The sequence below is a fragment of the Agelaius tricolor genome, unplaced genomic scaffold, assembly GCF_023055355.1.
Source record: "Agelaius tricolor isolate 1412-34295 unplaced genomic scaffold, bAgeTri1.0.p SCAF_31, whole genome shotgun sequence".
Lineage (NCBI taxonomy): Eukaryota > Metazoa > Chordata > Aves > Passeriformes > Icteridae > Agelaius > Agelaius tricolor.
Genome location: NW_027269291.1, coordinates 3,649,248 through 3,710,195, shown reverse-complemented (window position 1 = coordinate 3,710,195; position 60,948 = coordinate 3,649,248). Strand labels below are relative to the sequence as shown.

The 60,948-nt window shown below is 51.1% G+C and overlaps 2 protein-coding genes across 2 annotated transcripts; both read left to right on the top strand.

Moving 5' to 3' along the window:
• The first annotated feature begins 6,509 nt into the window (after window positions 1-6,509).
• Window positions 6,510-32,921, top strand: LOC139601513 (Ig heavy chain Mem5-like). Its single transcript, XM_071450642.1, has 8 exons — window positions 6,510-6,663; window positions 6,899-7,208; window positions 9,549-9,557; window positions 9,695-9,750; window positions 12,419-12,694; window positions 31,657-31,764; window positions 32,105-32,221; window positions 32,305-32,921. The coding sequence occupies exons 1-7, from the start codon at window positions 6,606-6,608 to the stop codon at window positions 32,218-32,220; spliced, it is 933 nt and encodes a 310-aa protein (XP_071306743.1). The 5' UTR covers window positions 6,510-6,605; the 3' UTR covers window position 32,221; window positions 32,305-32,921.
• Window positions 32,922-40,722: 7,801 nt separating this feature from the next.
• LOC139601514 (Ig heavy chain Mem5-like) lies at window positions 40,723-52,922 on the top strand. Its single transcript, XM_071450643.1, has 6 exons — window positions 40,723-40,780; window positions 41,081-41,392; window positions 48,295-48,372; window positions 50,748-51,023; window positions 51,653-51,760; window positions 52,302-52,922. Exons 1-6 carry the CDS (start codon window positions 40,723-40,725, stop codon window positions 52,340-52,342), a joined length of 873 nt encoding a protein of 290 aa, XP_071306744.1. The 3' UTR covers window positions 52,343-52,922.
• The last annotated feature ends 8,026 nt before the right edge of the window (window positions 52,923-60,948 follow it).

The window sequence follows — 60,948 nt, the reverse complement described above, 5'->3', positions numbered from 1 at the left end:
TAGTGACATTTGCTTTCCGCCAGCAGTCCTCGGGTACCTCCCCAAAACACCGTGATCATTCAAAGTTATTGAGAGCCTCCTTTCTCCAGGCTATTCCCCTTACTTTAATTCGTGAAGACCCTCCCTGATGCAGGACGTTTTGCCCCAGGGGGCGCCGTATCTCCCTATAATTGCATTAATCTCTCAGAATAGAGAACTGTTTCATTAACATCCCGGAAAAGGTGATAAGAAGTTGGGAAATACCACATGTGGGGTGATGCTGGCAACGCCACAATGTCACAGCCTCAGAGGGGACTTTACTCAGGACACAAAAGTTGCACAGATCCCCACCCTGATGATGTTCCATTCTGCTGCAGTATTTGGGCAGGGTTTTCTTAGAAGTACTGAGGGGTCAACACCTTTGAAAGGGCTCCCAAGAGCAAGAAACCAGGAGAGCGATGGAGGCGCGCTGATAGCCCCGGGACAGCAGCCTTCATCTCCCGAGGCGCCTCTGCTCCTCTGCCTCCGCAGCTGCCAGCGCCCCTCGCCGAGCCCCCCTTCTCCTGAGTCCCCCCCGATCCCCTGCGGTCCCGGGGCCCGGGGCGGGTGAGTCGGGGCGGGCAGAGGCGCCGGCGCTGCCCCGGCGAGGCGGGGCCGGGCGGGAGCGGCCCGAGCGCGGCTCCGCTCGCCTCCTGTGCGGCTGCCGCGGCGCCGGCAGCGATGTTGGCCGGGCCGGGGCCGGGGCTGCTGGCCTTGGCCTTGGCCTTGGCGCCGGCAGGTGAGAGCCGGCCGGGGAGGGCAGCGAGCCCGGCCGGGCCAACCAGGCACAGCCACAGCGACAGGCAGCGACAGGAGCAGGAGCACGAACAGGGACGGGCACAAGAGCAGAGGCTGGGGAAAGGACAGGGGCAGAGGCAGGGCAGGGAACACGGGCAAAGGCCGGGGCAGACCCAGGGACAGGGGCTGTGGGCCGGGGCTGGCGGCTGTGGCTCTGCCGGGCCGGGGGCACCGGGACACCGGGACAGCGCCCTCGGTCCGCGGCCGCGCCCCGCCCGATCCCTGCGCTCTCCCTCCGCAGGGCTCTGCGCACAGCCGAGGCTGCAGGAGGCCGGCGGAGGGCAGCGAGCGCCCGGCGACTCCGTCACCCTCTCCTGCCATGGATCCGGATTCACCTTCGAGGATTATTATATTTGGTGGTACCGCCAGGCACCCGGAGGCAGCCCAGAGTGGGTGTCCTTTATCAGCTCCACCATCGTCAGTGCAGAGGACTACGGGGCAGCAGTGAAGGGTCGGGCCAAGATTTCCCGGGACAATTCCCGATCCGAGGCTTATCTCTCTTTGCGGTCCTTGCAAGCTCAGGACTCTGCCCGGTATTTCTGTGCCATCACACGGGGACAGGAAATGCAGATGAGCTTTAACACAAACCTCCCGCGGCCCAGCAGAGGCTGCCTTAGATGCCGGGAAGGTGAGAGTTGCCAGGGGCTGGAGCCAATGCGTCTCAAGGCTGTTTCCAAGAAGTCAGGTGCCATCGCTGTGTACCTCAGGTATTCCGGGCCTTTACTGCACACTACAGGGCTTCTGATTTATTGACAATTTGATTTAGAGTAGAACTGGGAGCAATTACAAATTGCCTTGCTCCCACTTTATCCCACTTTGCTGCCAAACTCATCCTCAAGGATGAATTCCTGAATTCTCTGCCTGTTCTCTCTAAAAAGAAAAGAGACAATAAGAAATCAGGTGTGGGATCATTTCTTAACAATGAATCACGGCTCTTCATCTCTCCTGCTTCTTGTTCCCTTCCTCCCTCAGGCTGCAGTCCAATGGCTCCAGCATGGGTCCTTCCCAAGAGCTGCCATCCTCCAGAATCAACCCTGTCCAGACTCGGTTCTCCACAGACTCCATCTCCCCAGTGTCATGACCACACAGTTTGTGAACATCTCCGACCACGGAGACTCCAGGAGGTGCCTGAGCAGCCTGTGCCAGTGTTTGGGCACCCTCACACTGTGAAAAAGCATTTCTCTCTGATGTTCAGTGAGAACCTCTTGTCACTTTCTGTTTGTGCTCATTGATCATTGTCCTGCCAATGGGCATAAGCTGAAAACAGCCTGGCCATGTCCTCGTGTTCCTGTTCACGTATGACAACCCCAACCAGCTTCTGCATCTCCATGGTAAACAGGGCCAGCTCTGACAGCCTTTGTAACTTGGAGAGATGTTCCGTTTCAACAGATGAAAACCAAAAATAGCTAATTCCACAATATAGGGGAAATTAAGAATTTATGTCCCACTTCTCCATCAATAGGTAGATATTTAACCATTTCTAGGACAAACGGTCTTTCTCCCACAGAATGATTTCTTGGGAAGACAAAGGCCATCACTCCGAATGTCCCCTTTCCTCCTTTCCGTGAGCTTTATTTCTGAGAACCACGTGTTACAGAATGGGATATTCCTTTGCTCAGTTGGCTAAAGGGTGTGTCCCATCACAGCTTATTGCCCAACCCCAAGCACTCACTGGCAAAACAGTGAGAGAAGCAAAACCCCCTTCTGAGCAAGAGGTTTCAGAGCCTCGTGTCTACACCGCTCTCTGTTTACAAAGAGAAAATAAAGCCTCGCACGGCGCTGTCCCCCGTCCCTTCGTGCACCGCTGCCTGTCCCGCCCGGCGGGGCCGCGCTCCCGGGGCCCGGGGCGGGTGAGTCGGGGCGGGCAGAGGCGCCGGCGCTGCCCCGGCGAGGCGGGGCCGGGCGGGAGCGGCCCGAGCGCGGCTCCGCTCGCCTCCTGTGCGGCTGCCGCGGCGCCGGCAGCGATGTTGGCCGGGCCGGGGCCGGGGCTGCTGGCCTTGGCCTTGGCCTTGGCGCCGGCAGGTGAGAGCCGGCCAGGGAGGGCAGCGAGCCCGGCCGGGCCAACCAGGCACAGCCACAGCGACAGGCAGCGACAGGAGCAGGAGCACGAACAGGGACGGGCACAAGGGCAGAGGCTGGGGAAAGGACAGGAGCAGAGGCAGGGCAGGGAACACGGGCAAAGGCCGGGGCAGACCCAGGGACAGGGGCTGTGGGCCGGGGCTGGCGGCTGTGGTTGTGCCGGGCCGGGGGCACCGGGACACCGGGACAGCGCCCTCGGTCCGCGGCCGCGCCCCGCCCGATCCCTGCGCTCTCCCTCCGCAGGGCTCTGCGCACAGCCGAGGCTGCAGGAGGCCGGCGGAGGGCAGCGAGCGCCCGGCGACTCCGTCACCCTCTCCTGCCGTGGATCCGGATTCACCTTCGAGGATTATCATATTTGGTGGCACCGTCAGGCACCCGGAGGAAGCCCAGAGTGGGTGTCCGTTATTAGTTTTGATGCGACAGCTGTTTATTTTGACCAGTCAGTGCAGGGGAGGGCCAAGATGTCCCGGGACAATTCCCGGGCCGAGGTTTATCTCTCCCTGCTGACCCTGCAGCCCCCCGACTCTGCCCGGTACTTCTGCGCTGTTCACACGGGCACAGGAGACCCAGCCTGGCTTTAACACAAACCAGCTCGGGGCTGGATCCGCACCCACGAAATTTGGAGATGGTGAATTCCAAAGTGCTTCAGGGCTGTTCCTGAGAAATCAGGTGCCATCCCCAAGCAGCACCAGTGATCCTGGCCTTTCATCAAGAGCTCCTTTCCCAGCACTGAGGCTTTCCTTCCCCTGAGTCCCAATTGCAATGTCCTACTCTGTAGAGGAGCTTCAAGGTTTTTCTGTCATGCAGTCAGCCCGGTGACTGCCTGGCTCCAGTCTCACTCAGCCTTCCTTGGTCCCCTTCTTAAGTGGAACATGCAAAGCACCTGCAGAGTCCTGGGCTGCCTTTGCTGCTGGGCAGGGCTCCGTGAGGGCTTTGAGAGGAAGAGGCAGCTGGAGAAGTGTCACCACTGGCGAGCCAGAGGGTGCAGGTACAGAGTGCTGGGAGCAGGGTGAGGAGCACTTTGGCTTAGGGGTGGCCTGGCCAAGCTGAGCTGAGATCCTAGGGTGTCCCATATGGGAGGAAACACCCAGCAGAGCCAGGGCCAGCAGAGCCAGGGGAAGGACAAGCTGACAGCCTCCCTGGTCACCTCCAAAGTCCCAGCCTGGGAGACTCCCTGAGAGAAAGGCCAGGGCTGGCCCCTCAGAACCACGTCACCTTTAGCCCAACACAGCATTTCCTGCCTAACAAATGGGCTGTTACTGCACCACAAAGAGTGAGAGACAGGCAGGAGGGCAGCAAGAGCTTCAAGTTGTGCTCCTGGTGCTCCACCTCTCCCCCTCAGTGTTGTCATAGGCAGAGGGAGGGACCAGCAGGGCCTGGGCCTGAGAGCAGTGACAGAGGCCCAGGCAGGGCAGGTGTGGGCAGAGCTGTTTGCAGGCCCAGAGAAGCTGCAGAGAGGCCACTGAGAGCGGGCCTGGCCATGTGGAGTGCCCTGTGCCTGGGCTTCTTGCCCATTGTAGGTAAGTGAAGGCAAGGGCTGCTGGCCCCAGGAGCTGAGCGTGGCCCTGGGCTCTGCAGGGCTCTGGGCAGCTGTGCTGAGCGCTTGCAGCCGCAGCTGTGCCCCGGCTCCAGCTGCCCAGCCCTGCCTGTGGAGCACGGCGAGAGCAGCCCTGCTCCTCTTGTGCCTCTGAGCTCGGCACCTCCATGCCAGCTGCCTCCTCTGCAGCCTGGGCACACGCAGGCCACCTCCCTGCTGCACTCACATCTCGGGGCCCAGCGCTTTGCCCTGGCACTGGACACTGCTCCTGGGCCACTGCCGCCCCTCTGGCACAGACCAGCTGGGCCATGGCAGCACAGGGCACAGGCCCCACTGCCTGGGACAGCCCTTGGTCTTTGCTCTGCTCACCCACAGCAGCTTCAGGGACAGGACAGTGGGCTCCTCACCATCCTGTCTTGGCAAGGACAAAGGAATTTTTTGTCCCCCCATGGTGCAAATCCCTCCTGCTTCTTTGGGGAAAATCAGGAAAAGCTTCCTGTCTTACTGGGGCAAGAATGGAGGGAAATGTGGTGTCTCCTTCCTTGTGAGCCTTGCTAGCTGCCACCAGCTCTGCCCATCTGTGTCACCTGGCTTCCAAGGGGAGGATTTTGTCCTAGCACTTGTCCTGTACCACCAGCATTGCCGTGATCTTTGCTGCATCTTGGAGTGACTGTGGCTCGTTCCTGCTCTCTGCAGCAGTCACTGGCCAGGTGACCTTGGAGCAGAACCCCAGGGAAGCGACTGTGGGAGAGGGAGATGAAGTCACCTTCCACTGCAGCTTGAAGAGAGGGTCTATGAGCGGCTACCTCATGTACTGGTACCGTCAGGGCCCAGGGGGCTCTCTCAAATTTATCTACAGGGAGGGTGATATCTATGGAGAAGCCTTCCAAGAACACTTTGTGGGATCAGTGGAGAGCTTCAGTATCACACTGCAGCTCCTGGCAGCAACCCCAGGCGATGCAGCAACGTATTACTGTGGAGCAAGAACCACCCTGGAGCAGCTCTGCAGCAGAGTGAACCAAAAACCAGCAGATGGGGATGACAGATCTCTCAGCATTTCTTTCTAGCAGCTGCTTCCCAGGACTCTTGTCAGGCAATGGCAGGTGCAGGAAACGTCCCTCTGGCCTGGGGGCACTAGAAGGCACTGGAGGGAGGCTGCCAGAAGGGCTGGTACCATTGATGGTGCAGGAGGATCTGTCCTGGCAACTGCAGAGGCTGCAGTTTGGGGAAATGCAGGTTTAGTGCACATTGCCTGGGCTCCTGTCCAGCACAGCCTCATTTCTCCTCTGTGCCTTGCCTTGGCTCCCAGCCCTTTTTCTTTAGGGACAGTCTGCATGGCTTTGGGAAGTGGGAATTTGGCTTAGCCACATTGACAGCCTTCGACAGGGAGACAAAGGGTCTTGCTGGGTGAGGAGAGAGTGGATGTTGTGCATTCTTCATTCAGTTGAGCTCCCAGCACTGACTTCCCTGCAAACCTTCTGGACAAATCCTTTCATTATGGCCATGGTTCAGTGACATGGATTGTGCAAGGGTACATATTCCTTCTCCCAGCCTCTCCTCCTGGGTTCTGGGAAATGAAATTCCTGAAGGCTGATCTGGCTGCTGAAGCCTGAGGTGAAGAAAGCATTCAGGACCTCAGCCCTGTCCCATATCCTGTGTCACTTGGTCCCCATCCCGTTCAGCACTGGGCCCACGTTTTCCCAGCCTCGTTTGTCCGTGCAGCCTGCTGGCATGTTGTCCTGACTCCTTGCTCTCTGGGGAGGAATCCTCTTCAGCTCAGCACTGCTGGGACTGGGGACCAATGTGTCCCCTGCTGGACTCCCAGGCCTGGGACGGACATGGACAGAGGGGAACAAATGCAATGGAGGGCCATGAACACAAGGAAGGGAACAGCTGACATATAAGGAGAGCCTGGGCGAATTTCAGGGCGAGTTGGCCACGGGTCCCTTTGGCAGAAGGCGCTGTCCAAGCGCGCAGCGCTGCTTTGCGTGCGCGGCCCGGGCGCGGCCGGCGCTGCCTGTCCCGCCCGGCGGGGCCGCGCTCCCGGGGCCCGGGGCGGGTGAGTCGGGGCGGGCAGAGGCGCCGGCGCTGCCCCGGCGAGGCGGGGCCGGGCGGGAGCGGCCCGAGCGCGGCTCCGCTCGCCTCCTGTGCGGCTGCCGCGGCGCCGGCAGCGATGTTGGCCGGGCCGGGGCCGGGGCTGCTGGCCTTGGCTTTGGCCTTGGGGCCGGCAGGTGAGAGCAGGGCAGGGAGGGCAGCGAGCCCGGCCGGGGCAACCAGGCACAGCCACAGCGACAGGCAACGACAGGGACTGGGGCAAGGATGAGCAGGGACACGGGCAGATGCAGATGGGGGCAGGAGGTTTTGTCACCGTGCGGGTTTTGTCACCTTGGTGCGGCCGGGGACACCGGGACAGCGCCCTCGGTCCGCGGCCGCGCCCCGCCCGATCCCTGCGCTCTCCCTCCGCAGGGCTCTGCGCACAGCCGAGGCTGCAGGAGGCCGGCGGAGGGCAGCGAGCGCCCGGGGACTCCGTGAGCCTTTCCTGCCACGGCTCCGGATTCACCTTCGAGAATCATTATGTTCGTTGGTATCGTCAGGCACCCAGAGGCAGATTCGAATGGGTGTCTTGGATAAGCCATTACTCATCACGGACGCAGTTTGGGTCAGCAGTGGAAGGTCGAGCCACAGCCTCCAGGGACAATTCCCAGTCTGTGGCATCTCTCAGCCTGCATCTCCTCCGTGCTGGGGACACCGCCTGCTACTTCTGTGCTGTTCGCACAGAGACACAGATCCAGCCGAGGCTGAACACAAACCACTTGTCAGCATCCCAGCTCTCTGCCTCGGAGCTCAAAGGGGTCTGTGTTGCCCAGATGTTCAGGGTTGCTGTAGACACAGCACAGGGTTTTCCAATGTTTGATTCTAACAGGGAACTCCTACCTTTTGCTCTCCCCAAAGGATCTCTAACCTTTATGTTCATCTTCTTGGCATGTGTCATGCCAACTCACTTCTCATTTCCCCTAAGAGCTTCAGCTTAGAAGCAATTTTCCTGTTTCCCTTGGTTTCCAGTATTACAGGTATCCAGTCCAAATGGATGGGTGTGTGAATAGTCCTGCTGTGATTTTGGGCACAGCTCATCTCCACTCAATCCAGCCCACAGGTTTTGCTGCCTGAGGGATGTGCAGAGGAAGTGGGGAATTCTAGAGGGTCATTTGGGAGCTCAGTGGGAGAATGTGGAAGGCTGTGTGTGCGTCTCCAAGATAGGAGGTTCTACAGGGAGACGGAGTTGTTGAGCAGATGGGTTTGCAGCTGCTGGATCCTGGACATCACAAGCAGAACCATGGGGACATGGTGGAGTAGACTGATTGCTTAAGCTGTTGCTTTTTGTTTACCCTTGTCTCCTGGGGCTGCAGGTGGCCTTTCTCAAGTGAAGACAGCAGCCTCAGGCCCTACAGCAGGGAAGATCTCAGAGTCTGTCTGGCTCACCTGCCACATCTCTGGTGTAGCCATCACTGACAGCAACTACGCGTGGGACTGGATCCGGCAGACTCCTGGCAAAGAGCTGCAGCACCTGGTGATGCAGTATCCTTTCACAGGACTCCAGCACATCGCTGCATCCTTCCAGAAACGAGTCAACAGCTCTGCAGACCCCTCCAGGAACCAGCTGAGGCTGCAACTGCTCTCCCCAGCAGCTGCAGACACAGCCACCTATTTCTGCAGCATGAGAGAACTTGAAAAGGGCACAGTGCTTGAAACGCAGGCAGTGCCAGGGCAGAATTGGAAGAAGGGGATTTAATCTAGCCAGATCTTTTGTGGTTGCTGCAAGGCAAAGCTCTTCCCAGACTTCTCAAGACTAGTCTGGGCTGTCTTTTGCAGAAACAGATGCAGAGGTGCTACAGCAATAACAACAGCAGTCTCCCACAAGCAAACCCCAAACCATTAACGTGCTGGTAACTCCTTCCTTCCTTGTCAACATCTCCCACAGGCAGAAAGAACCAGGGAAAGAGGGTGTTTTGGTTTGGTTTGTTTTTTTTTTTAAAGAATGTGATGGTTTTGGTTTGAGTATGGCTAATTTTCTTCATAGCAGGAATGGGACAATGTTTTGAATCTGTGCTGGAAAGCATGTTGGTAATTCAGGGATGTTTGAGTTATTGCTGAGCAGTGCTTACATGGAGCCAAGGCCTCTTCTGCTCCTCATTCCACCCACCAGTGTATAGGTACACAAAATATGGGAGGGGGCACAGCTGGTTCAGCTCTGGCTGTCATGGATTTATGATAGAGAAGATGAGTATCATGAAGGATTTGATCAATGTACAACATCTCCTGCACTCTTTGATCCTCACTCCCAAGATTTCAGTGCCCCGACGCAAAAAAGAATAATCCGTTTGTCTACTTTCTCCTCTTACCGAAAACACCATGAAGACTTTCTAAGATACTAAATGACCCCAGGAACCAATTCTAAGAGACCAGAGGCCACATTCCTCCTGCTTCTGAGCACTGAAACAAAGGGGAAGAAGGGGACAGCTTTCAGCAAGTCAGGAGAATTTTCAGAAATGCTTTGATATAACATGAAAAGTACTGATTCTTTTCCTGCTTCCTATCCAGCTTAATGCTCTCAGACTTTTCAGAGGTGTCATGTAATCCCCAAGTTCTCATTTACAACTCAACCTCTCTGATACTATCTTATATCCTTTCTTGAAAGCCCTATGGTGTTTTTTCATGTGGTACATTGGGTCTTAAACCACTGAAGAGGTCATATGACTGCCTGTATAATCCTAAATTCTGTGTAGTTGAACAGAGACAGTTTTTATAAGGAAATAGATCACTGTGTACAGGGGCCGGAGTACCACAATGATATAAACAGCATAGGGACCTGTACAAAAACAGAAAGACAGGGAAAAGTGAGATATTTTGGGAAAGAAAGGAGATGGCTGACTGTAATCATTAAAGAGACAAATAGAATATTCTTTCTATAATGCCTTTTACCCTGGAAAGATAGAAGAGTTCAAGGGGATTCTAAAAGATGGAAGAAAGGGAGAAGTTGAAAATTCTACACTCAATCAAGCTATTTGAAATAACTGAAAATCATTTAACAATTCAATTAACCATTTTTCTCTTTCCAGTTTTGGAAGTAAATGTACCTCTGGATCCTCTCATGGACTTTCAGCCATGGATAATTAGAAAAAATATTTGGCTTTCTATCTCTTGATTTACAACACTTATGAACACCACGAGGAAAGAGTGAGTTATTGGAATAAGTCTTAGCAGTGTGACGACAGATAAGCTTATATTTGGACCAGGGACAACTCTCACAGTTGAACCAAGTAAGTGACATTTCTTTCTTCCTAAAACTTCATTGAAAATTGAGGTGTAGGTGGACAAAATAGTTTAAAAGTTTGGGTTGACAGAAAGGATTTTCAGCTGCAATAATCCCTTGAATGCACTCACTCTCCAGCCAGGCATTCAAGCCAAACCCTCAGCTTGGATCTGCTCAGGAAGGTTTCCAGGAACAACTGGGCTGACTCTGCATACAGCATTATTCCATGATCCCCAAACACCAGCAGGGCACTGCTTAGCCTGTGATAACTTATTCCCACTTTGGGCAGCACTCTGCCCCAAATTTACTGTCCAGTGTCCAATTCTCCAGCGGGCTTGCACTGACTGACTTGGGGCAGGAATGCAGAGCTCAGTGAAGAGCTCCCAGTATGAGGAGTTTTAGACACATCTGTAACTCCTGGTTGGAGAAGTTCTCCTTTGACACTGGCACCACACTGACAGTGTCCACTGCCCTGGGGACAGAGCAGGAAGGAGGTGAAATAGCCTTGGGCTTAAATTCTCACAAGTGCCTCATATCCAAGAGCTCCTGGAATGAAAGAAAATTGGCTCCCAGGTTGTGTGGGTTCTGCAAAGAGCAATGTGGGGAATAGGGATTATAAGCAGCATTACTTATTCCCATCTTCGTTTGGAATTCCATATTGTGCAAAAAAGGTGCATGTCACCCCAAGTAAAATCACCATTCTGAAGAAAGACCTATCTTTTCATCCTGTTTGATTATTTTCTTTTTCTAGCTAATGACAGGATATTTTCAGAGCTGCACAGAGATTCTGGTATTAACTTTGATGGTAAAAGATGCTGGGCCTTAAGTATCAGACTCCCTTTTGAGGCTGCTGAAATACTCAAGAAGTTGAAGCCAAAGTTTCCAGGATGTGAGCAATCTCCTCCTTTGGGTTTTGAATTCCTTTGGGAGACACTAATATGCATTTTAAGGTGTTTACAGCACGGATATTTTCCAATCTTTTGCCAACTCCCCAAATCAAAATGGCATAAAATAACAACCATTAGTGCCACTGTGGGATATCCAGGCATATTCTGTTGAGGGCTCAGTTAAGGACAGAGAAGGTTTTCCTTTAGGTACTCTTTGGTTTATTCCAGATTAAACATTCTAAAAAAATGCTAAGGCCCATTACTTTCTGGAATGGAGGGCTCCTCCTGTGACTTTCTAAGATGAAAGTAAAGGAGAAGTGCAACTTTTTGTTCAAATAAATTTTTAGAACATAAAACACGAATCCCTTCCAGAAGCAAGCAGTGGTAGGAATTCATGGCTGTACTGCCAGGAAATGCAAATTGGTGGGACTCAGGTGAGCCTTCTGGGGCCAGATAAAACAAATCTTCTGCTCTCTGAACTACAATTGCACTGTGTGCATTATTGCTTGCTGAAGATCCTGCCCAGGGAGCTACTGCAGAGAAGCTGCCTGTTTGTGTTCTGGCTGTCTGGAAAGCCTGGAGAGGAGACCACATGAAAAGCCTTTCAAGGTCTTCTCAGAGAACACAGAATGCACAGGACTGACAGGCTCTGGCCAAGCCTGGTGCAACTGGGAAGGAAATGTGTAGAGGAAGAATAGCAAAGCGAGCCCTTTTTGATTTACGCATTTTAACTGTGAGTTACTGCTGCTCTTGTCTTTGGGAACGGATCTCAACTGACCGTGGAGCCAAGTAGGTATCCTTTATACATTACCATTTTCTGAATTGATACTCTTTCAGTTTCCCCTTTTGCAAGTATTTTATTCCCCCTAAAATTTATGCAGACATTCACTCATGTTTTTCAGTCACTAATTTTACTTTCTATGTGTAATCTTTTGCATGCAGCTAGACAATTCATATGTAAAAATATTCTTATTCCACTTCCCGATGTTGCCAAAGAACTTAAACTCCAAGTTCTGTCTGCTATCATTCTGAATTTCCTTGGGACCTACATCTATCCACTTATTCAGACTTCTTAATAAGATTGCAATAATCAGTGTTGGGTTTAAAGTCACACTTGGACTGTCTAAAGGGAAATAAAGTGTCTGTGGAAGTTGGCATACAAGTTCCTATGACTATCTTTTGTGTCAGAGTTAAAAATACAACACTGATAGCAGAGAAGGGTACAAAAGCATGAAATAAAATCTTATGCAACATTTCTGTACTAGTTTAATCTTAATAAATTGTTCAGAGATTGGATTCAACTGAACTGGTTAAGCCAAGGTAATGTGTTGGATTTCTGTTGGGCGTCTAGTGGGGAGCGTAAAATAAAAACAGTATTTATTTATGTCTGTCATGAATGTGCAAGGCAATCCAGGTAGAATTGTTATGTTTTGGAATTAAATGGCTGAGAAAGCAGAATAAGTGGAGTCTTGGAGTGGCATTCATCAAAGCTCCCCTCTTGTTTGTAGGTCTATTATAAAATCAAGGGTTCACTTACAAGCACAAGCTTTGGCAAAAGGTAGTTGTGATCCTGTGGGATTAAATCTCCTATTAAATATGTCCCCCATACCCATTTCTGTCTTTAAATTTGATCTTTTGGAAGAAGCAGCAAGAAATAAAGACCACAAAAAGTGATTGCTAATGCTACAAATTAGTCACAGATAAAGTATATGTGAATTTTGGGTAACTCAGCACCCAGGCAAGCCTGCAGTAAAATCAATCCTGTCCAAACCTTGCTTTTCTTTTCAGGCATTTCAAAAACTTCTGATCCCAAAGTCATTGTGATGAAATCAAAGAAACTGGAAGGAGGTGGCAGCTCTGGGAAAGCAGCTTGTTTGGCAAAGAACTTCCCTACAAAGTCCATCAGCTTGGAGATGCCCTCTCAGGAGGTGGTCTATGAACAGAGCCCATCCATTCTGACGTCACAGGGGTTGTACAATGCAATTAAAGTGGTCAGGGTGACAAAAGACACAGAGGTGACCTGCACGGCCAAATTCGGCGACCGCACCATAACAGCAAAGCCAGGTACAGTTTGGTGGCACAGCTGTCACTTATTTCTGGAGACAGTGGCCTGTGGGGCTTGGTGTTCTCCTTCTGGACAGCACTGCCCTGGGCAGACAGCAGAAATAAGAAAGACATTTGGGATTTCAGCATGGAAAGCTGAAAGATGTTTCAAAGCATCTAAAAGAAATGGTTTCAACAGTTTAATTACTTTGAGATACTTTTCTGGGGAGAAAACACACAATCTATTGCTGTAAAATGTGAATTTCCTTATGACGGAATACTCTAGCCTATAGAAGGAAACTTGCTGCAGCACAAGCTGAAACAGCCTCTCTAAAACCAAAAGAAGTTAAAGGTGGGGTGTGTTGTGAGGCTTTTTTAATTAAGTAAACTGTCATATTTGGTGGGACTGTTTTTTTACTCCTGAAGGTCATTCAAAGAGTAAAACAAAAAAATGCAGGAATTCTTCTGTTTCTTGCAACTGCATGGAGAAATTGTCTCCTAAAATTAATGTTGGAATTATTCCTGACCAGCTGAGGCCCACTCTGATCTTGCCTCCAATTTTTTATGAGAAATTTCATCTAAACATTTTTTTTTATCCTCTATAAAAGATGGATATAGTTTCAAATGCCTTTTCTTTATCGTGCTACAGAAGAGGAGGCTGAAGAACCAGGAATAGAGACCACTGACAGGGTTTGCAACCGCACAAATGCCTCAGCACAAGGTGAGTTACCCAAACACGATGTGAGGTTACATTGCTCTCTGCGGGATAAAGGCATGGAAATGTATTTTCTCCAGGGCACAGGACTCAGAACACAACACATTCAGCAGATTGTGTTCCAAGGTTGCTGTTCCAAGGTTGCTCCCCTCTTGTTGCCATGTTCTCTCTTGGCTGTTCCTTTGCTGCTCTTCCTTTCCCTGAAACTCTCACCTGTGGATTTTCCCCTTTCTGCCAAGATCACAGCACCAAAACCTAGACCATGATGTCTCCCCTCTTTTCTGGTCACTGAGCAGATGCTGGAGGGCAGAGAGGGAACATGCTGTCCATGGCTGTGTTGGGGTTGAGAGTCCTGCTGGCAAAGAGCATCGCCTTCAATGCCCTCATGAGCATCAAGTTGTTTCTTTTCTGAGGTAAAGGAGCTCACAGCTCTCAAACACTGGTTCATAGGCCCAATTTCATTAAATGTACTTTAAACCTCCCTTTGCTCTTCCAGACATGGGCAATGAACCCAAAGAAGAGCAGCAAAGAGCGTGAACCAGCAGCACAAGGGGTTGAACAAGCAGGGCCAGAGCTGCTGACAGAGACCAGCCAGGACACAAGGCAGCACCTTCCCCTGCAGACATGCAACACTCTTCACTCCTGCCTGGCCAGCTGATTTACACTGAAGAGTTTTAAGTGCTTTTGCTCTTTCCTCTCCTCTGACAACTGAGCACAGTGGATTTATCCTCATCCTCCTGCTAAGGAGATCCCTCCCACTCTTCTGCCATTTGCACACCAGTGTCCAACCTGCTTCAGTAGCTTTGAAAACTCCAGTGCTCACTGCTGAGAGATGCCTTTGAGAAGCACCTTTCCCAGGCACGTTGTGTTACTGCCTGAGGAACTGGAGTAGCACTGCTGGGGAATTCCAGCCCACGAGCTGCCTTTTGTAGCGTAGGATTTATATTGATTTAATAAGTGTGTATTGCAGATAAGAAGAGCTCTGTAGAATCTGATTTTATTCAACTAGATAATGTTCACTTCTTGATTAAGCCTGCATTTCTTCTGCCAAATGTATTGCATGTGCATTTTAGGTTTCTGCAGTAGGGACAATAATAAAGTTCTGCTAGCCCAAAATCTTGTTGGTTTTTTGTGCTTATTCTTCTGAAACTAGGATGGAAATTGCTCAAATCCAACTACTCTAGAAGCCCACTGGGATCATAAACATAGCTTTGATATTGCAGATTTCCTGTTGGCTGAATTTGTCTTTTGCAGACTTGGTGCAGGGAAATGTCTCTGGCACATTCAGGAGCCTCAGTCAGGAGAGTCCTTGCTGAAGGCACGAGGGAGGAAAATGCTCCTGTCAGCAGGGAAGAAACCCTGCTGCTGTTTTGCACTCAGGGACAGGAGGCAGGGGCCACCAGAAAATAATCTGGGGTGCTTTGATGGAGTGATAGTTTCCATAGCAACTTGGCTCTTACCTAACAGAGCCCAGCCCACACCTTCCCCAGCTCATGCCCCTCTCACCAGCTACAGGCAGGATGCTGTGGTCACCATTTCTGACTCAGTCACACCAGGCAGCATCAACCCTCCCCTGCTTTTGAAAACACAAGGTAACCACATCCTGAAGGGGAAATAAGGCTTTGCTGCCCCTGCCTGAGCTCCTGCAGCCCTCAAGAGAGCCTCTGCACGGCACACAGCAAGGGCTGCTGCACTGAGCTTGCTCTGCTCACACCCTCAGGCCCTGCAGTGCTGAAACAGTCCTTTGAAAAGAAACTTCAGTTCCTTCTCCCCTGGGCAAAGGTGAACAAATGCCCTGACTAAAACTATATCAAGAAATTTCAGCAGACATATAAAACATCCCAGCAGACTGGGAGCAGCAAAGAAGATACACAAAAGATAAAGACCATTAATGAACATCAGCTCCAAACATCAGCCCTGGCAAGGTCAGAGACACCTGGTCTGGGAAAGTTCAATGAGAGAACCAAGACTGAGAACCAAAATAACATCCAAGGTGCAGGGATCAATAAAAAAAATCAAATACTACAAACTGTGGAACTTGGGAGCAATGAGCATTGAACCAATGAATTTCCCTGGGTTGCAAATGTAGAAGTAGAAGAAAACTCCAATGAAAACCTTGTGTGATGGAAGGATTTTCTCTGCACAACCCGTGCAATGTGTGGATGAAATGATTTTGGTTGCACCTCCTAGCCAGAATAAAGGAATGCCTTGATTCTTTAACATGCAGTGTGGTAGTTGACATCTGTCCTGCTGATCAAGTCAAAATGGTGAGAGCTCTCTCCAGTGGCAGAGAATATTAAAAGCATCCTGAAAGAATAAAGCTTTCTCCAAGAGGTTACATGGGAAAACATAGTGAAGAACACCATGAGAATGGGCAACACTAAACACATTTTTGTACCACTTAACCCGCCAGTGTTCTTATACCACATTAGAAATGCAATGTAATAATCATATTCCTGCATCTGCTAGGCATAATCTGACCTATCTCTGTTGTGACCCAAAATCCCATAAACTTCCTGACAAAATTAGATCTAACATAAACAGAAACTCAAAAGGAGCAAGGTTAATTACCTGACTGTAAGGCAAGTTCTCTCTTTGACTTGTATTTCAGTCAGCAGATGTTCTCTGAACTGAAGGAATTAGAACCCAATCTTCCCCCTGCAAATCTATTCAGGACTGGGGAGTGCAGAGCTCCGGGCAATGTCTGTCTTCCTAAAGCACAAATTGAAAAGAGGTCTCAAATCTAGGATTTCTGTAGGGAGGGCCTCAGTTGATTCCTGGCTATACCAAAGCCTTTGACAACCAGGGAAATTCCTCTTTTGTGACCTCTACTGAAACATAACCTGCAAGGAGACAGAGAAGAGACACCCCAGCCTGGATTATATATGGAGACCTCTAAGAGGCACTGTGCACACACAGTTTCATTTTGATGACACATGGAGTCTCTGGCCATGGGCTTCCACCTGCCTAGGAGCACTACTAGATCATCCTTGGGACAGTATCTTTCTCTAACACTTGACAGGAGCCACCTCCAGAGGCTGAGAGTTGCTGTCCTCTCCCCAGTCCCCTTCTCAGGGCCCACAGCCCTGCACAATATCAGCATGGGGAGCTCATAGGGGAACACACACAGGGTTAGGTCCCACAGCCACAGGAACAGCCCCAGCAGCATTGGCACCACTGGCTCCAGACCTGATACAACTAATGCTGAGATCAGATTGGTCTGCAGCCCACTCTGGGCAGATCTGGTCTTATCTCAACCCTTCATGCCCCACACTGGATGCCAAAGGAGGCTGTTCTGGTTTAGGACTGGAATTTCCCAATGTAGAGTTCCCACTGAGTCACCCCAAATCAAGCCTGAGGCTCTTCCACAGGATGACACAAAGTGTGAATATGGAGAGGGCTTAAGAGAAAGATGGGGACCACACAGGGGGGGAGACAGGCAGGAGGGCAGCAAGAGCTTCAAGTTGTGCTCCTGGTGCCCCACCTCTCCCCCTCAGTGTTGTCATAGGCAGAGGGAGGGACCAGCAGGGCCTGGGCCTGAGAGCAGTGACAGAGGCCCAGGCAGGGCAGGTGTGGGCAGAGCTGTTGTGCAGGCCCCGAGAAGCTGCAGAGAGGCCACTGAGAGCGGGCCTGGCCATGTGGAGGGCCATGCTTCTTGCCCATTGTAGGTAAGTGAAGGCAAGGGCTGCTGGCCCCAGGAGCTGAGCGTGGCCCTGGGCTCTGCAGGGCTCTGGGCAGCTGTGCTGAGCGCTTGCAGCCGCAGCTGTGCCCCGGCTCCAGCTGCCCAGCCCTGCCTGTGGAGCACGGCGAGAGCAGCCCTGCTCCTCTTGTGCCTCTGAGCTCGGCACCTCCATGCCAGCTGCCTCCTCTGCAGCCTGGCCACACGCAGGGCACCTCCCTGCTGCACTCACATCTCGGGGCCCAGAGCTTTGCCCTGGCACTGGACACTGCTCCTGGGCCACTGCCGCCCCTCTGGCACAGACCAGCTGGGCCATGGCAGCACAGGGCACAGGCCCCACTGCCTGGGACAGCCCTTGGTCTTTGCTCTGCTCACCCACAGCAGCTTCAGGACAGGACACTGGGCTCCTCACCATCCTGTCTTTCCAAGGACAAAGGAATTTTTTGTCCCCCCATGGTGCAAATCCTTCCTGCTTCTTTGGGGAAAACCAGGAAAAGCTTCCTGTGTGACTGGGAAAAGGATGGAGGTAAATGTGGTTTCCCCTTCCTTGTGAGCCTTGCTAGCTGCCACCAGCTCTGCCCATCTGTGTCAGCTGGCTTCCAAGAGGACGATTTTGTCCTCCCACAGGTCCAGTGCCAGTCCAAAGCCCCACCAGCATTGCTGTGACCTTTGCTGCATCTTGGAGTGACTGTGGCTCGTTCTTGCTCTCTGCAGCAGTCACTGGCCAGGTGACCTTGGAGCAGAACCCCAGGGAAGTGACCCTGCGAGAGGGAGATGAAGTCACCTTCCACTGCAGCATGAAGGGAGGTGCAATGAGCAACTACTACATGTACTGGTACCGTCAGGGCCCACGGGGCATGGAATGGATTTATGAAGACTATGGACAAACCTATGGAGAAGGTTTCACAGATCGCTTTAAAGGAAGACTGCAAAGGTCCAAGAACAGCTTCACTCTGCAGATCCTGGCAGCAACCCCAGGCGATGCAGCAACGTATTACTGTGGAGCAAAACCACCCTGGAGCAGCTCTGCAGCAGAGTGAACCAAAAACCAGCAGATGGGGATGACAGATCTCTCAGCATTTCTTTCTGGCAGCTGCTGCCCAGGGCTCTTGTCAGGCAATGGCAGGTGCAGGAAACGTCCCTCTGGCCTGGGGGCACTAGAAGGCACTGGAGGGAGGCTGCCAGAAGGGCTGGTACCATTGATGGTGCAGGAGGATCTGTGCTGGGAACTGCAGAGGCTGCAGTTTGGGGAAGTGCAGGTTTAGTGCACATTGCCTGGGCTCCTGTCCAGCACAGCCTCATTTCTCCTCTGTGCCTTGCCTTGGCTCCCAGCCCTTTTTCTTTAGGGACAGTCTGCATGGCTTTGGGAAGTGGGAATTTGGCTTAGCCACATTGACAGCCTTCAACAGGGAGACAAAGGGTCTTGCTGGGTGAGGAGAGAGTGGATGTTGTGCATTCTTCATTCAGTTGAGCTCCCAGCACTGACTTCCCTGCAAACCTACTGGACAAATCCTTTCATTATGGCCATGGTTCAGTGACATGGATTGTGCAAGGGTACATATTCCTCCTCCCAGCCTCTCCTCCTGGGCTCTGGGAAATGAAATTCCTGAAGGCTGATCTGGCTGCTGAAGCCTGAGGTGAAGAAAGCATTCAGGACCTCAGCCCTGTCCCATATCCTGTGTCACCTGGTCCCCATCCCATTCAGCACTGGGCCCACGTTTTCCCAGCCTCGTTTCTCCATGCAGCCTCCTGGCATGTTGTCCTGACTCCTTGCTCACTGGAGAGGAATCCTCTTCAGCTCAGCACTGCTGGGACTGGGGACCAATGTGTGCCCTGCTGGGCTCCCAAGCCTGGGAAGGACATGGACAGAGGGGAACAAATGCAATGGAGGGCCATGAACACAAGGAAGGGAACAGCTGACGTATAAAGAGAGCCTGGGAGATCTGGGTTGGTTTAGCATGCAGAAGAAAATGTTGAGGGGGATCTGACACTGAGTTGAAATACCCCAGACTCTGCAAGTTCCATTCTTGAGAACATTCACAACTGAACAGGACAAGGCTGTGGGCACCTCCTGCCCCTGCCCCCATCGGGCAGCTCAGCCCCACACAGCTGCTCACTCCGTCCCCCTCTGTGCCATGCGGGAGAGGAACAAAAGGGTGGAGTGAGAAAATGTGTGTTTTGACAGAAAGAGAGTTGAGAAATCATGGCAAAACCAACACGCAAAAACCAAACAACATCTAGAATTAATTCCTGACTTCCCACTGGCACAGAGGAGGCACAGAGCTGCCTCCTCTTCTGCTCACCTTTCCTTATGCCCATTCTGGCTCTCCAGAAATAACAGCATCAGGTCTGATAGTTTTAGGAGAGAGCTTGGCAGCCTGTACCTGTGTCTGCAGCCTTACAGAACAACACCACACCCTAGGTTCTGACAGAACAACACTCACCACAAATGCAGCAAAGAACAGAAATACAGAAAACCAACCCATGCAGAATAGCTCTCCTCATTCCTCTGTGTGCCTCTCGTTGCCCCAACCAGTATTTTCTTGGTATCATTTGCAGATTTCCCCGGTTCCTTTTTAGCTTTGAAACTTGCAGCCTGAAGAGGACACAGGGTTGTCCTCAACACTCCTGTTGTAGCACAAGTTATTTCTCAAAGTCCTCAGTGACAAAAGCTCTGAGAGGGCTATCTGTAATATTCTCCTGCTTACAAGAAAGAGCAGTGCCTGAGACGAGGAGCTCTGACCTCAGGGCTGGTTTGTCCTGATCACCCACCTCCAGGCAGCCCTTCCTAGCTATGAATACCTCATAACAAGAGAAAAGCACCAGAAGACATATTTTCCAACAAAATCGGACACTGAACTATGGCCAGTAGTGGAATCAGTCAGAATTCCAGAGAAATTCCAGCCTCTGCATGGGGCCTGAGTTTCAAAGAATCCACTTCCCTGCACTACTGACCACTCGTCTGCACCATCTGCATGACACCAGGGTGCAGAGATCCAGCACAGGACAAGCACTCAGGGATGATTATGTGAGCAAGAGTCACAGGCCAGATCTGACAGCAGGATGGGCCATGGGCTAGGAGAGGGCACAGCCGTGTGCCTAGCTGAAGAATAAAAGAATAAACTCCCTTCATGATTGTATGCTCAGCATCCTTGTGTCCTCCCTGCTCAGGTGAAAAACAACTGACATGACAAAGTGGGGAGTCAAGATGTGTCCCCCAGTAGTCGAGCGTGGCTTCAGCAGTTCCGAGGAGAGAGGAGCCATCACCACCTTCAAGTGCGGGCAGCGTTTTGCCCAAGGCAGCGCCGATGCCAGTGACTCTGTGATTCTGTGACACAGTGATTCTGTGCTACGAGGGCGAATTTCAGGGCGCGTTGGCCACGGGTCCCTTCGGCAGAAGGCGCTGTCCAAGCGCGCAGCGCTGCTTTGCGTGCGCGGCCCGGGCGCGGCCGGCGCTGCCTGTCCCGCCCGGCGGGGCCGCGGTCCCGGGGCCCGGGGCGGGTGAGTCGGGGCGGGCAGAGGCGCCGGCGCTGCCCCGGCGAGGCGGGGCCGGGCGGGAGCGGCCCGAGCGCGGCTCCGCTCGCCTCCTGTGCGGCTGCCGCGGCGCCGGCAGCGATGTTGGCCGGGCCGGGGCCGGGGCTGCTGGCCTTGGCCTTGGCCTTGGCGCCGGCAGGTGAGAGCCGGCCGGGGAGGGCAGCGAGCCCGGCCGGGCCAACCAGGCACAGCCACAGCGACAGGCAGCGACAGGAGCAGGAGCACGAACAGGGACGGGCACAAGGCCAGAGGCTGGGGAAAGGACAGGGGCAGAGGCAGGGCAGGGAACACGGGCAAAGGCCGGGGCAGACCCAGGGACAGGGGCTGTGGGCCGGGGCTGGCGGCTGTGGCTGTGCCGGGCCGGGGGCACCGGGACACCGGGACAGCGCCCTCGGTCCGCGGCCGCGCCCCGCCCGATCCCTGCGCTCTCCCTCCGCAGGGCTCTGCGCACAGCCGAGGCTGCAGGAGGCCGGCGGAGGGCAGCGAGCGCCCGGCGACTCCGTCACCCTCTCCTGCCGTGGATCCGGATTCACCTTCGAGGATTATCATATTTGGTGGTACCGTCAGGCACCCGGAGGAAGCCCAGAGTGGGTGTCCGTTATTAGATTTGATGCGACAGCTGTTTATTTTGACCAGTCAGTGCAGGGGAGGGCCAAGATGTCCCGGGACAATTCCCGGGCCGAGGTTTATCTCTCCCTGCTGACCCTGCAGCCCCGCGACTCTGCCCGGTACTTCTGCGCTGTTCACACGGGCACAGGAAACCCAGCCTGGCTTTAACACAAACCAGCTCGGGGCTGGATCAGCACCCACGACATTTGGAGATGGTGAATTCCAAAGTGCTTCAGGGCTGTTCCTGAGAAATCAGGTGCCATCCCCACCCAGCACCAGTGATCCTGGCCTTTCATCAAAAGCTCCTTTCCCAGCACTGAGGCTTTCCTTCCCCTGAGTCCCAATTCCAATGTTCTACTCCGTAGAGGAGCTTCAAGGTTTTTCTGTCATGCAGTCAGCCTGGTGACTGCCTGGCTCCAGTCTCACTCAGCCTTCCTTGGTCCCCTTCTTAAGTGGAACATGCAAAGCACCTGCAGAGTCCTGGGCTGCCTTTGCTGCTGGGCAGGGCTCCGTGAGGGCTTTGAGAGGAAGAGGCAGCTGGAGAAGTGTCACCACTGGGGAGCCAGAGGGTGCAGGGCCAGAGTGCTGGGAGCAGAGTGAGGAGCACTTTGGCTTGGGGGTGGCCTGGCCAAGCCGAGCTGAGATCCTGGGGTGTCCCATATGGGAGGAGACGCCCAGCAGAGCCAGGGCCAGCAGAGCCAGGGGAAGGACAAGCTGACAGCTTCCCTGGTCACCTCCAATGTCCCAGCCTGGGAGACTCCCTGAGAGAAAGGCCAGGGCTGGCCCCTCAGAACCACGTCACTGCTAGCCCAACACAGCATTTCCTGCCTAACAAATGGTCTGTTACTACACCACAAAGAGGGAGAGACAGGCAGGAGGGCAGCAAGAGCTTCAAGTTGTGCTCCTGGTGCTCCACCTCTCCCCCTCAGTGTTGTCATAGGCAGAGGGAGGGACCAGCAGGGCCTGGGCCTGAGAGCAGTGACAGAGGCCCAGGCAGGGCAGGTGTGGGCAGAGCTGTTGTGCAGGCCCAGAGAAGCTGCAGAGAGGCCACTGAGAGCGGGCCTGGCCATGTGGAGTGCCCTGTGCCTGGGCTTCTTGCCCATTGTAGGTAAGTGAAGGCAAGGGCTGCTGGCCCCAGGAGCTGAGCGTGGCCCTGGGCTCTGCAGGGCTCTGGGCAGCTGTGCTGAGCGCTTGCAGCCGCAGCTGTGCCCCGGCTCCAGCTGCCCAGCCCTGCCTGTGGAGCACGGCGAGAGCAGCCCTGCTCCTCTTGTGCCTCTGAGCTCGGCACCTCCATGCCAGCTGCCTCCTCTGCAGCCTGGCCACACGCAGGGCACCTCCCTGCTGCACTCACATCTCGGGGCCCAGCGCTTTGCCCTGGCACTGGACACTGCTCCTGGGCCACTGCCGCCCCTCTGGCACAGACCAGCTGGGCCATGGCAGCACAGGGCACAGGCCCCACTGCCTGGGACAGCCCTTGGTCTTTGCTCTGCTCACCCACAGCAGCTTCAGCGACAGGACAGTGGGCTCCTCACCATCCTGTCTTGGCAAGGACAAAGGAATTTTTTGTTCTGCCGTGGTGCAAATCCTTCCTGCTTCTTTGGGGAAAACCAGGAAAAGCTTCCTGTGTGACTGGGAAAAGGATGGAGGGAAATGTGGTGTCTCCTTCCTTGTGAGCCTTGCTAGCTGCCACCAGCTCTGCCCATCTCTGTCAGCTGGCTTCCAAGAGGACGATTTTGTCCTCCCACGGGTCCAGTGCCAGTCCAAAGCCCCACCAGCATTGCCGTGACCTTTGCTGCATCTTGGAGTGACTGTGGCTCGTTCTTGCTCTCTGCAGCAGTCACTGGCCAGGTGACCTTGGAGCAGAACCCCAGGGAAGCGACCGTGGGAGAGGGAGATGAAGTCACCTTCCACTGCAGCATGAAGGGAGGTGCATTGAGCAACTACGACATGTACTGGTACCGTCAGGGCCCACTGGGCATTGAATGGATTTATGAAGACTATGGACAAACCTATGGAGAAGGTTTCAAAGATCGCTTTAAAGGAAAACTGCAGAGCTCCCAGAACAGCTTCACACTGCAGCTCCTGGCAGCAACCCCAGGCGATGCAGCAACGTATTACTGTGTGGCAGAACCACCCTGGAGCAGCTCTGCAGCAGAGTGAACCAAAAACCAGCAGATGGGGATGACAGATCTCTCAGCATTTCTTACTGGCAGCTGCTGCCCAGGACTCTTGTCAGGCAATGGCAGGTGCAGGAAACGTCCCTCTGGCCTGGGGGCACTAGAAGGCACTGGAGGGAGGCTGCCAGAAGGGCTGGTACCATTGATGGTGCAGGAGGATCTGCCCTGGCAACTGCAGAGGCTGCAGTTTGGGGAAGTGCAGGTTTAGTGCACATTGCCTGGGCTCCTGTCCAGCACAGCCTCATTTTTCCTCTGTGCCTTGCCTTGGCTCCCAGCCCTTTTTCTTTAGGGACAGTCTGCATGGCTTTGGGAAGTGGGAATTTGGCTTAGCCACATTGACAGCCTTCAACAGGGAGACAAAGGGTCTTGCTGGGTGAGGAGAGAGTGGATGTTGTGCATTCTTCATTCAGTTGAGCTCCCAGCACTGACTTCCCTGCAAACCTTCTGGACAAATCCTTTCATTATGGCCATGGTTCAGTGACATGGATTGTGCAAGGGTACATATTCCTCCGCCCAGCCTCTCCTCCTGGGCTCTGGGAAATGAAATTCCTGAAGGCTGATCTGGCTGCTGAAGCCTGAGGTGAAGAAAGCATTCAGGACCTCAGCCCTGTCCCATATCCTGTGTCACCTGGTCCCCATCCCATTCAGCACTGGGCCCACGTTTTCCCGGCCTCGTTTGTCCGTGCAGCCTCCTGGCATGTTGTCCTGACTCCTTGCTCTCTGGGGAGGAATCCTCTTCAGCTCAGCACTGCTGGGACTGGGGACCAATGTGTGCCCTGCTGGGCTCCCAAGCCTGGGAAGGACATGGACAGAGGGGAACAAATGCAATGGAGGGCCATGAACACAAGGAAGGGAACAGCTGACATAAAAGGAGAGCCTGGGAGATCTGGGTGCATTTTGTACAGACAAGAAATTGCTGGCAGGGAAATTTGTCACACAAATCCCTTGCAGTCCTCCAACACGGGCCTTTGGTTTGTGCAAGGGAGAAAGAAAGAGCTTTTACTCATCTTTTCCCAATTGAATTTCCTCCCATCTACTCGGCCAGGATTGCAGCCCTCATCAACAAGCTGTGACCAGCAATGGACTTGTCCAGCTCCAGGAAGCAGCCAATAGACTGGTGAAATGAGAATGCTTGTTCTTCCCCTTCTTTCCAAAGCCATCTTCTTCACCAAATTATTGAAAAGTAACTTCTCTTGGTAATATTGCTCTGAGCATTCTCCTGTGGCAAAGAACTTACAGGCAACAAAATGGGAAAAATTCCCTGAGAGAAAGAAGAGGAAAAATCCTAACGTCCACCAACTGTTAAAGTTCAAAACATCCCTGATTATTCCAGGAGGAGTAGGAAAATGGTCCACAATTGCAGGCTACCACTAATGATGTGATTAAGATAACAATCAAATTAAAAGGCAACTTCAGTCAACGATAACAACAGCAAATAGAGTCAATTAAAGCACCATCAGCTGAACCAAAATAAATCCTGAACAATTCTTAAACATGGACTGATTTTTCCTCTGGCATGCAAATAGGCTTTGAGGAGAGTAATGCTTGAAGGTCTAGAAAACTTAGTAAATCTAGAATGAAAATAACTTGAAAATTAATAAGCTTGAGAGATGCTTCCCAGAAAACCTTTCAAGTGTTTAACCCTAACTTGTTGTGTGTTAAAAGACAAATCAGTAACCAGATCCTTTCTCTGAGGCACTTCTAACAACCATATTCCGTTCCAAATTGTGAGAGCAATATTCTAGTTAGATGAACAATAACTGTTAACTCTGCTAAAAAAAGCAAGGATGGTAATGATATTTTTAGTTTAGGGAATCCTCTGGAACAGTGTTAGATGTTCAGAAGTAGAGCAGCGTAGAGGGACAGGAAAACAAAAGGCAGCACTACAAAGACATGAAAGAGGAGACATCACCTGGCAAGGAAACCCCCCCCAGATGTTTTTGTAGAACTGCCTAGCACAGTGTGAACTACGTACCACAGTGACTGAAAACAACTGAACCACCACACACAAACTGTCTCCCTCCTTTCTCTTGAAGGAGGAAAACATGGTGGCCTTACCTCATCTATTTTTCCTTAGACAACTCTGTGCACATACACAAATTGGATTTACCAGAATTACTGAAACAGCACAACACCCCAGCTAATTGTCCAAGACCAATTTCCTCACCATTCAACCTGAGATCATGGCTCTTGCAAACAGATCATTTTCAACAGTTGATCATCATGGCCAGTTGAACAACTCAGCAGGAACCTTCTCTATTAACCACTTATGAGTTGATTTAGGAGCCCTTTGTTCATTATTTTGGACATCTGACACAAAGCTTGACTTACTGCTTTGTCAAGAGAAACTATTCTTGAGGTTCAAAAAGCTAATCTCTGAACGTGAGCAGCTCTCCCTCCTCTGTCCAGGACCATAACCCTTGGGATTCCTCCCAGAAGATCCCAGATTCTGCTCTCCTGAAGCCCAGGGCTCCAGTCCTGTTTTTGCATTGCTCTCTTCTCCCAGGATCCTGAGCTCAAACAGTGCATGGTCACCGCAGCCAAGGCTTCCCCAACCACCAATTCTGCCTCAGTGGCACACACAGGTCCAGCTCACAGCCATTTGTGTTAGTAAGCTCACATCAGTACGTGCCAGAAAACTCCTGACTGCGTGTGCTCAGCTGTGCTCTCCTGCCAGCAGACACCTGACACACTTCAAGCACCCCATGAGGACCAGAGCCCAGGGATGTCCCATTTGTCCCACAAAAGCCTCACCCATTTCTTCCCATTCCTCTCATGTTTTCTACCCGTATTTCTGTCTTGGGAATGGCTTAAATTCCCTACCCATTCATGGGCTTGTCTTTGTTTTGTGTTCAGAATGGTCATTGACTGCCCAGGCTCAGGAAGTATCTCGATGGGCAAGGAGCAGCAGGGATCCCCTGAGAGTTGGGGGCCAGGGGCTGCTGCTTCCTTCCAGAGGGGCTGCTCAACTCAGGAGCCACACGGCAAGGGTGTCTGACTGGTGACACTGTTGCCCTGCGCTTTTTGCCTGTTTTTCCTTCTTTCTTTTCCTTTGGCACTGTGAGTAGGGATTGCCAGCTTGATTCTCTGCTTCCCTGTCACTTGCAAGCCTAGAACCAGTGTGTGCTACACCAGGAGCAGGGAGGCAGGAGCACACTGCTGATCCCAGCACCAGCCATTGCCAGGGAGCTGTCCAAAGGAGAAATCCCCCACCCAGGCCTGCTGTTGTCTGCCACTGCTTCAGGGATTTTTGCGACACTATAACTTGACACCCCTTGTCTGCCCAGACACCCGTGGCTCCTGCTGCAGCTTCAGAATTTCCCCTACACTTGGTTTACCACTGTGAGTGTTCTCACCTCTGCCGTTGCAGCCTGCTGCTCCAAGGTTCCTGCTGGAGCTGGTTTCAGTATCCAGAGGGGCACCGGGACTGGCTGCTCCTGTGGGATTGTAAAGGGAGCCCCTTCTCCATCTCTCCTGCCTGCCCACCCACCAGTACCCACATGCAGAGAGGCGGCCGAGCTCGCGCCACAGCGCCCCCTGCTGGCGCGGGGGAATCACCGCACCCGCCCTGCCCGGCCGGCAGCCAGCAGCGCCCCTGCTGGCTGTGCCCGGAACTGCACCGAAGGGAAAAGCGCCCGCGGCCGAGAGAGGCCGGGCCTGGGTGTCTGGGTCTGTTTGGTGCTACTGCTGTTGTTTGTTTGAGTTGTTATACATACACATACTGGTAAAGAACTGTTATTCCTTTTCTTGTGTGTTTGCCAGAAAGTCACTTTATTTCAAAGTTGTATTAATTTGGAGGGAATATTCTCCGCTCCATGGGTGGTTCCTGCCTTCCTTGGCAGGCATTTGTCTTTCAAACTAGGACAGCCACCATCACTTAAGTTAGGCTCGACAGTCAGCAGATGGAACAGCCGCAGACACACTCAGAGTACAATTATTTCCAGACCTTGCTAACCTGGGGGAATCCCTGAGCAACAGCTAGGCAGAGGCAAGGAGAGACACTGGCATCTAAACTGCATCCATGCTAGAGGATCCCTGGATGCATTCAGCCTGGGCTGCCAAGGGTAATTCCCAGCTGGAAGGTCACTTCAGCAATTTACAACGCTCCTGCGTCTTCTGTTCTTAATCCAATCCTCCCAACACCCCCAGAGACAGCCTGCTACATCCCAGAACTCTGTTCACACTACCACTAGTACCTACAAGAAGAGAAGTAGGGGGATTAGACTGCATTACAAGAAATGCTCTGAAATAACACCAGAGGTACTGATAATTTTTCTGCTTTCTATCCAGCTAAACTCCATCAGACCTTTCACAGGTGTCACATCATACCCAAGTTCGCATTTACAACTCAACCCCTATGATATTATTGGAGATCCTTCCTTGAAAGCCATGTGGTGTTTCTTCATGTGGTGCGTTGGATCTCAAACCACTGAAGATGTCATGTGACTGCCTGAATAATCCAATATTCTGTGTAGTGGAACAGAGACAGTTTGTGTTATGAAATATATCACTGTGAGTTGGCTGGGTTACCACAATGATATGAACAGCAAAGGGACCTGTACAAAAACAGAAAGAGGGAAAGAAGGTGAGAAATTTTGGGAAAGAAAGGAGATGGGTGACTCTAAGGATTAAGAAGAGAAGAACAACATTCTTCCTATATTTCCTTGTATCCAGAATACATAAAAGAGCTCATGAAGGTTCTAAAAGGTGGAAGAAAGGGAGAAGTTGAAAATTCTATACTCAATCAAGCTATTTGAAACAATTCAATTAACCTTTATTCCCTTTCCAGTTTTGGAAGTAAATCTACCTCTGGATCCTCTCATGGACTTGCATACATGGATAATCAGGACTAATGGATTTTCATCACCTGTTTTTGGAACACTTTTGAACACCACGAGGAAAGAGTGAGTTATTGGAATAAGTCTCAGCAGTGTGATGACAGAGAAGCTTATATTTGGACCAGGGACGATTCTCACAGTTGAACCAAGTAAGTGACATTTCTTTCTTCCTAAAACTTCACTGACAATTATTGTGGGGGAGAACAAGGGAATTTAAAGGGTTGGGTTCAATGAAAGGATTTTCAGCTGCAATAATCCCTTGAATGCACTCGCTCTCCAGCCAGGCATTCAAGCCAAACCCTCAGCTTGGATCTGCTCAGGAAGGTTTCCAGGAACAACTGGGCTGACTCTGCATACAGCATTATTCCATGATCCCCAAACACCAGCAGGGCACTGCTTAGCCTGTGATAACTTATTCCCACTTTGGGCAGCACTCTGCCCCAAATTTACTGTCCAGTGTCCAATTCTCCAGCGGGCTTGCACTGATTGACTTGGGGCAGGAATGAAGAGCTCAGTGAAGAGCTCCCAGTATGAGGAGTTTTAGACACATCTGTAACTCCTGGCTGGAGAAGTTCTCCTTTGACACTGGCACCACACGGACAGTGTCTACTGCCCTGGGGACAGAGCAGGAAAGAGGTGAAATAGCCTTGGGCTTAAATTCTCACAAGTGCCTCATATCCAAGAGTTCCTGGAATAAAAGAAAATTGGCTCCCAGGTTGTGTGGGTTCTGCAAAGAGCAATGTGGGGAGCAGGGATTATAAGAAGCCTTATTTATTCCTATCTTTCTTTGGAATTCTGTGATGAACCATAAAGGTGCAGGTCACCCCAAGCTTTTCTAGGGAAATGGGAATGTTGCGGTGGCAGAGGGGTTTTGATAGTGACCTCTGTGGTCCTAAAGTATCAGGTGCATCCCTCAGGAATTGTTGCTTTGCTTTCAGAGGACTGGATGACTTCAAAGTGTGGCAAGAATATCCCACGTTATTTTACATCCCTAAAACCTCTTGCTCTCCTACCAGAAAGATGTGGGACTGCCTTGGGTGCTGCCTAATATCTGTCCATGTCTGTAGGATATGGTGCATGGGAATAAATGGGGATTTGGGAACAATCTCACTGCACTTCCAATCCCAAAGGGACAAAGGAATGTAAATTCACCATTCTGCAGAGAGACCTCTACTTTCCTTGCTGTTCAATGGCTTTCTTTTTCTAGCTAATGACAGGATATTTTCAGAGTATCCTGCACAGAAAGTCTGGAATTATGTTTGGTAGTAAAATACATTGAACCTGAAGTATCAAAGTCCCTTTTGAGTCTGCTGAAATACTTAATGTGTTGAAGCCAAAGTTTCCAGGATGTGAGCAACCTCCCCCTTTTGTTCAAATCAATTTGAACATAAACAGAAAAGATTAATCCCTTCCAGAAGCAAGCAGTGGTAGGAATTCATGGCTGTACTGCCAGGGAATGCAAACAAGGGGGACTTGGGTGAGCCTTCTGGGGTCAGATAAAACAAATCTTCTGCTCTCTGAACTACAATTGCACTGTGTGCATTATTGCTTGCTGAAGATCCTGCCCAGGGAGCTACTGCAGAGAAGCTGCCTGTTTGTGTTCTGGCTCTTTGGAAAGCCTGGAGAGGAGACCACATGAAAAGCCTTTCAGGGTCTTCTCAGAGAACACAGAATGCACAGGACTGACAGGCTCTGGCCAAGCCTGGTACAACAGCTGGGAAGGAAATGTTGGATTTCTGGTGGGTGTCTGGTTGCTGCAGGTGTGGACAAGTGTGTAGTTCTGCCTGTTTGATCACGAGAGCTGACCCATGAAGTTGTGGCAGAGCACAATTTGGCTTTCACCTCAGTTCCTCAGCAGTGGCATAGGGCTGATGGGGAAAGGGTGTAAAATCAGAGCCCCTTGATCAAACTTCCATCAGTACCCTGGGATGAACAAAATGTCAGAGCTGGGGGATCTCCTGACCCACCTGCAAGGCAGACACCATGCTAAATGAAAAGCCTCATGCACCTCTCCTTACCCAAGAGACCCCTCAGGATGCTCCTGTCAAAGCAGACAGGTCAATCCTTGTGGATGAGTCTGACAGCTTTTCATAAGCTGAGCCCTTTCTGGCAAGGAAGGCTGCTGGAGGATTCCTTTCAGTTCCATGGTTTTCCTCTAAGTCAAATTGCTAATCTGAGTTAAATCCTGACGTTGGTTTGTGAGATCACCCTTGATTCTCCAAATGTGACCCGACCTAGAGGGAAGGGTATTTTCTCTTATAAACAAATTATGGTACCACAATGATTTGTTGGCAACTAAATTCTTTTGACACCAATAGTTCTTGTGTAAAACAGCTGGTGGCAAGTTTAAGCAATCTTCCTTTGTTACTTGTACCTCTAATGCCAAGGAATAATGACATCAAAGACAGTAAATGAGAATGTTACAAATTAGTCACAGATGGAGTACATGTGAATTTTGGGTCACTCAGCACCCGGGCAAGCCTGCAATAAAATCAATCCTTTCCACACCTTGCTTTTCTTTTCAGGCATTTCAAAAACTTCTGATCCCAAAGTCATTGTGATGAAATCAAAGAAACTGGAAGGAGGTGGCAGCTCTGGGAAAGCAGCTTGTTTGGCAAAGAACTTCACTACAAAGAACATCAGCTTGGAGATGCCCTCTCAGGAGGTGGTCTATGAACAGAGCCCATCCATTCTGACGTCACAGGGGTTGTACAATGCAATTAAAGTGGTCAGGGTGACAAAAGACACAGAGGTGACCTGCACGGCCAAATTCGACGACCGCACCATAACAGCAAAGCCAGGTACAGTTTGGTGGCACAGCTGTCACTTATTTCTGGAGACAGTGGCCTGTGGGGCTTGGTGTTCTCCTTCTGGACAGCACTGCCCTGGGCAGACAGCAGAAATAAGAAAGACATTTGGGATTTCAGCAGGGAAAAATAAAAGTTGTTTCAAAGCATCTGAAAGAAATGGTTTCAACAGTTTAATTACTTTGAGATACTTTTCTGGGGAGAAATGACACAATCCATTGCTTCAAAATGTGAATATCCTTATGACTGAATACTTTAGCCTAGAGCAGGAAACTGCCTGCAGTACAAGTTGGAAGAGCCCTTTCAATACAAACACAAAGTTAAAGGTGGGGTGTGTTGTGAGGGTTTTTTAATTAAATGAATTGTTATATTTGGCGTGTTTACTCTTTTAGTCCTGAAGGTCATTCAAAGAGTAAAACGAAACAATGCAGGAATTCTTCTGTTTCTTGCAACTGCATGGAGAAATTGTCTCCTAAAATTAATGTTGGAATTATTCCTGACCAGCTGAGGCCCACTCTGATCTTTCCTCCGATGTTCTATGAGAAATGTCATCTAAACATTTTCTTTTTATCCTCTATAAAAGGTGGATATAGTCTAAAATGCCTTTTCTTTATCGTGCTACAGAAGCCGAGGCGGAAGAACCAATAACAGGGTTTGGGGAACCAAACAGAACCAGAACAGAGTCAGGGGCCACTGACAGAGTTTGCAACAGCACAGAGCCCTCAGCACAAGGTGAGTTACCCAAACACGATCTGAGGTTACATTGCTCTCTGCGGGATAAAGGCAGGGAAATGTATTTTCTCCAGGGCACAGGACTCAGAACACAACACATTCAGCACACACAAGCTGCTGTTCCAAGGTTGCTGCTGCAGTTACACACAAGCCCCAGGAAGCAAAAAGCAACAGAGACAGACCCTGGGCTCCCCTCTTGTTGCCATGTTCTCTCTCAGCTGTTCCTTTGCTGCTCTTCCTTTCCCTGAAACTCTCACCTGTGGATTTTCCCCTTTCTGCCAAGATCACAGCACCAAAACCTAGACCATGATGTCTCCCTTCTTTTCTGGTCACTGAGCAGATGCTGGAGGGCAGAGAGGGAACATGCTGTCCATGGCTGTGTTGGGGTTGAGAGTCCTGCTGGCAAAGAGCATCGCCTTCAATGCCCTCATGAGCATCAAGTTGTTTCTTTTCTGAGGTAAGGGAGCTCACAGTTATCAAACACTGGTTCATAGGCCCAATTTCATTAAATGTACTTTAAACCTCCCTTTGCTCTTCCAGACATGGGCAATGAACCCAAAGAAGAGCAGCAAAGAGCGTGAACCAGCAGCACAAGGGGTTGAACCAGCAGGGCCAGAGCTGCTGACAGAGACCAGCCAGGACACAAGGCAGCACCTTCCCCTGCAGACATGCAACACTCTTCACTCCTGCCTGGCCAGCTGATTTACACTGAAGAGTTTTAAGTGCTTTTGCTCTTTCCTCTCCTCTGACAACTGAGCACAGTGGATTTATCCTCATCCTCCTGGCTAAGGAGATCCCTCGCACTCTTCTGGCATTTGCACACCAGTGTCCAACCTGCTTCAGTAGCTTTGAAAACTCCAGTGCTCACTGCTGGGAGATGCCTTTGAGAAGCACCTTTCCCAGGCACGTTGTGTTACTGCCTGAGGAACTGGAGTAGCACTGCTGGGGGAATTCCAGCCCACGAGCTGCCTTTTGTAGCTTAGGGTTCTAGATAGATTTAATAATAAAAATGTGTATTGCAGATAAGAAGAGCTCTGTAGAATCTGATTTTATTCAACTAGATAATGTTCACTTCTTGATTAAGCCTGTCTTTCTTCTGCCAAATGTATTGCATGTGCATTTTAGGTTTCTGCAGTAGGGACAAAAATAAAGTTCTGCTAGCCCAAAATCTTGTTGGTTTTTTGTGCTTATTCTTCTGAAACCAGGATGGAAATTGCTGAAATCTAACTACCCTAGAAGCCCACTGGGATCAGAAACACAGCTTTGATATTGCAGATTTCCTGTTGGCTGAATTTGTCTTTTGCAGACTTGGTGCAGGGAAATGTCTCTGGCACATTCAGGAGCCTCAGTCAGGAGAGTCCTTGCTGAAGGCACGAGGGAGGAAAATGCTCCTGTCAGCAGGGAAGAAACCCTGCTGCTGTTTTGCACTCAGGGACAGGAGGCAGGGGCCACCAGAAAATAATCTGGGGTGCTTTGATGGAGTGATAGTTTCCATAGCAACTTGGCTCTTACCTAACAGAGCCCAGCCCACACCTTCCCCAGCTCATGCCCCTCTCACCAGCTACAGGCAGGATGCTGTGGTCACCATTTCTGACTCAGTCACAGCAGGCAGCATCAACCCTCCCCTGCTTTTGGAAACACAAGGTAACCACATCCTGAAGGGGAAATAAGGCTTTGCTGCCCCTGCCTGAGCTCCTGCAGCCCTCAAGAGAGCCTCTGCACGGCACACAGCAAGGGCTGCTGCACTGAGCTTGCTCTGCTCACACCCTCAGGCCCTGCCGTGCTGAAACAGTCCTTTGAAAAGAAACTTCAGTTCCTTCTCCCCTGGGCAAAGGTGAACAAATGCCCTGACTAAAACTATATCAAGAAATTTCAGCAGACATATAAAACATCCCAGCAGACTGGGAGCAGCACAGAAGATACACAAAAGATAAAGACCATTAATGAACATCAGCTCCAAACATCAGCCCTGGCAAGGTCAGAGACACCTGGTCTGGGAAAGTTCAATGAGAGAACCAAGACTGAGAACCAAAATAACATCCAAGGTGCAGGGATCAATAAAAAAAATCAAATACTACAAACTGTGGAACTTGGGAGCAATGAGCATTGAACCAATGAATTTCCCTGGGTTGCAAATGTAGAAGTAGAAGAAAACTCCAATGAAAACCTTGTGTGATGGAAGGATTTTCTCTGCACAACCCGTGCAATGTGTGGATGAAATGATTTTGGTTGCACCTCCTATCCAGAATAAAGGAATGCCTTGATTCTTTAACATGCAGTGTGGTAGTTGACATCTGTCCTGCTGATCAAGTCAAAATGGTGAGAGCTCTCTCCAGTGGCAGAGAATATTAAAAGCATCCTGAAAGAATAAAGCTTTCTCCAAGAGGTTACATGGGAAAACATAGTGAAGAACACCATGAGAATGGGCAACACTAAACACATTTTTGTACCACTTAACCCGCCAGTGTTCTTATACCACATTAGAAATGCAATGTAATAATCATATTCCTGCATCTGCTAGGCATAATCTGACCTATCTCTGTTGTGACCCAAAATCCCATAAACTTCCTGACAAAATTAGATCTAACATAAACAGAAACTCAAAAGGAGTATGGTTAATTACCTGACTGTAAGGCAAGTTCTCTCTTTGACTTGTATTTCAGTCAGCAGATGTTCTCTGAACTGAAGGAATTAGAACCCAATCTTCCCCCTGCAAATCTATTCAGGACTTGGGAGTGCAGAGCTCCAGGCAATGTCTGTCTTCCTAAAGCACAAATTGAAAAGAGATCTCAAATCTAGGATTTCTGTAGGGAGGGCCTCAGTTGATTCCTGGCTATACCAAAGCCTTTGACAACCAGGGAAATTCCTCTTTTGTGACCTGTACTGAAACATAACCTGCAAGGAGACAGAGAAGAGACACCCCAGCCCTCATAAAATGGACACCTCTAAGAGGCACTGGGCACACACAGTTTCATTTTGATGACAAATAGAGTCTCTGGCCATGGGCTTCCACCTGCCTGGGAGCACTACTAGATCATCCTTGGGACAGTATCTTTCTCTAACACTTGACAGGAGCCACCTCCAGAGGCTGAGAGTTGCTGTCCTCTCCCCAGTCCCCTTCTCAGTGCCCACTGCCCTGCACAATATCAGCATGGGGAGCTCATAGGGGAACACACACAGGGTTAGGTCCCACAGCCACAGGAACAGACCCAGCAGCATTGGCACCAGTGGCTCCAGACCTGATACAACTAATGCTGAGATCAGATTGGTCTGCAGCCCACTCTGGGCAGATCTGGTCTTATCTCAACCCTTCATGCCCCACACTGGATGCCAAAGGAGGCTGTTGTGGTTTAGGACTGGAATTTCCCAATCTAGAGTTCCCACTGAGTCACCCCAAATCAAGCCTGAGGCTCTTCCACAGGATCACACAAAGTGTGAATATGGAGAGGGCTTAAGAGAAAGATGGGGACCACGCAGGGTGAGAGACAGGCAGGAGGGCAGCAAGAGCTTCAAGTTGCGCTCCTGGTGCCCCACCTCTCCCCCTCAGTGTTGTCATAGGCAGAGGGAGGGACCAGCAGGGCCTGGGCCTGAGAGCAGTGACAGAGGCCCAGGCAGGGCAGGTGTGGGCAGAGCTGTTGTGCAGGCCCAGAGAAGCTGCAGAGAGGCCACTGAGAGCGGGCCTGGCCATGTGGAGTGCCCTGTGCCTGGGCTTCTTGCCCATTGTAGGTAAGTGAAGGCAAGGGCTGCTGGCCCCAGGAGCTGAGCGTGGCCCTGGGCTCTGCAGGGCTCTGGGCAGCTGTGCTGAGCGCTTGCAGCCGCAGCTGTGCCCCGGCTCCAGCTGCCCAGCCCTGCCTGTGGAGCACGGCGAGAGCAGCCCTGCTCCTCTTGTGCCTCTGAGCTCGGCACCTCCATGCCAGCTGCCTCCTCTGCAGCCTGGCCACACGCAGGGCACCTCCCTGCTGCACTCACATCTCGGGGCCCAGCGCTTTGCCCTGGCACTGGACACTGCTCCTGGGCCACTGCCGCCCCTCTGGCACAGACCAGCTGGGCCATGGCAGCACAGGGCACAGGCCCCACTGCCTGGGACAGCCCTTGGTCTTTGCTCTGCTCACCCACAGCAGCTTCAGGGACAGGACACTGGGTTCCTCACCATCCTGTCTTGGCAAGGACAAAGGATTTTTTTGTCCCGCCATGGTGCAAATCCTTCCTGCTTCTTTGGGGAAAACCAGGAAAAGCTTCCTGTGTGACTGGGAAAAGGATGGAGGGAAATGTGGTGTCTCCTTCCTTGTGAGCCTTGCTAGCTGCCACCAGCTCTGCCCATCTCTGTCAGCTGGCTTCCAAGAGGGGGATTTTGTCCTCCCACAGGTCCAGTGCCAGTCCAAAGCCCCACCCGCATTGCCCTGACCTTTGCTGCATCTTGGAGTGACTGTGGCTCGTTCTTGCTCTCTGCAGCAGTCACTGGCCAGGTGACCTTGGAGCAGAACCCCAGGGAAGTGACCGTGCGAGAGGGAGATGAAGTCACCTTCCACTGCAGCATGAAGGGAGGTGATATGAACGACTACTACATGTACTGGTACCGTCAGGGCCCACGGGGCATGGAATGGATTTATGAAGACTATAGAGATATCTATGGAGAAGGTTTCAAATATCGCTTTAAAGGAAGAGAGCAGAGCTCCCAGAACAGCTTCACTCTGCAGCTCCTGGCAGCAACCCCAGGCGATGCAGCAACGTATTACTGTGGAGCAAAACCACCCTGGAGCAGCTCTGCAGCAGAGTGAACCAAAAACCAGCAGATGGGGATGACAGATCTCTCAGCATTTCTTTCTGGCAGCTGCTGCCCAGGGCTCTTGTCAGGCAATGGCAGGTGCAGGAAACGTCCCTCTGGCCTGGGGGCACTAGAAGGCACTGGAGGGAGGCTGCCAGAAGGGCTGGTACCATTGATGGTGGAGGTGGATCTGTCCTGGCAACTGCAGAGGCTGCAGTTTGGGGAAGTGCAGGTTTAGTGCACATTGCCTGGGCTCCTGTCCAGCACAGCCTCATTTCTCCTCTGTGCCTTGCCTTGGCTCCCAGCCCTTTTTCTTTCGGGACAGTCAGCATGGCTTTGGGAACGGGGATTTGGCTTAGCCACATTGACAGCCTTCAACAGGCAGACAAAGGGTCTTGCTGGGTGAGGAGAGAGTGGATGTTGTGCATTCTTCATTCAGTTGAGCTCCCAGCACTGACTTCCCTGCAAACCTTCTGGACAAATCCTTTCATTATGGCCATGGTTCAGTGACATGGATTGTGCAAGGGTACATATTCCTCCGCCCAGCCTCTCCTCCTGGGCTCTGGGAAATGAAATTCCTGTAGGCTGATCTGGCTGCTGAAGCCTGAGGTGAAGAAAGCATTCAGGACCTCAGCCCTGTCCCATGTCTTGTGTCACCTGGTCCCCATCCCATTCAGCACTGGGCCCACGTTTTCCCAGCCTCGTTTCTCCATGCAGCCTCCTGGCATGTTGTCCTGACTCCTTGCTCTCTGGGGAGGAATTCTCTTCACCTCAGCACTGCTGGGACTGGGGACCAATGTGTGCCCTGCTGGGCTCCCAAGCCTGGGAAGGGCATGGACAGAGGGGAACAAATGCAATGGAGGGCCATGAACACAAGGAAGGGAACAGCTGACATATAAGGAGAGCCTGGGAGATCTGGGTTGGTTTAGCATGCAGAAGGAAATGTTGAGGGGGATCTGACACTGAGCTGAAATACCCCAGACTCTGCAAGTTCCATTCTTGAGAACATTCACAACTGAACAGGACAAGGCTGTGGGCACCTCCTGCCCCTGCCCCCATCGGGCAGCTCAGCCCCACACAGCTGCTCACTCCGTCCCCCTCTGTGCCATGCAGGAGAGGAACAAAAGGGTGGAGTGAGAAAATGTGTGTTTTGACAGAAAGAGAGTTGAGAAATCATGGCAAAACCAACACGCAAAAACCAAATAACATCTAGAATTAATTCCTGACTTCCCACTGGCACAGAGGAGGCACAGAGCTGCCTCCTCTTCTGCTCACCTTTCCTTATGCCCATTCTGGCTCTCCAGAAATAACAGCATCAGGTCTGATAGTTTTAGGAGAGAGCTTGGCAGCCTGTACCTGTGTCTGCAGCCTTACAGAACAACACCACACCCTAGGTTCTGACAGAAGAACACACACCACAAATGCAGCAAAGAACAGAAATACAGAAAACCAACCCATGCAGAATAGCTCTCCTCATTCCTCTGTGTGCCTCTCGTTGCCCCAACCAAAATTTTCTTTGTTTCATTTGCAGATTTCCCCGGTTCCTTTTTAGCTTTGAAACTTGCAGCCTGAAGAGGACACAGGGTTGTCCTCAACACTCCTGTTGTAGCACAAGTTATTTCTCAATGTCCTCAGTGACAAAAGCTCTGAAAGGGCTAACTGTAATATTCTCCTGCTTACAAGAAAGAGCAGTGCCTGAGACGAGGAGCTCTGACCTCAGGGCTGGTTTGTCCTGATCACCCACCTCCAGGCAGCCCTTCCTAGCTATGAATACCTCATAACAACAGAAAAACACCAGAAGACATATTTTCCAATGAAACCGGACACTGAACTATGTCCAGTAGTGGAATCAGTCAGAATTCCAGAGAAATTCCAGCCTCTGCATGGGGCCTGAGTTTCAAAGAATCCACTTCCCTGCACTACTGACCACTCGTCTGCACCATCTGCATGACACCAGGGTGCAGAGATCCAGCACAGGACAAGCACTCAGGGATGATTATGTGAGCAAGAGTCACTGGCCAGATCTGACAGCAGGACGGGCCATGGGCTAGGAGAGGGCACAGCTGTGTGCTAGCTGAAGTATAAAAGAATAAACTCCCTTCATGATTGTATGCTCAGCATCCTTGTGTCCTCCCTGCTCAGGTGAAAAACAACTGACATGACAAAGTAGGGAGTCAAGATGTGTCCCCAGTAGTCGAGCGTGGCTTCAGCAGTTCCGAGGAGAGAGGAGCCATCACCACCTTCAAGTGCGGGCAGCGTTTTGCCCACGGCAGCGCCGATGCCAGTGACCTTCTGTGCTACGAGGGCGAATTTCAGGGCGCGTTGGCCACGGGTCCCTTCGGCAGAAGGCGCTGTCCAAGCGCTCAGCGCTGCTTTGCGTGCGCGGCCCGGCTCGGCCGGCGCTGCCTGTCCCGCCCGGCGGGGCCGCGGTCCCGGGGCCCGGGGCGGGTGAGTCGGGGCGGGCAGAGGCGCCGGCGCTGCCCCGGCGAGGCGGGGCCGGGCGGGAGCAGCCCGAGCGCGGCTCCGCTCGCCTCCTGTGCGGCTGCCGCGGCGCCGGCAGCGATGTTGGCCGGGCCGGGGCCGGGGCTGCTGGCCTTGGCCTTGGCCTTGGCGCCGGCAGGTGAGAGCCGGCCGGGGAGGGCAGCGAGCCCGGCCGGGCCAACCAGGCACAGCCACAGCGACAGGCAGCGACAGGAGCAGGAGCACGAACAGGGACGGGCACAAGGGCAGAGGCTGGGGAAAGGACAGGGGCAGAGGGAGGGCAGGGAACACGGAAAAATGCCGGGGCAGACCCAGGGACAGGGGCTGTGGGCCGGGGCTGGCGGCTGTGGCTGTGCCGGGCCGGGGGCACCGGGACACCGGGACAGCGCCCTCGGTCCGCGGCCGCGCCCCGCCCGATCCCTGCGCTCTCCCTCCGCAGGGCTCTGCGCACAGCCGAGGCTGCAGGAGGCCGGCGGAGGGCAGCGAGCGCCCGGCGACTCCGTCACCCTCTCCTGCCGTGGATCCGGATTCACCTTTAAGGATCGTTCTATTAGGTGGTACCGTCAGGCACCCGGAGGCCGCCCACAGTGGGTGTCCTTTATCAGCCGCCCCAAAGGCACTACAGTGAAATACGGGGCAGCGTTGAAGGGTCGGGCCAAGATTTCCCGGGACAATTCCCGATCCAAGGCTTATCTCTCTTTGCGGTCCTTGCAAGCTCAGGACTCTGCCCGGTATTTCTGTGCCGTCCCACGGGGACAGGAAATGCAGATGAGCTTTAACACAAACCTCCCGCGGCCCAGCAGAGGCTGCCTTAAATGCAGGGAAGGTGAGAGTTGCTAGGGGCTGGAGCCAATGGGTCTCAAGGCTGTTTCCAAGAAGTCAGGTGCCATCGCTGTGTACCTCAGGTATTCCTGGCCTTTACTGCACACCGCAGGGCTTCTGCTTTATTGCTAATTCGATTTAGAGTAGAATTGCGAGCAATTGGAAAATGCCTTGCTCTAAATTTATCCTAGTTTGCTGCCAGGCTTATTGTCAAAGTGCAACCCCAACCAGCTTCTCCTTCTCTATGCTAAACAGGTCCAGCTCTGACAGCCTTTTAAACTTGGACAGATGCTCCACATCAGCAGCTGAAAAGCAAAGAAAGCTGAGTCCGCAGTACAGGAAAAATGAGGACATTCTGCCCTACTTCTCCATCAACAGGGAGGTTTTTAGCCATTTCTAGGAAAAATGGTCTTTCTCTCACAGAATGATTCCTTGGGAAGACAAAGGCCATCACTCCGAATGTCCCCTTTCCTCCTTTCCGTGAGCTTTATTTTTTCTGAGAAACAAATATTACAGAATGGGATATTCCTTTGCTGAGCTGGCTAAAGTGGTGCTGCTGGGTCCCATCGCAGCTTATTGCCCATCCCCAGGCACTCACTGGCGAGACAGTGGGAGAAACAAAAACGGCCTCTGAGCAAGAGGATTCAGAGCCTCGTGTCTACACCGCTCTCTGTTTACAAAGAGAAAATAAAGCCTCACGCGGCGCTGTCCCCCGTCCCTTCGTGCACCGCTGCCTGTCCCGCCCGGCGGGGCCGCGCTCCCGGGGCCCGGGGCGGGTGAGTCGGGGCGGGCAGAGGCGCCGGCGCTGCCCCGGCGAGGCGGGGCCGGGCGGGAGCGGCCCGAGCGCGGCTCCGCTCGCCTCCTGTGCGGCTGCCGCGGCGCCGGCAGCGATGTTGGCCGGGCCGGGGCCGGGGCTGCTGGCCTTGGCCTTGGCCTTGGCGCCGGCAGGTGAGAGCAGGGCGGGGAGGGCAGCGAGCCCGGCCGGGGCAACCAGGCACAGCCACAGCGACAGGCAGCGACAGGAGCAGGAGCACGAACAAGGACGGGCACAAGGGCAGAGGCTGGGGAAAGGACAGGGGCAGAGGCAGGGCAGGGAACACGGGCAAAGGCCGGGGCAGACCCAGGGACAGGGGCTGTGGGCCGGGGCTGGCGGCTGTGGCTGTGCCGGGCCGGGGGCACCGGGACACCGGGACAGCGCCCTCGGTCCGCGGCCGCGCCCCGCCCGATCCCTGCGCTCTCCCTCCGCAGGGCTCTGCGCACAGCCGAGGCTGCAGGAGGCCGGCGGAGGGCAGCGAGCGCCCGGCGACTCCGTCACCCTCTCCTGCCGTGGATCCGGATTCACCTTCGAGGATTATCATATTTGGTGGTACCGTCAGGCACCCGGAGGGAGCCCAGAGTGGGTGTCCTTTATTAGATTTGATGCGACAGCTGTTTATTTTGACCAGTCAGTGCAGGGGAGGGCCAAGATGTCCCGGGACAATTCCCGGGCCGAGGTTTATCTCTCCCTGCTGACCCTGCAGCCCCGCGACTCTGCCCGGTACTTCTGCGCTGTTCACACGGGCACAGGAGACCCAGCCTGGCTTTAACACAAACCAGCTCGGGGCTGGATCAGCACCCACGACATTTGGAGATGGTGAATTCCAAAGTGCTTCAGGGCTGTTCCTGAGAAATCAGGTGCCATCCCCACCCAGCACCAGTGATCCTGGCCTTTCATCAAAAGCTCCTTTCCCAGCACTGAGGCTTTCCTTCCCCTGAGTCCCAATTGCAATGTTCTACTCCGTAGAGGAGCTTCAAGGTTTTTCTGTCATGCAGTCAGCCCGGTGAGTGCCTGGCTCCAGTCTCACTCAGCCTTCCTTGGTCCCCTTCTTAAGTGGAACATGCAAAGCACCTGCAGAGTCCTGGGCTGCCTTTGCTGCTGGGCAGGGCTCCGTGAGGGCTTTGAGAGGAAGAGGCAGCTGGAGAAGTGTCACCACTGGGGAGCCAGAGGGTGCAGGGCCAGAGTGCTGGGAGCAGGGTGAGGAGCACTTTGGCTTAGGGGTGGCCTGGCCAAGCCGAGCTGAGATCCTGGGGTGTCCCATATGGGAGGAGACGCCCAGCAGAGGCAGGGCCAGCAGAGCCAGGGGAAGGACAAGCTGACAGCTTCCCTGGTCACCTCCAAAGTCCCAGCCTGGGAGACTCCCTGAGAGAAAGGCCAGGGCTGGCCCCTCAGAACCACGTCACTGCTAGCCCAACACAGCATTTCCTGCCTAACAAATGGGCTGTTACTGCACCACAAAGAGTGAGAGACAGGCAGGAGGGCAGCAAGAGCTTCAAGTTGTGCTCCTGGTGCCCCACCTCTCCCCCTCAGTGTTGTCATAGGCAGAGGGAGGGACCAGCAGGGCCTGGGCCTGAGAGCAGTGACAGAGGCCCAGGCAGGGCAGGTGTGGGCAGAGCTGTTGTGCAGGCCCAGAGAAGCTGCAGAGAGGCCACTGAGAGCGGGCCTGGCCATGTGGAGTGCCCTGTGCCTGGGCTTCTTGCCCATTGTAGGTAAGTGAAGGCAAGGGCTGCTGGCCCCAGGAGCTGAGCGTGGCCCTGGGCTCTGCAGGGCTCTGGGCAGCTGTGCTGAGCGCTTGCAGCCGCAGCTGTGCCCCGGCTCCAGCTGCCCAGCCCTGCCTGTGGAGCACGGCGAGAGCAGCCCTGCTCCTCTTGTGCCTCTGAGCTCGGCACCTCCATGCCAGCTGCCTCCTCTGCAGCCTGGCCACACGCAGGGCACCTCCCTGCTGCACTCACATCTCGGGGCCCAGAGCTTTGCCCTGGCACTGGACACTGCTCCTGGGCCACTGCCGCCCCTCTGGCACAGACCAGCTGGGCCATGGCAGCACAGGGCACAGGCCCCACTGCCTGGGACAGCCCTTGGTCTTTGCTCTGCTCACCCACAGCAGCTTCAGCGACAGGACAGTGGGTTCCTCACCATCCTGTCTTGGCAAGGACAAAGGAATTTATTGTTCCGCCATGGTGCAAATCCTTCCTGCCTTTTTGGGGAAAACCAGGAAAAGCTTCCTGTGTGACTGGGAAAAGGATGGAGGGACATGAGGTGTCTCCTTCCTTGTGAGCCTTGCTAGCTGCCACCAGCTCTGCCCATCTGTGTCACCTGGCTTCCAAGAGGAGGATTTTGTCCTCCCACAGGTCCTGTGCCAGTCCAAAGCCCCACCAGCATTGCCGTGGCCTTTGCTGCATCTTAGAGTGACTGTGGCTCGTTCTTGCTCTCTGCAGCAGTCACTGGCCAGGTGACCTTGGAGCAGAACCCCAGGGAAGCGACCGTGGGAGAGGGAGATGAAGTCACCTTCCACTGCAGCATGAAGGGAGATGATATGAGCGACTACTTCATGTACTGGTACCGTCACGGCCCACGGGGCTCTCTGGAATGGATTTACAGGGAAGGTGATAAATATGGAGAAGGTTTCCAATTTCGCTTTAAAGGAAGAGTGAGGGGCTCCCAGAACAGCTTCACTCTGCAGATCCTGGCAGCAGAGGAAGGCGATGCAGCAACGTATTACTGTGGAGCAAAACCACCCTGGAGCAGCTCTGCAGCAGAGTGAACCAAAAACCAGCAGATGGGGATGACAGATCTCTCAGCATTTCTTTCTGGCAGCTGCTGCCCAGGGCTCTTGTCAGGCAATGGCAGGTGCAGGAAACGTCCCTCTGGCCTGGGGGCACTAGAAGGCACTGGAGGGAGGCTGCCAGAAGGGCTGGTACCATTGATGGTGGAGGTGGATCTGTCCTGGCAACTGCAGAGGCTGCAGTTTGGGGAAGTGCAGGTTTAGTGCACATTGCCTGGGCTCCTGTCCAGCACAGCCTCATTTCTCCTCTGTGCCTTGCCTTGGCTCCCAGCCCTTTTTCTTTCGGGACAGTCAGCATGGCTTTGGGAATGGGGATTTGGCTTAGCCACATTGACAGCCTTCAACAGGCAGACAAAGGGTCTTGCTGGGTGAGGAGAGAGTGGATGTTGTGCATTCTTCATTCAGTTGAGCTCCCAGCACTGACTTCCCTGCAAACCTTCTGGACAAATCCTTTCATTATGGCCATGGTTCAGTGACATGGATTGTGCAAGGGTACATATTCCTCCTCCTGGGCTGTGGGAAATGAAATTCCTGAAGGCTGATCTGGCTGCTGAAGCCTGAGGTGAAGAAAGCATTCAGGACCTCAGCCCTGTCCCATATCCTGTGTCACCTGGTCCCCATCCCATTCAGCACTGGGCCCACGTTTTCCCAGCCTCGTTTGTCCGTGCAGCCTCCTGGCATGTTGTCCTGACTCCTTGCTCTCTGGGGAGGAATCCTCTTCAGCTCAGCACTGCTGGGACTGGGGACCAATGTGTGCCCTGCTGGGCTCCCAAGCCTGGGAAGGACATGGACAGAGGGGAACAAATGCAATGGAGGGCCATGAACACAAGGAAGGGAACAGCTGACATAAAAGGAGAGCCTGGGAGATCTGGGTGCATTTTGTTCAGACGAGAAATTGCTGGCAGGGAAATTTGTCACACAAATCCCTTGCAGTCCTCCAACACGGGCCTTTGGTTTGTGCAAGGGAGAAAGAAAGAGCTTTTACTCATCTTTTCCCAATTGAATTTCCTCCCATCTACTCGGCCAGGATTGCAGCCCTCATCAACAAGCCGTGACCAGCAATGGACTTGTCCAGCTCCAGGAAGCAGCCAATAGACTGGTGAAATGAGAATGCTTGTTCTTCCCCTTCTTTCCAAAGCCATCTGCTTCACCAAATTATTGAAAAGTAACTTCTCTTGGTAATATTGCTCTGAGCATTCTCCTGTGGCAAGGAACTTACAGGCAACAAAATGGGAATAATTCCCTGAGAGAAAGAATAGGAAAAATCCTACATCCACCAGCTGTTAAAGTTCAAAACATCCCTGATTATTCCAGGAGGATTAGGAAAATGGTCCACAATTGCAGGCTACCACTAATGATGTGATTAAGATAACAATCAAATTAAAAGCCAACTTCAGTCAATGATAACAACAGCAAATAGAGTCAATTAAAGCACCATCAGCTGAACCAAAATAAATCCTGAACAATTCTTAAACATGGACTGATTTTTCCTCTGGCATGCAAATAGGCTTTGAGGAGAGTAATGCTTGAAGGTCTAGAAAACTTAGTAAATCTAGAATGAAAATAACTTGAAAAGTTATAAGCTTGAGAGATGCTTCCCAGAAAACCTTTCAAGTGTTTAACCCTAACTTGTTGTGTGTTAAAAGACAAATCAGTAACCAGATCCTTTCTCTGAGGCACTTCTAACAACAATATTCCGTTCCAAAGTGTGAGAGCAATGTTCTAGTTAGATGAACAATAACTGTTAACTCTGCTAAAAAAAGCAAGGATGATAATGTTATTTTTAGTGTAGGGAATCCTCTGGAACAGTGTTAGATGTTCAGAAGTAGAGCAGCGTAGAGGGACAGGAAAACAAAAGGCAGCACTACAAAGACATGAAAGAGGAGACATCACCTGGCAAGGAAACCCCCCCCAGATGTTTTTGTAGAACTGCCTAGCACAGTGTGAACTACGTACCACAGTGACTGAAAACAACTGAACCACCACACACAAACTGTCTCCCTCCTTTCTCTTGAAGGAGGAAAACATGGTGGCCTTACCTCATCTATTTTTCCTTAGACAACTCTGTGCACATACACAAATTGGATTTACCAGAATTACTGAAACAGCACAACACCCCAGCTAATTGTCCAAGACCAATTTCCTCACCATTCAACCTGAGATCATGGCTCTTGCAAACAGATCATTTTCAACAGTTGATCATCATGGCCAGTTGAACAACTCAGCAGGAACCTTCTCTATTAACCACTTATGAGTTGATTTAGGAGCCCTTTGTTCATCATTTTGGACATCTGACACAAAGCTTGACTTACTACTTTGTCAAGAGAAACTATTCTTGAGGTTCAAAAAGCTAATCTCTGAACGTGAGCAGCTCTCCCTCCTCTGTCCAGGACCATAACCCTTGGGATTCCTCCCAGAAGATCCCAGATTCTGCTCTCCTGAAGCCCAGGGCTCCAGTCCTGTTTTTGCATTGCTCTCTTCTCCCAGGATCCTGAGCTCAAACAGTGCATGGTCACTGCAGCCAAGGCTGCCCCAACCACCAATTCTGCCTCAGTGGCACACACAGGTCCAGCTCACAGCCATTTGTGTTAGTAAGCTCACATCAGTACGTGCCAGAAAACTCCTGACTGCGTGTGCTCAGCTGTGCTCTCCTGCCAGCAGACACCTGACACACTTCAAGCACCCCATGAGGACCAGAGCCCAGGGATGTCCCATTTGTCCCACAAAAGCCTCACCCATTTCTTCCCATTCCTCTCATGTTTTCTACCCGTATTTCTGTCTTGGGAATGGCTTAAATTCCCTACCCATTCATGGGCTTGTCTTTGTTTTGTGTTCAGAATGGTCATTGACTGCCCAGGCTCAGGAAGTATCTCGATGGGCAAGGAGCAGCAGGGATCCCCTGAGAGTTGGGGGCCAGGGGCTGCTGCTTCCTTCCAGAGGGGCTGCTCAACTCAGGAGCCACACGGCAAGGGTGTCTGACTGGTGACACTGTTGCCCTGCGCTTTTTGCCTGTTTTTCCTTCTTTCTTTTCCTTTGGCACTGTGAGTAGGGATTGCCAGCTTGATTCTCTGCTTCCCTGTCACTTGCAAGCCTAGAACCAGTGTGTGCTACACCAGGAGCAGGGAGGCAGGAGCACACTGCTGATCCCAGCACCAGCCATTGCCAGGGAGCTGTCCAAAGGAGAAATCCCCCACCCAGGCCTGCTGTTGTCTGCCACTGCTTCAGGGATTTTTGCGACACTATAACTTGACACCCCTTGTCTGCCCAGACACCCGTGGCTCCTGCTGCAGCTTCAGAATTTCCCCTACACTTGGTTTACCACTGTGAGTGTTCTCACCTCTGCCGTTGCAGCCTGCTGCTCCAAGGTTCCTGCTGGAGCTGGTTTCAGTATCCAGAGGGGCACCGGGACTGGCTGCTCCTGTGGGATTGTAAAGGGAGCCCCTTCTCCATCTCTCCTGCCTGCCCACCCACCAGTACCCACATGCAGAGAGGCGGCCGAGCTCGCGCCACAGCGCCCCCTGCTGGCGCGGGGGAATCACCGCACCTGCCCTGCTGGCTGTGCCCGGAACTGCACCGAAGGGGAAAGCGCCCGCGGCCGAGAGAGGCCGGGCCTGGGTGTCTGGGTCTGTTTGGTGCTACTGCTGTTGTTTGTTTGAGTTGTTATACATACACATACTGGTAAAGAACTGTTATTCCTTTTCTTGTGTGTTTGCCAGAAAGTCACTTTATTTCAAAGTTGTATTAATTTGGAGGGAATATTCTCCACTCCATGGGTGGTTCCTGCCTTCCTTGGCAGGCACTTGTCTTTCAAACTAGGACAGCCACCATCACTTAAGTTAGGCTCAACAGTCAGCAGATGGAACAGCCGCAGACACACTCAGAGTACAATTATTTCCAGACCTTGCTAACCTGGGGGAATCCCTGAGCAACAGCCAGGCAGAGGCAAGGAGAGACACTGACATCTAAACTGCATCCATGCTAGAGGATCTCTGGATGCATTCAGCCTGGGCTGCCAAGGGTAATTCCCAGCTGGAAGGTCACTTCAGCAATTTACAACGCTCCTGCGTCTTCTGTTCTTAATCCAATCCTCCCAACACCCCCAGAGACAGCCTGCTACATCCCAGAACTCTGTTCACACTACCACTAGTACCTACAAGAAGAGAAGTAGGGGGATTAGACTGCATTACAAGAAATGCTCTGAAATAACACCAGAGGTACTGATAATTTTTCTGCTTTCTATCCAGCTAAACTCCATCAGACCTTTCACAGGTGTCACATCATACCCAAGTTCGCATTTACAACTCAACCCCTATGATATTATTGGAGATCCTTCCTTGAAAGCCATGTGGTGTTTCTTCATGTGGTGCGTTGGATCTCAAACCACTGAAGATGTCATGTGACTGCCTGAATAATCCAATATTCTGTGTAGTGGAACAGAGACAGTTTGTGTTATGAAATATATCACTGTGAGTTGGCTGGGTTACCACAATGATATGAACAGCAAAGGGACCTGTACAAAAACAGAAAGAGGGAAAGAAGGTGAGAAATTTTGGGAAAGAAAGGAGATGGGTGACTCTAAGGATTAAGAAGAGAAGAACAACATTCTTCCTATATTTCCTTGTATCCTGGATATATAAAAGAGGTCATGAAGGTTCTAAAAGGTGGAAGAAATGGAGAAGTTGAAAATTCTAAACTCAATCAAGCTATTTGAAACAATTCAATTAACCTTTATTCCCTTTCCAGTTTTGGAAGTAAATCTACCTCTGGATCCTCTCATGGACTTGCATACATGGATAATCAGGACTAATGGATTTTCATCACCTGTTTTTGGAACACTTTTGAACACCACGAGGAAAGAGTGAGTTATTGGAATAAGTCTCAGCAGTGTGATGACAGAGAAGCTTATATTTGGACCAGGGACGATTCTCACAGTTGAACCAAGTAAGTGACATTTCTTTCTTCCTAAAACTTCACTGACAATTAATGTGGGGGAGAACAAGGGAATTTAAAGGGTTGGGTTCAATGAAAGGATTTTCAGCTGCAATAATCCCTTGAATGCACTCGCTCTCCAGCCAGGCATTCAAGCCAAACCCTCAGCTTGGATCTGCTCAGGAAGGTTTCCAGGAACAACTGGGCTGACTCTGCATACAGCATTATTCCATGATCCCCAAACACCAGCAGGGCACTGCTTAGCCTGTGATAACTTATTCCCACTTTGGGCAGCACTCTGCCCCAAATTTACTGTCCAGTGTCCAATTCTTCAGCGGGCTTGCACTGACTGACTTGGGGCAGGAATGCAGAGCTCAGTGAAGAGCTCCCAGTATGAGGAGTTTTAGACACATCTGTAACTCCTGGCTGGAGAAGTTCTCCTTTGACACTGGCACCACACTGACAGTGTCCACTGCCCTGGAAACAGAGCAGGAAGGAGGGGAAATAGCCTTGGGCTTAAATTCTCACAAGTGCCTCATATCCAAGAGTTCCTGGAATGAAAGACAATTTGCTCCCAGGTTGTGTGGGTTCTGCAAAGAGCAATGTGGGGAGCAGGGATTATAAGAAGCCTTATTTATTCCTATCTTTCTTTGGAATTCTGTGATGAACCATAAAGGTGCAGGTCACCCCAAGCTTTTCTAGGGAAATGGGAATGTTGCGGTGGCAGAGGGGTTTTGATAGTGACCTCTGTGGTCCTAAAGTATCAGGTGCATCCCTCGGGAATTGTTGCTTTGCTTTCAGAGGACTGGATGACTTCAAAGTGTGGCAAGAAAATCCCACGTTATTTTACATCCCTAAAACCTCTTGCTCTCCTTCAGAAAGATGTGCGACTGCCTTGGGTGCTGCCTAATATCTGTCCATGTCTGTAGGATATGGTGCATGGGAATAAATGGGGATTTGGGAACAATCTCACTGCACTTCCAATCCCAAAGGGACAAAGGAATGTAAATTCACCATTCTGCAGAAAGACCTCTACTTTCCTTGCTGTTCAATGGCTTTCTTTTTCTAGCTAATGCCAGGATATTTTCAGAGTATCCTGCACAGAAAGTCTGGAATTATGTTTGGTAGTAAAATACATTGAACCTGAAGTATCAAAGTCCCTTTTGAGTCTGCTGAAATACTTAATGTTAAGACGCCAAAGTTTCCAGGATGTGAGCAACCTCCCCCTTTTGTTCAAATCAATTTGAACATAAACAGAAAAGATTAATCCCTTCAGAAGCAAGCAGTGGTAGGAATTCATGGCTGTACTGCCAGGGAATGCAAATTGGTGGGACTCAGGTGAGCCTTCTGGGGTCAGATAAAACAAATCTTCTGCTCTCTGAACTACAATTGCACTGTGTGCATTATTGCTTGCTGAAGATCCTGCCCAGGGAGCTACTGCAGAGAAGCTGCCTGTTTGTGTTCTGGCTCTTTGGAAAGCCTGGAGAGGAGACCACATGAAAAGCCTTTCAAAGTCTTCTCAGAGAACACAGAATGCACAGGACTGACAGGCTCTGGCCAAGCCTGGTACAACAGCTGGGAAGGAAATGTTGGATTTCTGGTGGGTGTCTGGTTGCTGCAGGTGTGGACAAGTGTGTAGTTCTGCCTGTTTGATCACGAGAGCTGACCCATGAAGTTGTGGCAGAGCACAATTTGGCTTTCACCTCAGTTCCTCAGCAGTGGCATAGGGCTGATGGGGAAAGGGTGTAAAATCAGAGCTCCTTGATCAAACTTCCATCAGTACCCTGGGATGAACAAAATGTCAGAGCTGGGGGATCTCCTGACCCACCTGCAAGGCAGACACCATGCTAAATGAAAAGCCTCATGCACCTCTCTTTACCCAAGAGACCCTTCAGGATGCTCCTGTCAAAGCAGACAGGGCAATCTTTGTGGATGAGTCTGACAGCTTTTCATAAGCTGAGCCCTTTCTGGCAAGGAAGGCTGCTGGAGGATTCCTTTCAGTTCCATGGTTTTCCTCTAAGTCAAATTGCAAATCTGAGTTAAATCCTGACATTGGTTTTTGAGATCACCCTTGATTCTCCAAATGTGATCTGACCTAGAGGGAAGGGTATTTTCTCTTATAAACAAATTATGGTACCACAATGATTTGTTGGCAACTAAATTCTTTTGACACCAATAGTTCTTGTGTAAAATAGCTGGGTGGCAAGTTTAAGCAATCTTCTTTTGTTACTTGTACCTCTAATGCCAAGGAATAATGACATCAAAGACAGTAAATGAGAATGTTACAAATTAGTCACAGATGGAGTACATGTGAATTTTGGGTCACTCAGCACCCGGGCAAGCCTGCAGTAAAATCAATCCTGTCCAAACCTTGCTTTTCTTTTCAGGCATTTCAAAAACTTCTGATCCCAAAGTCATTGTGATGAAATCAAAGAAACTGGAAGGAGGTGGCAGCTCTGGGAAAGCAGCTTGTTTGGCAAAGAACTTCCCTACAAAGAACATCAGCTTGGAGATGCCCTCTCAGGAGGTGGTCTATGTACAGAGCCCATCCATTCTGACGTCACAGGGGTTGTACAATGCAATTAAAATGGTCAGGGTGACAAAAGACACAGAGGTGACCTGCACGGCCAAATTCGGCGACCGCACCATAACAGCAAAGCCAGGTACAGTTTGGTGGCACAGCTGTCACTTATTTCTGGAGACAGTGGCCTGTGCGGCTTGGTGTTCTCCTTCTGGACAGCACTGCCCTGGGCAGACAGCAGAAATAAGAAAGACATTTGGATTTCAGCATGGAAAGCTGAAAGATGTTTCAAAGCATCTGAAAGAAATGGTTTCAACAGTTTAATTACTTTGAGATACTTTTCTGGGGAGAAAAGACACAATCTATTGCTTCAAAATGTGAATTTCCTTATGACTGAATACTTTAGCCTAGAGCAGGAAACCGCCTGCAGTACAAGTTGGAAGAGCCCTTTCAATACGAACACAAAGTTAAAGGTGGGGTGTGTTGTGAGGGTTTTTTAATTAAATGAATTGTTATATTTGGCGTGTTTACTCTTTTAGTCCTGAAGGTCATTCAAAGAGTAAAACGACACAATGCAGGAATTCTTCTGTTTCTTGCAACTGCATGGAGAACTTGTCTGCTCAAATTAATGTTGGAATTATTCCTGACCAGCTGAGGCCCACTCTGATCTTTCCTCCGATGTTCTATGAGAAATGTCATCTAAACATTTTCTTCTTATCCTCTATAAAAGATGGATATAGTCTAAAATGCCTTTTCTTTATCGTGCTACAGAAGCCGAGGCTGAAGAACCAATAACAGGGTTTGGGGAACCAAACAGAACCAGAACAGAGTCAGGGGCCACTGACAGAGTTTGCAACAGCACAGAGCCCTCAGCACAAGGTGAGTTACCCAAACACGATCTGAGGTTACATTGCTCTCTGCGGGATAAAGGCATGGAAATGTATTTTCTCCAGGGCACAGGACTCAGAGCACAACACATTCAGCACACACAAGCTGCTGTTCCAAGGTTGCTCCTGCACTTACACACAAGCCCCAGGAAGCAAAAAAGCAACAGAGACAGACCCTGGGCTCCCCTCTTGTTGCCATGTTCTCTCTCGGCTGTTCCTTTGCTGTTCTTCCTTTCCCTGAAACTCTCACCTGTGGATTTTCCACTTTCTGCCAAGATCACAGCACCAAAACCTAGACCATGATGTCTCCCTTCTTTTCTGGTCACTGAGCAGATGCTGGAGGGCAGAGAGGGAACATGCTGTCCATGGCTGTGTTGGGGTTGAGAGTCCTGCTGGCAAAGAGCATCGCCTTCAATGCCCTCATGAGCATCAAGTTGTTTCTTTTCTGAGGTAAGGGAGCTGACAGTTATCAAACAATGCTTCATAGGCCCAATTTCATTAAATGTACTTTAAACCTCCCTTTGCTCTTCCAGACATGGGCAATGAACCCAAAGAAGAGCAGCAAAGAGCGTGAACCAGCAGCACAAGGGGTTGAACCAGCAGGGCCAGAGCTGCTGACAGAGACCAGCCAGGACACAAGGCAGCACCTTCCCCTGCAGACATGCAACACTCTTCACTCCTGCCTGGCCAGCTGATTTACACTGAAGAGTTTTAAGTGCTTTTGCTCTTTCCTCTCCTCTGACAACTGAGCACAGTGGATTTATCCTCATCCTCCTGCTAAGGAGATCCCTCCCACTCTTCTGCCATTTGCACACCAGTGTCCAACCTGCTTCAGTAGCTTTGAAAACTCCAGTGCTCACTGCTGGGAGATGCCTTTGAGAAGCACCTTTCCCAGGCACGTTGTGTTACTGCCTGAGGAACTGGAGTAGCACTGCTGGGGGAATTCCAGCCCACGAGCTGCCTTTTGTTGCTTAGGGTTTAGAATGATTTACTAAGTGTGTATTGCAGATAAGAAGAGCTCTGTAGAATCTGATTTTATTCAACTAGATAATGTTCACTTCTTGATTAAGCCTGTCTTTCTTCTGCCAAATGTATTGCATGTGCATTTTAGGTTTCTGCAGTAGGGACAATAATAAAGTTCTGCTAGCCCAAAATCTTGTTGGTTTTTTGTGCTTATTCTTCTGAAATTTGGATGGAAATTGCTGAAATCTAACTACCCTAGAAGCCCACTGGGATCAGAAACACAGCTTTGATATTGCAGATTTCCTGTTGGTTGAATTTGTCTTTTGCAGACTTGGTGCAAGGAAATGTCTCTGGCACATTCAGGAGCCTCAGTCAGGAGAGTCCTTGCTGAAGGCACGAGGGAGGAAAATGCTCCTGTCAGCAGGGAAGAAACCCTGCTGCTGTTTTGCACTCAGGGACAGGAGGCAGGGGCCACCAGAAAATAATCTGGGCTGGTTTGATGGAGTGATAGTTTCCATAGCAACTTGGCTCTTACCTAACAGAGCCCAGCCCACACCTTCCCCAGCTCATGCCCCTCTCACCAGCTACAGGCAGGATGCTGTGGTCACCATTTCTGACTCAGTCACACCAGGCAGCATCAACCCTCCCCTGCTTTTGAAAACACAAGGTAACCACATCCTGAAGGGGAAATAAGGCTTTGCTGCCCCTGCCTGAGCTCCTGCAGCCCTCAAGAGAGCCTCTGCACGGCACACAGCAAGGGCTGCTGCACTGAGCTTGCTCTGCTCACACCCTCAGGCCCTGCAGACACCCAGACAAGAGCCCCAGCCCCTGCAGAAGCTCTGTGAAATTTGCATGGCAAATCCAAATCCACTGAAATGCACATTTCGTGCACTCTACCACCACACCATCAATCAGGGGGAGCTGTTCACCAACATTTCTATACTGATTTTCCAATGACACCCAGAACCTTTTTCTCAAGCACTCCACACCTTTTCCCAATCTCTCAGGCAGATTTCTATGTTCAGAATATTCCCTCAGGCAAAACCAGTGCAATCAGATGCACAGGAGGGAAAGGTCATTAAAATACCCTCTGTAAAGAAGCACATTTGCATGTGGAATTATCCTGACATCTGACACAACAATATTGTCCTGATTCCAAAATAATGGAGGATAATTATAAGGAGACCTCTTTGGTACAATACATTTTTACAGTATTAGCCTATTCTCCTACATGTTTCCATGTTTGATTGTGCTCATAGAGCCTTTGCAAATCTCCAGGGGTTGAGCCACTGACCCTGGAGACATTCAAAAGCCACCTGGACGTGGTCCTTGGCAAACAGCTCCAGACAGTCCTGCTAGAGCAGGGGACACCCAGTCCCCTCCAGAGCTCCCTTCCAGCCCCAATCCTTCTGCATTTCTGTGACATCTTTCTCATACTGGGGGCAATGAGAAGAAGTTCAAAATATCTTTATATACATTTAGTCAGGGGTTTTGTTCACCTTTGCCCAGGGGGAAAGGAACTGAAGTTTCTTTTCATGGGACTGTTCCAGCACTCCAGGCATGATGAGCTTCACATCTCAGCAGACTGGGAGCAGCACAGAAGATACACAAAAGATAACGACCATTAATGAACATCAGCTCCAAACATCAGCCCTGGCAAGGTCAGAGACACCTGGTCTGGGAAAAGGTCAATGAGAGAACCAAGACTGACAACCAAAATAACATCCAAGGTGAAAGGATTAATAAAAAGCAAATACTACAAACTGTGGAACTTGGGAGCAATGAACATTGAACCAATGAATTTCCCTGGGTTTGACTGTAGAAGTACAAGAAAACTCCAATGAAAACCTTGTGTGATGGAAGGATTTTCTCTGCACAACCCATGCAATGTGTGGATGAAATGAAATGAAATGTTCTGTTACACATCTTGGCCAGAATAAAGTAATGCCTTGATTCTCTAAAACTAAAAAATGCTGTGGGAGACTTTTTGTTTTTCCCACAGTTTTGGTGACAATACCAGCCACAATGTGAACTTCAACAAAACTTTAAAGTAATTTGAGGAAAATTTTCACCTCTAGCACATTATTTTTCCTGCCCCTTAGTGAGTCACACACAGAGTGTGGTATCTGACATCTGCCCTGCTAAGTAACTCAAAATGGTGAGAGCTCTCTCCAGTGGCAGAGAGATGTGTCACAGACACATTTTATGAAAAATTCTTTCATCAAGATTTTTTTCTCCTGAGAAGCTGAGAGGCCTCAGAAATGAAATGTAAACAATGATTATCTGCTGCTGTGGAATGCAACAGGTGGATCTGTGATTGGTCCATGTTAGTTGTTTCTAATTAATGGCCAATCACAGTCTGCTGGCTCGGACTCTCTCAGAGTCATGAGCTTTTGTTATTCATTCCTTTCTCTCCCTTTCAAGACTTCTGATGAATCCTTTTGCTATTCTTTTAATATAGTTTTAGGATATCATTTTCTTTTAATATAATATTTATCATAAAATAATAAATCAGCCTTCTGAAACATGGAGTCAAGATTCTCATCTCTCACCTCACTCTGGGACCCACCACAGAGATGCATTAAAAGCATCCTGAAAGATTAAAGCTCTCTCCAAGAGGTTACATGGGAAAACATTATGAAGAACTCCATGACAATGGGCAATACTAAATACCTTTTTATACCACTGAATCCTTCTGCTGTCTTATACAGCATTAGAAGTACAATCTAATAATCACATTACTGCATCTGCTGGGTATAATCTAACCTGTCTGGTTTGTGTCCTGAAATACTAAACAGTTCCTGGTAAAGTTAGATCTGTTGATGTAAACTGAACTTCTTTCTCTGGTCTCTCCTGCTACCTTCTGGCCAAAGTGTTTATTGTTCTCACAACACTCAAATTCATGAAATCCAGCAAATAGCTCAAACAGGAGATAAAAAGCAAAAAAAAAAACAACCAAAGAAACCACCCAAAGCCCACAAGAAGTGTTGTGCCTGGTCATGCCACAAATTAAACTTCTTTGCTCTTCTTTTGCATTCTTCCCCTGCCAGCAGGAGCAGTTGGGAACTCTTGCAAAGTGATACAGAGGCTTTGGAAAGACCAGGATCAGGAAGCTGAAAGGAGATTCAGGGAAACTTCATTTGAAACTTAAAACTAAAGCAGGGTTAGAGCTGGAAATTATTTGTAACAGAAGAAATTGAGTAAATACAGGAAGCACTTGCAGCACTGCCTTCAAAATTCCTTAGGAATCTCAATCTGAAATACTGCAGCAGTCTCACACCTGAGCTTCCTGCTGGTGTTCTGCAGAAATCAGGATAAATATCTTAGTAAGTCCCCATTCCTGACTTGTCATCAGAATGGTGTTTTCTGACAGATTTTGCCTTGGATTCACAGGTGAGAAACTGTGGTCTTGCTGAATTCTGTGAGAAGCATTTCTCTTTTCCAAATGTCAGGAAACACTAAAGGAGGGGGGAATGCTGGTAATGAAAAGTGGTATGTAGAAAATGACAGGAGGAAACCCAAGGCTCACCCAAGTGAGCACCACAATGTGTAGGTTAATTCATCTGCAGACTTGTTTTTATCTGGATTTTTTCAGGATGCAGGGAGTGATGTGTGCCCTAACTGGGTGCAGGAAGGAGAACTACATGGGGTTGCATTCAGGACATCATCATTATTGCATTTCTGAAAACCTCCCATAAGCAATTCATCCACTTAAACATGTGTGGAACAGCTCAGGATATACAAGGAAGAGCTGAAATGGGCATATCCATCTCAGAAACTCGTTAGCAGGATGGTTAATTACCTGACTATAAGGGCAAGTCCTCTTTCTCTCATTCCCTCATATTTCAGTCAGCAGATGTTGTCTGAACTGAAGTAATAAGAGCCCGATCTTCCCCTACAAAACCACTCAGAACTGGGGAATGCAGAGCTCCGGGCAATGTCTGTCTTTCTAAAGCACAACCTTGAAAATAGATGTCAATTCTAGGATTTCTGTAGGGAGGGCCTTAGTCATGCCTGGCTATGTCAAAGCCTTTGACAACCAGGGAAATTCCTCTTTTGTGACCTGTACTGAAACATAACCTGCAAGGAGACAGAGAAGAGACACCCCAGCCCTCATAAAATGGACACCTCTAAGAGGCACTGGGCACACACAGTTTCATTTTGATGACAAATAGAGTCTCTGGCCATGGGCTTCCACCTGCCTGGGAGCACTACTAGATCATCCTTGGGACAGTATCTTTCTCTAACACTTGACAGGAGCCACCTCCAGAGGCTGAGAGTTGCTGTCCTCTCCCCAGTCCCCTTCTCAGTGCCCACAGCCCTGCACAATATCAGCATGGGGAGCTCATAGGGGAACACACACAGGGTTAGGTCCCACAGCCACAGGAACAGCCCCAGCAGCATTGGCACCACTGGCTCCAGACCTGATACAACTAATGCTGAGATCAGATTGGTCTGCAGCCCACTCTGGGCAGATCTGGTCTTATCTCAACCCTTCATGCCCCACACTGGATGCCAAAGGAAGCTATTGTGGTTTAGGACTGGAATTTCCCAATCTAGAGTTCCCACTGAGTCACCCCAAATCAAGCCTGAGGCTCTTCCACAGGATCACACAAAGTGTGAATATGGAGAGGGCTTAAGAGAAAGATGGGGACCACGCAGGGTGAGAGACAGGCAGGAGGGCAGCAAGAGCTTCAAGTTGTGCTCCTGGTGCCCCACCTCTCCCCCTCAGTGTTGTCATAGGCAGAGGGAGGGACCAGCAGGGCCTGGGCCTGAGAGCAGTGACAGAGGCCCAGGCAGGGCAGGTGTGGGCAGAGCTGTTGTGCAGGCCCCGAGAAGCTGCAGAGAGGCCACTGAGAGCGGGCCTGGCCATGTGGAGTGCCCTGTGCCTGGGCTTCTTGCCCATTGTAGGTAAGTGAAGGCAAGGGCTGCTGGCCCCAGGAGCTGAGCGTGGCCCTGGGCTCTGCAGGGCTCTGGGCAGCTGTGCTGAGCGCTTGCAGCCGCAGCTGTGCCCCGGCTCCAGCTGCCCAGCCCTGCCTGTGGAGCACGGCGAGAGCAGCCCTGCTCCTCTTGTGCCTCTGAGCTCGGCACCTCCGTGTCAGCTGCCTCCTCTGCAGCCTGGGCACACGCAGGGCACCTCCCTGCTGCACTCACATCTCGGGGCCCAGCGCTTTGCCCTGGCACTGGACACTGCTCCTGGGCCACTGCCGCCCCTCTGGCACAGACCAGCTGGGCCATGGCAGCACAGGGCACAGGCCCCACTGCCTGGGACAGCCCTTGGTCTTTGCTCTGCTCACCCACAGCAGCTTCAGGGACAGGACACTGGGTTCCTCACCATCCTGTCTTGGCAAGGAAAAAGGAATTTTTTGTCCCCCCATGGTGCAAATCCTTCCTGCTTCTTTGGGGAAAATCAGAAAAAGCTTCCTGTGTGACTGGGGCAAGGATGGAGGGAAATGAGGTGTCTTCTTCCTTGTGAGCCTTGCTAGCTGCCACCAGCTCTGCCCATCTGTGTCAGCTGGCCTCAAAGAGGAGGATTTTGTCCTAGAACTGGTCCAGCGCCAGTGCAAGGTCCCACCAGCATTGCCCTGACCTTTGCTGAATCTTGCAGTGATTGTGCCTTGTTCTCACTCTCTGCAGCCGTCTCGCTCGCTGGTGCAGCTACCTTGGAGCAGCCCAGGGAAGTGACCGTGGAAGAGGGAAAAGCAGTCACCTTGCAATGCCGCATGCAGGGGGATTCTATGAGGTACTATTCCGTCTCGTGGTACCGAGAGCGCCGACAGGGCTCTCAGGAATGGATTTACAAGGAGGATGGCACCTATGGAGAAGGTTTCAAGGATCGCTTTCAGATAAAAGATGAGAAGTTCAAGAACAGCTTCCCACTGCAGATCCGGGCAGCAGAGCCAGGCGATGCAGCAAAGTATTACTGTCGGGCAAGAATCACCCTGGAGCAGCTGTGCAGCAGAGTGAACCAAAAACCAGCAGATGGGGATGACAGATCTCTCAGCATTTCTTTCTGGCAGCTGCTGCCCAGGGCTCTTGTCAGGCAATGGCAGGTGCAGGAAACGTCCCTCTGGCCTGGGGGCACTAGAAGGCACTGGAGGGAGGCTGCCAGAAGGGCTGGTACCATTGATGGTGCAGGAGGATCTGTCCTGGCAACTGCAGAGGCTGCAGTTTGGGGAAGTGCAGGTTTAGTGCACATTGCCTGGGCTCCTGTCCAGCACAGCCTCATTTCTCCTTGGTGCCTTGGCTGCAGAGCCATGGGATGATGGGGATGTGTGGCTGGAGCTTCCACAGTGCTGTTCTGGATGCAGCCAGGCTGTTTAGGAAAGCCAGATCAGCAGGGATGACATTGCTCTACAGGGTGGCTGCTACAGAGCACCTGACCAGGAAGAAGGAGTTGAAGTGTGGTGAGTTGACTTTGGTTGTCCTCCAGGGGCTCAGCAAGCTGCTGTCCCAGTGCCCTCCTCTACTGGACAGGAGGAAAAACACACAATTTATGTTTGTTGGCCCAGATAAGGACAGGAAGATTTCCCAGCAGTGCCATCATGTGCAAACACATTGACTTGGGGAAAGGACTTTATGTCAATGCCAATCAAATCAATATAGGTTGGTGAGAAATAAGAACAAATCATGAAACATCTCCTCCACCTGATCTCTGCACAGGGATTTTAAATGTGGCTTGGAATCACTTCAAAACATGATTTCTTTGCCATGTCTTCTTTCTCATTCTCTTCCCTCGTTTCAGTGCGGAGTCCGATCCATGGATGACATTTCTCCAGGAACTTCTCCAGTGCAGGTTCTTCCCTCTGGCTGCAGTTCCTCACAAACTCCTAAAGCCTAATGAGTCCTTTCCATGGGGTGTAGCCCTCCAGGAAGTGACCATGGCACTGTGGCTCCTCTGTAGGGCATGGGCCCTGCCAGAAAACCTCCTCTGGCATGGGCTACTCACTGCATGGGACCACAGCTCCTGCCAGGAGCCTGCTCCAATGGGAGCTCTCCATGCAGTCACAGATTCTGTCAGGCCATTCCACTTACTCCTGTGTGGGGTCCTCAGAGTCAATATTTGCTCCACCACCTATCCCCATAGGTGCACATGTCTGCATAGTCAATATTTGCTCCACCACCTATCCCCATAGGTGCACATGTCTGCATAGTCAATATTTGCTCCACCAACTATTATTCCCCACCAGCTGAAAGGACAAACCTTGGATTTTTACCTTGGGCAGCTGGGGAATGTCTGCTCTGGTCTCTGCAGCACCTCCCAGCCCTCCTTCCTAAATCCTGCTCCTTGCTAATTGCAATACTGATGCTGAGAAGAATGAGTCCTGCCTGAGACTGTGAGATGTTATCTCAGCCTTTGGTTTTCTGAAGGCCCAGACTACACCAGCTCTTCCCAGCTCAGAATTCCCTGGGGCAAAGACAAAACCCTGGAAGGGCAGCTCTGCTCAGCTCCTCTGTGGCTCCCATGGAGCCTTGGATTTGGCCAGGCAGGAGCTCAGCCCAGGAGAGGAGAGGAACAGCCAGGGACAGAGACTGGAAAAGGGACAGGAGAAAGGAGAGGAATAGAGTTCATTTTCCTCATAGTAGCCAGAATGGGACCATGTTTTCAATCTGTCCTTGAAAGAGTGTTGGTAATTCAGGGATGTTTGAGTTATTGCTGAGCAGTTCTTACATGGAGTCAAGGCCTCTTCTGCTCCTCATTCCACCCACCAGTGAGTAGCTGAGGGTACAAAAGTTTGGGAGGGAACACAGCTGGTTCAGCTGACCCCAGCTGACCCAAGGGGGATTCCAGGCCATGGGACATCATGCTCAGCATATAAAGATGTGGAAGAGGAAGGAATGAGTGCATACTGAGTGATGACATTTATATTTCCATGTAACCATTAAACATGACAGAGCTCTGCTTTCTGGAATAGGTTGAACTCTTGGCTGTGGATGGGAAGTAGTTGATTAATTCCTTGCTTTGCTTTGCTCACACATACAATGTGTGCTTTATTTATTAAAGTGTTATGTGCTAAACCAATGAATTTTCTCACTTTTGCACTTGCAATTCTCCAAATGAGGGGGCAAAACAGCAAACAGCCGTGTGGTGTTTAGTTACCATTGGTGATAAGCCATGACATACAATGGGCACTAAAAGAGCTGCAGTTTTAACACGGAGAAGCAGAACTGAACCACATTTGGATACTTCATGATGTCTAGGGAGACTCACAATAA

Bases quoted from the DNA above. Each gene is read 5' to 3' on its own strand.
- LOC139601513 (XM_071450642.1), top strand. From the start codon at position 6,606: ATGTTGGCCGGGCCGGGGCCGGGGCTGCTGGCCTTGGCTTTGGCCTTG. The intron at 6,664-6,898 runs GTGAGAGCAGGG...CTCCCTCCGCAG, and splicing joins TTTGGCCTTGGGGCCGGCAG to GGCTCTGCGCACAGCCGAGG. The intron at 9,751-12,418 runs GTAAGTGACATT...TTTTCTTTTCAG, and splicing joins AACTCTCACAGTTGAACCAA to GCATTTCAAAAACTTCTGAT.
- LOC139601514 (XM_071450643.1), top strand. From the start codon at position 40,723: ATGTTGGCCGGGCCGGGGCCGGGGCTGCTGGCCTTGGCCTTGGCCTTG. The intron at 41,393-48,294 runs GCACAGGAGACC...GGAAAGAGTGAG, and splicing joins CTTCTGCGCTGTTCACACGG to TTATTGGAATAAGTCTCAGC. The intron at 48,373-50,747 runs GTAAGTGACATT...TTTTCTTTTCAG, and splicing joins GATTCTCACAGTTGAACCAA to GCATTTCAAAAACTTCTGAT.